The 72,089-nt window shown below is 40.2% G+C and overlaps 2 protein-coding genes and 1 pseudogene across 2 annotated transcripts; all 3 read right to left on the reverse strand.

Moving 5' to 3' along the window:
* Positions 1–277: 277 nt before the first annotated feature.
* Positions 278–21,840, reverse strand: si:dkey-13n15.2 (protein transport protein Sec24C). The gene is made up of 21 exons (XM_034216729.1): positions 21,601–21,840; positions 20,521–21,222; positions 20,111–20,169; positions 19,494–19,547; positions 18,517–18,628; positions 17,589–17,716; positions 16,986–17,118; positions 14,391–14,500; positions 13,764–13,876; positions 13,463–13,642; positions 12,587–12,683; positions 12,358–12,462; positions 12,086–12,253; positions 9,802–9,898; positions 9,567–9,715; positions 9,147–9,285; positions 7,998–8,119; positions 7,231–7,410; positions 6,299–6,496; positions 5,452–5,541; positions 278–941 (listed from the first exon to the last, which is right to left on the reverse strand). The coding sequence occupies exons 2-21, from the start codon at positions 21,173–21,175 to the stop codon at positions 801–803; spliced, it is 3,030 nt and encodes a 1,009-aa protein (XP_034072620.1). The 5' UTR covers positions 21,176–21,222; positions 21,601–21,840; the 3' UTR covers positions 278–800.
* Positions 21,841–22,291: 451 nt separating this feature from the next.
* On the reverse strand, positions 22,292–32,142 carry LOC117546464. Its single transcript, XM_034216705.1, has 11 exons — positions 32,122–32,142; positions 28,935–29,546; positions 28,805–28,841; positions 28,147–28,223; positions 27,777–27,857; positions 27,568–27,627; positions 27,402–27,482; positions 27,196–27,267; positions 24,220–26,084; positions 23,351–23,464; positions 22,292–23,002 (listed from the first exon to the last, which is right to left on the reverse strand). The coding sequence occupies exons 1-9, from the start codon at positions 32,122–32,124 to the stop codon at positions 25,008–25,010; spliced, it is 2,100 nt and encodes a 699-aa protein (XP_034072596.1). The 5' UTR covers positions 32,125–32,142; the 3' UTR covers positions 22,292–23,002; positions 23,351–23,464; positions 24,220–25,007.
* Positions 32,143–37,454: 5,312 nt separating this feature from the next.
* On the reverse strand, positions 37,455–41,622 carry LOC117546429 (annotated as a pseudogene).
* Positions 41,623–72,089: the final 30,467 nt, after the last annotated feature.

Below are 72,089 nucleotides of genomic sequence, written 5' to 3' on the forward strand. Positions count from 1 at the left end.
CAGCACATATCCGGACTGCTGAGTCTATTGGACTTTTTAAATCTCAGCTAAAAACTCACCTCTTTGCACTGGCTTTTAATACTAGTTGAACATTACATTTTTATATTTGTATTTGTTTTTTTTAAATTTATTTTGTATATGTTTCTAGTTATTGTGCTTTTTATTATGTATTTAATTCTCCCATTGTGTTATTTAATATTGTAGTTACTGCCTGTACAGCACTTTGGTCAACTGAAGGTTGTTTTAAATGTGCTATATAAATAAATAAAGATTGAGATTGAGTTAAAACCTTTATTGTATTTTTTTTTCTAGGATAGTATTCACACACAATACATAGGCTACTGTAGGCATCACACACACAGTCTCACACACCAGACCCGGCGGCAGACATACATCTGTGGGCGGGCATTTGAATTACCAGGGCGGACCCACCCCGACACTTACATTTAGTTTTATTCAGCCCTGATAAAAACAGCGGGCCTGTCACACACCAAGACTCACATACACGCAAATCTTGACTGACATTAGAGAATTGCAATGGCAGGGAAAAAATGACATAAACACACTGATTGCATTCAACACAACACTGTCACACATATCACAGCAGTCTTTAAATTAATACTTCTTAAAATGACCCCATGCACCGCCTGATTCTCTGATAAAAAGGATTTTGATTTTTTCACACATAATTATGTCTAGTAATATTTTTTACTTTCATCCTTTCCTATAGCTCTTTGAGTCAAAAAGCATAATATTTTATAGAAGACAGAACACAGAGAGGATAGAAAATGTGTTCGAATTCACTGCAGAAGCCGGACAGAGTTGACGTGGAGATGGTAGAGGAAGTCTGCATAGGACGCCCCACCGTTGGGACTTTTGTCCTCCACCAAGTGGCGCTGCAAGGCCTCCTCGCAGGAGTCACCCTGCTTCACCACCCACAGCTGAGACAGAAAAACAGACACATGGTTACTAGGGATGTGCATCTCCATCACTGAGGCTGATGCGATGCGCATCTCGATACGTTGCCACGATACGATACATTAACGATACATTTGAAACACCAGGCGATGCGATACGATACGATTCACCCCTGTTGCGATAGTTCGATACGATTTGATTCAACATTATGCGATTCGGTGCGATACGATGCGATTCAACACGATGCAAAAATAATGATACTTCAATTTGGTACGACAGAGGACTTTTGTTTTATTCCTTATATGCAGCAAATCATACATTAACAAAAAAGTGCTTTACATATTTGGTACTGCACATCCCATCATGCCGTTTATTTTTTTACCTTTAAAAGCTCTCCAGAGTACAATTGTATAACACCTCACAGTTAAACAATTTAAGGATGCATTGCTCATGATTAACAATGTGCAAATAACAGCTACCATAGAGCAATGCCCATACAGCTGCTAGCCTGATGTGCTTAACACTCATTCATAGGCTAACTCACCAGTGAGCAGAAAGCGGTGGGTTCTATATGAACAATAAATAATACAAATAACCTTTCACAAACAGGTATTTCATAACTGCTTACAGTGAGGAATACATTTAAATTATTATTGGCCGTCACAGGCTGCTGTAAACTAAACACCACTCTCTCTGACAGAACACCTCACTGAGTGATTTAACTCATATGTCTAACTTTGAGGTTTCTCTTTTCAGCCGCAGACCCCATGTCGCCTCTTTATGTGCGTCGCTAAGTTCCTCGTACTACTTGTGTACTTTAAATCGGCTCGGCATCGTTAACAATTTGCGAGCGATTTTTCAAGTTGACCGTCTGTACCGCGCACATATACCATCAGGACGTTACTGATGGGGTGCGGCTGCGGAGTGATACTGTGTGTATGCAAGCCCGCATCTAGGACGGATCTATGTATCATGGCTGTAGACCTGTTAAGTAATAAAGATACCTCATACAAAAGTCTACGGATACCTTATTACTCTCCATGACCTGCGGTCAACTATATAGCCTAGCATAAAGGACTATTACACCGTCTTTCTTGAACAATCCGAAGTGTTACCAAACGTTTGATATGTAGGTATTTTTCGGTGCGCTGTGTTTCTCTTTCTCCTCGACTTCCGTGTGTGTTGATAACGGAGACTCTCGGCCTCCGTAGTGGCGAAGCAAATATCAAAGATCGTCTCTGCTGAGCGTTGACCAGATTAGGGGATTTTATATGAATGAATCGTTTTTTTTACCGATGCAAAGACGCTACGCAATCGATGCATCGCGAGTTCAACCCGGTTCAACCCAAACTGTAGCCGATGTGCACTCTTTCAACCGGTGCACTCGCATCTTGAACGTTTATGCCGGTGCACCGATGCGAATCGGTGAATCTTAACATCTCTAATGGTTACACTTGCACTAAGTGAGGCAACATCATGGATGTATAATAAGAACTGGATACAGCGTGGGAGGCGGGGCCTCGTTCATTCCGAGAGTTGCTCATTGGCGCATGAAGACAAAATGGCCCAACTTTTGAGAGAGCGAAACGTCACGAAAGTATTCAAATAATCATATAATCCGTTTTTATTGTGCATCCATGGGTAAAGGTAAAACTCATGTAGTACTGACCACGTCACATGAACGTGTCGGGCGGTGCAGTCCTGTGGGTTAGATAGATGAGAGTAACAAATGCGTCACTTCCGGGCGGTCAATACAAATTCTGAAGTTTTTGCCAATCCGATCAGAAATTTAAGAAAACCTGAGATTTTTGGATCTTCAAAGAGCCCGATTACAATGGCCAGACAGGCAAACAATTGCATTAAGCCATTAGAAATCGACGATTGGGCTCGATATATGGTTAAATATAGCAGTAGGCTATCGATTTTCATAGATGAGAGTAACATCTACGTCACTTTACGGCCCCACCCACTTTTGGGGGAAACAACGCTGTCATTTGAATGGCAATCGAGCCTGAAGCCACAGAGCTCTTCTTTTACTGTCCTTTCTTCTTAGAGGAAGTACAGAAACACTGAACTCTTGATTATTTATAATGTTTGAGGTGCAATAAACGACACAGCAGCTTTTTGGCATGATAAAACTATTATGTTCCACCTCGCTCATGAGAGTAACAGCTGGAGAAATTACAGCCTCGCCTACTGATTTTAATTTAACCATATATCAAGACCGATTGTCGATTACCAATGATCGAATGTAATTGTTTGCCTGACTGGCCATCGTAATCGGGCTCTTTGAAGATCCAAAAATCCACGGTTTTCAAAAAAATTTGATCGGATTGGCAAAAACTTCAGAATTTGTATTGACCGCCATTCAAATGACAGCGTTGTTTTCCCCCAAAAGTGGGCGGGGCCGTATTTTTTGACCGGAAGTGACGTAGGTGTTGCTCTCATCTATGAGCGTTCATAATGCAGAGGAAAATAACTCTCAGAATAACGTTAGCACATTTTACAACTTGAGGACCTAATGTTTTTAATAAGGGCTATACAAATGTTCATACTGGATAGTTTATTTAGTTTTTTAAAAATCATCCAACGATTTACAGACGTCTCTTTCCCAATGTTAGTCAATGGGAAAAAGTATTTCCGGGGCCGGCGACTGATACGGAAGTGTAGTACCGCTGTTTGGCCACAACGAATATTTTCCTCAGAGTCTGGCGCACTTCCTGGGGGCTTGGGCAACATGTGGCAACTGAGGGAAAAACTCAGAAAGTGCAAAGGTCAAAATAGGTCAAAAGTTGGTGCTCAACTTCTCACTGTTATTGTTTTTGTTTTTTTTCACCTAATTTCACATAGTATACACTTTATAGCTCTTCCATGATTTTTTTGTTATATGAAAAAATGTGAAATGACAAATTCAAAACGTTTTGGGGGGAAGTTGGTTTGCTTATACCCACAATGCAAAATAGAAATAGGATGTCAAACTGGGGGAAATTGCTCCAATTGCTAAAATTGCTCAATGATATCTCCACATAACAGAAAAAGTGCATGTGTTTGTATATGTATTCATACTGTGTATACTGTAGGCAGGGGCGGACTGGGAGGAAAAAGTGGCCCAGGGATTAATTGACAGACAGGCCCACTTAATGCGCAGCATGTATCGGCCGGCTGGTGACGAAAAACAAAAAACAAAAAACCCTATGCATTTAATGCAAAAAACCCTATGCATTTAATGTTATTTTGGACAATTATTCATATAGTAATCACATTACCTGAGCCCTTGAGTTGCCTAGAGCAAAAATAGTTACAGCATATATTTAGTGATTTTAATGTTAACAGATCATTGATGCAATAACATTTGGACCCAATTTGCCTGACTTGACGCATGGAATAAAACATGGGCATAGGAAGCATCCTTAATGTGGGTGAGACAATTTAACAGGGGGTGTGGGCAGGTGGTAGGCCTTACCTCCTCTAGGGGGGTCCGGGGGCAAGCTCCCCCGGGAAGATTTTTTTTTTTAAATGTTGAAGTTAAATGCGTCAATTTGGTGCACTTTGAGAGCAAAATTAGGGACTAAATATATGGATATTTCTATCTCAACACCCATGTGAAACAGAACTGTAAACAGATTTACTTTTTCTTTCAACATTTATTTGAACAGCAAGTGGAGGCAAAAGTGACTGCACCTAAAACAATAAACCTGCTAGCTAACTAGCCTAAACTCAGTAACAGAATGTGGGCAACACGTTCTTCTCCACAGCCGCACAACTTCTGAGTCAGACGTCACTTCCCCGTTTTCTATCCTACGGGTACAGCCACTCCCCCTGAACCCCGTTTCCCTGCCAACCCCCCCCTCCCAATATGCAAGCCCCTCCCTCTGAACCCAGGGCTTGCCACAATACTGTATACACTGTATACACAAACTATACAAAAACGCTTTTACGCTTTGGAGCTTGTTTATCCATCTGTAAGCAACTGCCAGCTAGGTCTCTCAGTCACTCACTCCTGATCGTTCACTGCTCAGTGACAGCTGCTACGGAGCTGATGTGTGAAAGTGAAACTGATAGCCTATCAAAACGGCCCAGCCCAGCCCAGCCCAGTGGGGTGTGGGCCACACCCCGGAACACTTACAAATGTGGGCCGGTAGGATTTAGGAAAATAAAAAAAATAAAAAAATAAAATATATTTTTTTATTTTAAAAAATAAAATAAAATATTTGTTGGGCCCTCCGGCCCACGCACAGCACCGGCCCACCGGGGAAACTCCCGGTATTCCCAATGGCCAGTCCGCCCCTGACTGTAGGTCCTGTGCATGTGTGTGCATTGTGTGTGTAATCACAAATGAGTGAACACATGAATTTCTCTTTGGGGATAAAATAAAGGTTCATCTTCTTCATATTAAAAAAATAAATCCAATGTCCAACTTGGAATGAACATTAGGAGGATTAGATTCAGCTTTTTCCTCGAGGTAGCTCTAATTACTGAGTAGACATGAGGAGTGGGAAAGCGACTGAGTAGTTAGAGGTGTCAGCAGCTCACCTTGCGGGCACAGGGAGCCTGAGAGTTCAGAGTGCTGATGAGGGACCGCACTCTGATGGACAGAGGGTTATCAAGAACTGGCAGCTTGGTCTGAAGAAACACAACACAGCAGAAAAGAGAGTCAACTCAACAGTGAACCTGTCAGTGTTGCAGGGAACTACATCACCAGGAAGAAAAGCAATCATTGGTGTCTTTATATCCCTTTGGGTTCAATTGGTGTTCTACTAAAGGGCTCAGTTCAGTCGTTAAAGGTATCATTATATTTGTACATCCCATCCCCAACACCATGTTTTCCTCTTCTCAATAACGTTCTAACATTACTCTACGCTTTATACATTTCTGTTAATAGCTGACATAAAACTTTGTTTATATAAGTTGTATTATTCCAACAAGCATCTTCTTATGCGAGAAGGTTAAATGTATTTATTATTGAATGTTTGAAACATATACAGCTAAACAGATGCAGGCAATAAGAAGTTTTTTTTTATTAAAATGCTTATTTTTTACACTATACACTATTATAAAACACTCTTGATTTAATAAGGCATATTATCTGCTTTAGATAATATAATATACACCAATTAATACCATTATGGTTCATTAAAAAAAAAATTCCAAATAAGTTTTCAACGTGCTTCACAGACATAAAAAGAGAAAGTACAAATATTAGATTATTTAACTCAGACAAGAGGAACATAGATAAAACACAATGAATACACATTTTGAGAATAAATAAAAAAACAGACAAAAAAGGAAAAGCTAAGAGACATTTTTTTAAACGTATAAAAAAATAGTTTTAAAAGAGGTTAGCATTACTGTATGAGTGAGTATCTGTCTGATCTCTTACCTCTCCAGAGGGCAGGGAAGAGAAGCAGTTGTTGTTGAAGAGTTCCACCAGGGTGCATGATGGGACTTGGTCACCCACCCAGAGCAGCAGTGTGAGGGGTGCATGAATCAGATACAGACATCCGGGCTCCAGGCTGGCCGCGCAGCAGCGCAGAGCCTCCGGGGGGGGTGGAGAGACGGAGTGGTTAGCTACCAGCGGCTGCAGGGGCAAGATGAGTGGATGTGGGTCAGAAAGGAAAATAATGCTAAGATTGCTTTCTACTAATAATACTCGTGAAAAATAATGTCTGTATCACCAATGGTGCAGAAATACTGGCAGAGTAAAGAAATGCAGAAAAACAAATCTGTGCGTTGATCTAAAACATTAATCTTACCGTTATAAATTGTTAACTCAATACAGCTACTGTAACCACAAAGAATTGTTGAGCTGAAGTTATTTCGTATTGTCTGACAGAAGCTGAAAGTCAACTAAAACTAGTTACATTTGTCGATGCTGGAGTGCCTTACAATATGAGATACACTAAATAAGATGTCAAAAGTAATACCTCCAAAACTACAGTTGTGTTTTTGATCGCTAGAAAGTGAATACTATGGCTTTCAGCACCGTGATGCAGAATTTCCACCTGAGACGTCACCCTCACTGATGAAGACCATGTCCCTGTTGGTAAATTGTTACCTACAGCCATTGCATTACATTACATTGTTACTTGTCAGACGCTTTTACCCAAGGCGACTTACATACACTCAACACTGTGGGCAATTGCCACAGAAGTTATTTGGGGTAAAGTGTCTTGCCCAGGGACACAATGACATGCTGACTGCAGTGGATCTCAAGGTGGGATTGAACCGGTGCTCCCCTGATTTGAAGATCACTGAGCCACAGCCTCCCTATAGGCTCAATACAGCCATTATAACCACAAAGGGGGCACTGACCAGAGGCAGCAGCAGAGGGTAGAAGTGAGTGGAGGTGCTGCAGGTGTCCATGCCGAGCACCTGGCAGCGCTGCTGCAGCCGCTGGTGGATGGAGCTCCTCAGGCCCGGCAGCAGCACCTCGCTCTTCCTCAGACTGTTGATGTAAACAGGAAGTGCTCGCAGGTACTGAGGGAGGACCAGCTACACGACACACACACAGAACACAGGACATGATGACAAAATATTTAAATCCACTCCAGGTTTGCACAGTGACAGTTACAGAGGGAATGTAGCGGATAAAACAAACTCAAAATAAAACTTCCACTGAGGCACTAGGTAGCGAATCTTTCAAAGGATTAATAAATTGTCCAGGCAAAAATATATGTTATCTTTTTACGATCAAAAGGAACAATGAACAATAGCTTTACTTCCTCTCTGGACCGCCGGCTTGCCCGGTTTAAAAACAAAGCCTGAAGTTGTGCCTGGAGCTGCCTTAAAAAATAAAACGAAAACAACTAAAATAATGACAATATATAACAATCCAAAAACAGCAAGAAGATACATGTTTAACTTGTTATTATTATAAATCAATGAAAAGCTCCACCATGGAGGAACATGATATCTGAGGGTAAATGTGGTTCATAAAGAAGAAGAATAATTGCGAAGATTTTCCTCAACAATAACAAAAAAGAAAGACTTTTGAGATATTCAAACAGTGCAGCTTTACCGTATGTTGTAATGACGTCGACGTTATACGTTAAAGTGTATGTTATGATTCTAAAGCTGACCTGTCCAGCAGACACTGAAGCGGAGCAGCAGTGTCTGCGGTAAGATGCCAGCGCCTCTGTGACCTCCGTCTGCAGTTCCTCCCTCAGCTCCTGAAGAGGGCGCTCCAACACCGTGCAGTAAACTACACCAAAACACAAATTAAAGTTTTCTTACAATGTCACATTTTAATTCAATACATTTTTTCCACTTTTTAATTTTGAGAATTACTGTACACAAATGAAACCATAAAGCAACTAGGAAATTCTAATGACTAGTACATAGTATATTGCCCTTCACCTTATATATACAATTCAGCTTTACAGGGGAATCTACTGGGCTTTAGATTCTGAAAAATCTTGCTTTGTTTATGGAAAATATTGTAGTTGTAGTCAGTGGTGGAAGAAGTACTCACATTAGTACTTATGTAAAAGTAATAATATCACAGTGTAGAAGTGCTCTGTTAAAAGTCTGGCATTCAACATGTTATTCAAGTAAAAGTACAAAAGCATCAAACTATATTTAAAGTAAGAATTAAAAGTATTCATTATGCAGAATGTTGCAGGATTATAATTGATCAATTTATATAAACACAATTTTAATTTTGCATTTGGTCACTTCAAAGACTTTTATATACTGCCAGGTATCTAAACCCATAACAAAAATCTCTAATAATTTATTTTCATTTTATTTATATTTTGTATCAATCATATGACCTAGCAAAGTAACTAGTAACTTTCCATGTCAAATAAATGTGGTGAGCAAAACATATAATTATTTCTTCCAAATTGTAGTGGATTAGAAGTATGAAGTAGCAAATAATGAAAATACTCGAAAATGTACAGTACTTGAGTAAATGTGTTACTTTCCAACATGTTCATAATTTCAGGGATGACACCAATATCTTAACTATGAGGGTATCTATAAACTAGGTTGATCATGATCTCATTTGATTTCGGATGCATTATTAATATAAATTGGACAATGACAAATTAAGGTGGAATAAAGGATGTATCGTTTTAATTAAAAAACAGTATACTTTTCAAACTTTTTCAAATACAATATAATAATCTATGTTAGTATCACCGAGCAGTGTATTTATTTCCACTTAGCTGTTAACATCAACTGATGCAGAGCAGACATATTGCTTTAGTATACAATAGAAGCCTTACTTTTTTTGCTGTAGAATGTGAGCAGTGTTTGGGCCTGGTACTGCCGGAAAGTGTCCTGAAGGTGACGAGAGCATCGCAGGGTCAGAGTGTGAACTCTGGTCCTCCTGTCTCCTGTCCTGGTGCTGTAAGACAAAACAGTCTAACGGGGGGGGGGGGGGGGGGGGAGTTAAAGGGAATGGCTACTCAGAAAATCTCTTAAATCAAAAATATCCGTCTTTTCTTAGTCATCTTTTTATAAAACAAAAAATATTGTTGCCTCATTCAAAAGTAAAACAAAAAGTGAATAAAAAGTGTAATAATTCAATCAAATCTAAACTAAAAGAATGATTTGGGTGAGAAAAAGACAACACAAGTGTCTGTAAATTCACAACAACTTTTGATCTAATTTGACGATCACTAACAATAACAATAATTAACCACCTGTATGGCGACACCTCTGGTCTCGTCTAGAGCTCTGGAGTGTGCGAGCTCTACAGCCAGCGTCGTCCTCCAATCAACAGTCGCCATGGTGACCTGGCTGGGGCTAGGCCCAGGGAGGAAAAGTCCATAACAGCCGGACACACGCATATCTGGGGACAACAGGCAAGAAGAATAGAATCACTAGTTGTTTTATTTATTTTTTAAAAGGTGACTAGCACAAACAAAGAAGTCTCACCTTTGCTGACAAAGATCCTGAGCTCAGCCTTGTAGCCGGTGTCCGTCTCTAAAATCTTGTTTAGATCAGTGCTGAAACGCTCTCTGTCCAACTCTCCCTGTAGGGGGAATTAAAGAGACACCACTCTACAATGGGACCTCTAACACTTCTGTCTGCTTAGCATATAGTCTAATTGCCGGCTCATAAAGTCCTATTCTGAACCCGGAAATGTAGAGTACCTCATCGCTTTATGTTAGAATGGTCAAGTACGGGTCCCCAGCACATAGAAACTGCTGGATGCTAACTCGCATATGTTGGGCAATTTGCACAATGATCATAAGTTGTGTTTGTTAGCATGATTACCATTATAGCCTATGGGGACAATATTCAAAAAAGGCTTTCGAAAACATTTTTGAGTGGTTTTGGGGTTATTGGGGATGCTGAGTCCATTTCTGACATTTTCAGGATCAAGAATGGCAGATTTAACCAGAGAGTGGCCATATTTGTACTCCCAGTGGGAGGATTCTGATGAATTTTGGGTACATTTTAAAGTTTGAGAGGACTCATAACTGCCATTCTTGATCCTAAACATGTCAGAATTTCATTTACCCTTAGATGCACGAGTGACTACACTCTTCCATAAGTGGGTCAAAAAGGACCCGTATTAGAATAATGTGTTTAACTTTTTATGCCATTTTTGTCATTTTGGTTCAGAAAAACCACTTGTATAATATTTAGTATTATATTTTGGTTCACACTAGAAATATCTTATATTTAATTTTTCAATATTTATAATTTCATAAGTTTTTTTACATTTAGCAAAAAAACATTTTGAACATATTGATGCAAAGATCCAACCCTCTCTTACCTGCCCTGCAGCTGAACGACCTAGCCTACCTTTATTTCCTCCCACCTTGACTACTGTAACTCACTTCTCTAGTCTACGGCATCCGCTCCCCGTCCCTCGATAGACTCAAAATTGTAAAAAATGTAGCCGCCCGACTCCTCACACACACCAGATCATGGCACCACATCACACCAGTCCTCAAAGACCTTCATTGGCTTCCCGTCTCCCAACGCATCAACTACAAAATACTGGGACCTATAGCCCTCCACCATCTGACCCCCCCTCCTATCTCACTGGTCTTCTCACCCCCTACCAACCCCCGCGGTCCCTCAGATCCACCTCAGCCGGTCTCCTGTCCCCCCCAAGTCCAAACTAGGCAGCATTGGGGACAGAGTCTTTTCAGTGGCAGCTCCCAGGTCCTGGAATCCCCTCCCCCAAGATCTCCGCTATTCTGAGACCCTCACAGTATTGCAGTCCCTTTTCAAAACTCATCTCTTCTCCTCTGTCTACTCATAGCCCACCCCCCATCAATCCATGCCGGTTGATCAAGTTTGATAGTCCTATACCCCCCACCCTAACCTTCCCTTATATTGTAAAGCGATGAGTCCTTGAAAAGCCCTATACAAATATAATGTATTATTATTATTATTATACTGACAGGTATCAGATCTGGCTGTGTAAAATAATCTTCCTGAGAGGTGTCACTTGTGATGTAGTCGGTGTGGTCTACAGTGAATGTATTCATGACAGCAACAGGTGATAAGAATCAAAGGTTCCCATAGGATCCCATAGAAAATGCATGCAAATCATTTTTGACCCACTTATGGAAGCTTGGGGTAGTAATACAAAAACTACAATTTCTTAAAATATCCAAAACATGTTTTTTGAGGAATAGCTGGAATATGAAATGATGAGAAAACCACCTCACCGGGTCAAAAAAGACCCACTTACATCCTCGATTTACCTAAAAAACCACAATAAAATTGTGAATCAGCAAAGCCATTGATTAGCTAGTGTCTGCACCTAATTAATGGTAAATAATACCAATTGTGCAAATTGCCCAACATATGCAAGTTAGCATCCAGCAGTTTCTATGTGCTGGGGACCCGTACTATACATTTACATCATAAAACTTTGGGGTAGTCTATATTTCCGGGTTCACACTGTTGGCAAGGCAAGTAGACTAATATTCCAACAGTCTGCATAAAAATACAGCAAAAAACACTTCTTCTAAGTTGCAGAAATATACATTTTTGGACAGATTTTTGAAATTGGTAGATGGTGTTTTTGTGTCAAGTCAAGCGACTTGCTGTATATTTAAATTTAGCAGAAAATAATGTTGTATAAGCCTATTTTCCAAAATGTCTACTATTCCTTTAAAAACAAAGCAGCTTTCTTCTTCATGTAGTTTATTCTGAGCCATTTCCAGTGCTACATTGTGAGGGGCTGTTGATATACCTGGAGGTGGCTGTAGGTGTACAGAGCTCCACCTGTTAGATATGGTATGTGCCCCGGCCAAGCCCCGCCCACATCTTGCTGGGAGAGGACAAACAGGCTAACCCCGCAACCTTGACTGACGCACTCCTTGGCCAATGAGATGGCTGGATCTGATGGCTGAAAGATGGACTGGAAGAAAAAAATGAAGAGGGAATTAATGTAAGTGTACATTAGTGAAGCCTCCACCTGTACAGGAAGCCAACTGTGCGTGTGTGTTTTTGTGAGTTGTGTACCTTTGGTTTGTTTGAGCCGAAGAACCCTGAGGACGAGTGTGTGAGTCCCATCTCTGTCAGAGGAGCAGTGTGGAAAATCAGCAGCTTGCCAGGACAACTCAGAGCCTGGAAACAAACAAAAATAACGCGTTTGTGTTACTTCCAATAGGCAAGTTGTGGGAGAGGATGGCTTAGCAAAGTAACACCTCTGCCAAAAAAGATATGCAATATATGCGCAGAGATTACTGACCTGAAGGACGGCTAGCCCTGCTTTCACCGGCAGCTCGATGGGAACTCCACTAGAGCTATCACACTCCGGACTGAACTGAGGAACAAGCTGCAACACACTAAACACAGACAACCGACGAGTAGTGATTGCTTGAAAACCAAATGTATACCAAAGTGATTTAGAAAGACTTTCAAAACAAAATGAACAAATGTAATTATTTGTGTTTGTTACTTTCTAGGTAGAGACAACATTTTCTGAGAGGAACTATACTATAAACGTTATTCATATGTGGGCCAGCAACAGAACATGGAAGATTACACTACTTCATCGTCACAACCACTAAACTAAGAACTAAGGATAAATCTACAAGTTGGAATTGGAAAGTTTGAGTTAAAATAGTTTGAACTCTTTGGTCTCATTGAACTTGTTAGCCTTACATGTTTTTAGACATGTAAGAGATTCAAAATGTATGAGGTATTTACTGATATATTTTAGGTTTTTTAACGAAATGTGAAAATCTTTTAAAAATTGGGGGAAAGGGAAGTTTGGGGCTCTCTGCTGGAACTGCTACCGCCGCGACCCGACCACAGATAAGCGGGAGAAGATGGATGGAAAATCTCTTAAACTTGTGTTAACCACAGACCTCATTTTAGGCAAAAACCCATTCAATAAACACTTTTGACTTCGAGACAAACCTCAAGTGCAAAAACTATTACTCATTTGGCAGCTTTTAGGATTCAAATATAAAAGAAAACTAAACTGGTCAGATTTAGGCTGTATTTGTAAAGCTAGAACATACAAAAGCAAATATTACTTAGAAGAGTGATTAATAAAACTAGAGGCTGATTATGATTCTGCAAAATGCATCTGACAGGAGTCAGTGAACGCTTGTGTTACCTGTCGATACTGTCTATACAGTCTTTCAGGGGCACCAGAAGCCCCTCCCTCACAGGAAGCTGCAGGTCTTCTGTCTCCGTGATGACCAGCATGTGTGGGCGGGACAGGGCGGGGCTGAGGTCGTACAGGTGGATCCTGCTGTCGTACGTCATCAAACCCACACGGACGTCACCATCCTCCCTACACAAAATGAAGAAACTTTAAAGATTGCAGCCTGAAAACCAGTATGTTGATCCTTTTCTCTAGTATTGCATTTTTTTCCAAAACTGAATAGGGAAAGGTGTGTGTGAGCTTGTCTTACATCTTCAGCGATGTGAGCAGAGTGAGTATTTGTTGTGTTGCAAACTCCAAATGTCCTCCTCTCACCGCGGACGCAGACACATCTATGGCTAGGAGCAGGGCAGCAGGTTCACCCTGAAACCAGTACAACAATTAAGAGAAATGAGAGGCCAAAAAAGATACAGGTTGACTGAATTGTGGGATAGAAAACTCCACTTTTAATCCTAAAGTTACAGTTTACAGACTCTGGATTCTCTACATGAAAATATGGCTCCAACTGTATTATTTCAATTAAGTCATTTATAATTTCGATCTGCAATATATCAGAAAAGAGCAAAAATATCCTTTTAGAAGTTTACACAGAGCACTTGACATTTTCCATTTCTTCTTTTGTCTCACAGACTAAAACCCCCAAAAGTAATTGTAATGATTTATAAAGCATCACATTCTCAGATTTGAGAAGCTAAAATGAGCAAGTAATTAAGACATTATAATTATAAATATCTTATTTATTAATGGAGGATATCAGGTTGTAGAAAGAATGTTTCATACTGTATGTGTAACATCCAGGCTGCTACGTCCCATCACACACAGATGGTAATATGTTTGATAAAGCTCATATTCAAGAGCAGGTAAATAAAAAACGAACTTTCTGAGAATTAACTTTCTCGTAGGACCCCATACTGAGTTCAGGCCTGTTGTCTTTATCCAACCGAGCCCCCTCCACCCCTTTGGTGGGCTGGTAGTGTTGCCACGGCACTGAAACACAAGAGGAGAGAAAAGCTGCTGCTGAATGCAAAGTAAGCAACAAACTAAAGAACGTTCATTCAGGGAAGCCGTTAAATACATTTAAGGGGCCCTATTATGCTTTTCGCCTTTCCTGTAGTGTTTTATATAGGTTTGTGTGCATGTTAATGGTCTGCAGAGGCTAACATCCCAAAGTTCCCTCCAGATGGAGTTTCTCTCCCACAGTCTCCCCCCCTGCCTGAAACGCCGCCATTGACGTCCTGTGTTTACTTCTGTAGCATAATGACATCACCGTGTAACACTTGTGCTTCTATTGGCTAGTGCTCCAACACATTGTATATGATAGGTTAAATAGGACATCTCTTAACAGTTTACCAATCACAACAGATCCGCCCAGCTAACCAATCAGAGCAAACTGGTCTCTAGTTTCAGACGGAGGGTGAAAAGAGGTGCTGCAGCAGGATTCAAGATTTTTCAAGATTCAAGGCTGTATTGTCATGTGCACAGTAGCTACAGTGTATATGGCAATGAAACACTTAAGTCACAGGCTCCTCCAACAATGCAACATGAATATATATGGGACATAAAACAAATACAATAGTGCAAGAGAATATTTTGAGTAAATACAAATAAAATAGAAATAGTGCAAGAAGAGTCTATATACAAGTAAATGGAATATGATATAAAGCACAGGCAGTATGAGGAAAATAAAGCACTTTTTGAACATTAAAGCATGTAAACATGTCACAGTAGAGCAGGGGTGGCCAACCCGCGGCTCTCGAGCCGCATGCGGCTCTTTGCCTAGTTTCATGCGGCTCTTCAGTTCATATCGAATTGTATATGTGTGAGTTTGGGGGAGAGACACTGACTCCTGACTAGTGTTGCACGGTGTACCGATACTTGAAAGGTATACCGCGATACCCTGTGGTTAAAAACGTTACGATTCCTCCGTTTCATTAGTATCGGTACTTTAAGAATGACGGGGGAAAGTACTCCGGTGAGAAAGCGCCGTTTTAATAAGAGCCGTGTGTGTTCAGCGCTCTGCTTCCACTCCCTGCACTGCAGCCGTGCCTGCAGTCCCGCCCCTCTCAAGCACGCTCTAAGTCCCTCCCCTCTCTCGTGCACGCGCTAGCTGCCAGAGCATGTGAGAAAGCGAGAAGCATGGCTGCAAGTGGGAGTGCAACTGCCGCTGCGCCTCGGCTTGTTGACAAAAAAGACGCCAGAAGCGAAATTTGGAAGTATTTGAGCGATATCTCTGACAGTGAGGGCAAGCCTACGGACACCACGAGGCCTGTCTGTAAGAAATGTATTAATTGTATTTAATAGGAAATCTTGTCATTTATTTAATTTATTGTTCTCATTGTTTAAAAGTTTGTGTTATGGTTATGGTTCTGGTGTGAAATAAAGCACAATAATTACATTTAAGACTGTTTTTTAAGAAAAGTATCGAAAAATAATCGGAATCGCAATTCTTGACTTGGTATCGAAACCAAAATGTTGGTATCGTGACAACACTAGCTACTCCTGACAGTTAAACCTGATATTTAGTAGGTCTGTTAAGTATTAACGTAATTTGGCCGGTCAAAGTTGTTTGGGCTCGGATAAAATCGCTCCGTTACTTTCGTCCCGGCTCTCCCTACGTGTGTATGTGTGGTGTCAGGTGTCAGTATGAGAGGATGAAAGCAAGTCTAATTTTGATGTGGCCCAAGAGCCAATCACAATAATACCTGCGATGCAGTGAACCAATCACCTTTGAGGGGGGGAAACCTATCGTTGATTAAACACTATCCAGTGTTTCCCCTACCATTGTTTTGGAGGGGCGCTGCGCCCCGCCAACGGAGCCCCGTGCCCCCCCCTGAAATTCAAGGTGTTTAAAAAATATATATAATTTTTTTTTTTTTAATATATATAGCACCAAATTGCAAATAATCTATAACTACTGTCACTTTTCACATTGAACATGTGCTCTTTTATTAAATAAACTAAACGCTTTCATTTTAAGTTGTGAATTTAGTGTTTTTGACCCTAAGAAACACTGATGCATTAATCAATAACAATAATCCACAGCTCCTCTCTCTGCTCCAGAGGATTTAAAAAATATATATCCCAATGCCACAAAAATGCATCAGTGACGTGGTTGAAATCTTGTCTCCAGAAAACAAAAAAACGGAAACAAGCGGTATCAGTGCCTGTGTGTTTGATGTGGCTCTTTGCAGTAACATAGAAAAAATGTGGCTCTTAACCTCTGACTGGTTGGCCACCCCTGCAGTAGAGGCTCAAAATACAAATATTAACCTGAAAATGAGAACAACAGGGCCCAACTAAAGTGGCTTTGAATTTATATTTAATCACTGGAGAAGAATGGAATTGTTCTGCCCAGGAAATTATATTTTCATAACTGAACTGGGAACACAGATATCTTACAGGTGTGACCCTGACGCTGAGCTACAGTCTGGGTATGAGCATTCCCTGTATGGGTACATGTTTTAGTTCTTACCTTCACTGAGTTTCCCGCAGAAGGGGCAGTAAAACCTCTGACCACAGTCCTGCCAGCCCATCGCCGGGCACATGGAGGCTCCGCAACAACCACAATTTGAAACACACTCTGGCTCTGTGCACACAGGGAGGGGCTTGAAGAGGAAACAAACACACACACACACACACACACACATCATGTATACATCACTTCAGGGGACATTACATTGACTTACATACATTTCCTGGAGACTTATCCTAACCTTAACCATAACCAACACATGCCTAACCCTAACCCTAAACCTAACCAAGTCTTCACCCTAAAATGAATGATTCCCCTCATGGGGACCTCCAATTTGTCCCCATAAGGGAGGCGAGTCCCCACACGTGACTGTGTAAACAGATTTAGGTCCCCACAACTATAGTAATGCTAGGCCACACAGACACACACACACACAAACACATTAAAAACATATGTTAACCTTCACAGAAGCTTCACATATGTCAATTGTGGCATGAGCTTCACATTTCTCTAGATATAATTATGAGTAACTATGATTGCCGTTATTTTTCCTATATTTTTTTTAAGAGATTATTAGAAAAAGCAGATTAGCTAGACACTGACCTCTCCATCATTTTGCTTGGCTAGAGGGGTGACCAGAGCTCCCAGCGGCAGACGGCTGAGCAGAGCAGTCTGAGCATCACAGGGCATACAGTACGACGCAGAGCGGATGGCTAAAGGACTCGCGTTACCTAGAGATCAACAGAGACACGGTCCAGAATTACATGAAGGTTGGTTTAGACACACAAAATGGAGACAGGAAGAGGTGAATGGGGAAAACGCCCAAACATTAAACTATCATATTTGTAATTCACAACTAAATCGGAGTCCTTCACAAAAAAACATACGCTATAATGACTTTAAAATTAAATTAAAACTAATTTAACTACCTGCAGATATTATTGTCATAATCCTTTCATCAGTATGTCCAAAATATTTCTGATAACTGGAATCAGTGTTTCCCCTACCATTGTCTTGGAGGGGCGCTGCGCCCCGCCAACGGAGCCCCGCGCCCCTCCTGAAATTCAAGGTGTTAAAAATCATTTATAATTTTTTTTCTTTTATAATTTTTTTTGAATATATATATATATAGCACCAAATTGCAACTAATCTATATCTACTGTCACTTTTCACATTGAACAAGTGCTCTTTTATTAAATAAACTAAACGCTTTCATTTTAAGTTGTGAGTTTAGTGTTTATGACCCTAAGAAACACTGATGCATTAATTAGTATAGTGAGCACACACTATTACAACTATTACAAACCGTTTCATACACTAGATGTTTTCCAAGGTTGGTCCCATTTTTCTTCAATTAAATATGTTTATGTTCAGATTTTTTTCTAGTCGCCTCCATCAATAATACATGGTATAACTTCTACAGAAAATTCTCTGTGCAAAGTAGGTTACATTTCAGTGATGTGGATGCCAGATTAGGAAGCCATTTTTACAGGGTAAAAAACAACAAAGATACAGTGTTGTGTGTGTTTACCTCTGTCCTCTATGATACAGGAGGTAGTTGCCAGAGGAGGGAGACGGGAAAAGGGCTCTGAGACGAAGACCTTGCCCTCCCACTCTGCACTGTCATCTGCGATCACCTTCACCTGGGAAACAGAGAGAGAAAGAGACAGGGGTGCAACCTTATCAACCTGCAAGACTGTGAATACAGATCACTACGGTTAAACAGGGGCAGGATCTTTTATAAAACATCTTACAAGTAGTAGTTTTGCGGCTCTTACTTTAAGTTAAAAATAATAATGATTGGAAAAAGTTAGAAGTCAAGTATTGGACTCTTTATTTGCGTTTTTTTCTTAAAGATGTACCATAAAGTGAAGCACACATCAGCAGCTTCATCATGCTGCCAGTGTGTGTAGCCAAGTTGCTCAGTTTGCATGAAGCCAAAAATGGACTGACATCAGATAAGAAAAAGTATCTGGATCATTCAGGGACTGAGGTCAATAGAGCACCATAATGATTTGATTATGTGCTATAAAAGTGTTCATACTGGGTTGTTGATTTAGCTCAACAAACAAATTATACACATATTTACATGTCTATCTCCCAATTTAAATCAATGGGAAAAAAGTATTTTTGGGACCAAATGACGTCATTGACTAGAACGTAGTGATGTAGGCAAATTTACTTCAATGCCCACCACACTTCCTTGGGGTTTGGTGTATCCCTTAATAGTTTGACATTGTCAGAGGAGCTAAGGATTAGGCAATATACAGTATCAATATAATATCCATTGGTTGATAAGAAACTAGATATCCTCTGAGATTTAGGAAATCGTAAGTGTTAAATTGATGTCATTTTCTGAATTTACCAGCGTTTAAACAGCATGGGTCTAACCCTACAATATATTCACAATATCGATATTGTCGTACTCTCTTCACATTGCCCAGCCCTACAGGAGCCGCAGAAGAACGGTAAAGAAAGAAGGTGACGAGAGAGGATAAAATAACTCACAACACTGGGCAGGAGCTCTGGGTCCAGACCATAACGAGACTCAGAGCTGGGAGACTGGAGGGGAAAAAACAATTAGTATTGAATACTAATTTATAATAACACATAGACGTCAAATTTGGTGAGATTCTAGACTTTATATACAATATGATTGAAGCAATAAAGTCTAGGGGCTCCATGGGAAATTATCTAACTATCTAAATTGTATACTTAGGGATATTTCCATGCAACACCAATGCATAACTGAACAACATGTAGCTGTTATTGCAAGGTACATGGCCAGAAGCTGCTTTAACACCTTTGAAGTTGAATGGAGAATCTCTCTGAAAGCTGAAATAGTCGAATGATAAACTGATCTATTAGTTGCCTGACAAAATAAATCAACAGTTTTGTTAAACAACAATAATAATCTGGTTTTGCTTTTCCAATATGGAGATCTGCTACCTGTCTCGGTTTGTTTTTGCAGTGTAAACTGAATAACTGTTGGATTTGGAGTCTTGGCCAAATAATACATAGATTCATTTAAGACAATAATCTGCAGATGTCTCCACAGATACTCAATTGAGCTGGCACTCATACTTCATTAAAGAGTTTGAATGGTGTGACTGTATTTTCCCTACCTGTGGAGTGATGTTCCTGTCCTGTGCAGCCGCATTGGGAACAAACTCGTCTGTGGTCCCTTAGGAGAAAACAGAGGAGTTATGTAATTCTAAAATTAAATGATATCCTTAATTAGGTAGGCTGTTTTAGCTCAGACTTTAGAAAACAGTATTTATTGATCAGTAGTTAAGTTAGGGTTGGGTTAGGGTTAGGTGGTGTACTGTAAACCCTGGATGATTGGACTAATCAGCAGGTCTATAAGGATCTACTTGTGAATTATCAAACTTTATTTTTCCTTCTAGTCTACATGTTGTATATTTAAGAATGGTTCGTGAGTAATTCTGCAAGTCATTTAATTTAAAGGATCTGCTCCTGAGGGTGGCTTTGCAACATGCATGTTAGTAAGTCAACCACAATACAATAGACTTACCTCTTGAGTTTGTTGTGAGAGTCCACTGAGGCGAGGAATGATTGTGTGTGTATCCAACAGAGGATTCCACATTGGCCCTCTCAAATGCAGGCTGATGTGTAAACTGTGGACTCTGATTTACACCAAATGATAAAGTGGTAATGGGCAAATGTTTTTGTTGGGGTGACTGAGGTCCATTTAATGAACAATGGTGAGTGTATGGGGGCTGTAAAGGGGAAGATATTCCTTGGTAAGGGCTGTGAGGGGAGTAAAAGGGCATTTGTTGGGGCTTGCAGGGATGCATCCCTTCCTTCATAAGAGCGAGAGAACATGGAGGTATATATCTTCCTTGGCTTGCAGATGGAACCATGGATGAAGCATGAGCATCAGGAGTGACCCGCTGAACACTTTGGTCAGCATTATTAGCATAAAGCGTGCTGTGTTCGGTGTTGTTTCTGGATGAAAAGGTTGCAAGTTCGCTCTGGTAGCCGTGGTTGGACACCTGCAGCTGCTCGTAGCCAGGCCTCTGGTCAGAAGGAGAGCTCAGGCTGAGATTCTGAAAGCTGGGCAGAGGGTTGCAGGGAGGTCCTTGAGGTGAAGCTGGGGACCAGCCGTTCTGGCCCGCCCACGGCTGACAGGGTGTATCGCTCTGATTGGCTGTAGGGACGTCCATCATCCTTCATTACCATCACTGATAGGTGTTTGACTCCTTGGAGGCGGGATCTAGCGGGGCAAAACAAACCTGCAGCGTCGTGATGCGACTCGCGGATCTCTTCTCTGAGGCCAACATGTTTTATTGACAGTTAGCTAAATCAGATAGATTTCTAATCAACAAGCAAAATGCAGCTATTTTGAGAGATAATGTTACATCTTTGAAAACTTCCTAACAAAATGTACCTAACGTTTCCCCTGTAAAACTACCACTGTGAAGCAATCGTTGATATGAATAACGTTAGCCTACTAGAGGAATTGACTGAGGTTCTTCTGTAGTAAGCAAACAATATTGACACATAACAGAGGTGCATCCTTAAATGTGCAGGGTGAATTAAGATATGTGACCTGAAGGAGCAATGTTATTTGAAGTAATACAATATTAGATACCTTTGGACATCAGCGGAAACAAGGGGCTTTGCGTGCAGCACTTGTTCGTCCACATTACTAACGTGACCGTTAGCGTCTTCATCTCCCCCTCTGCGACGGAAACGAAACACTTCAGCAGTTTAACATATGTGAAATGTATTAAAATTATATTCAATGACCACAAAATGTGAGAGGATTAATTTAGACAACATTCATGAAACCGAGCCTTTGCTGCAATGTTAGCGTCAAGTTAGCACGGATCACAACATCCCATTTCCGCGTTTCCTTTCAAAGTAAAATACATGGGATACAATAAATGCATAATTTGAAATAAAAAACGAAATATTAGAAAACCTTATATTACCAAGTAAATATATTACTCTGGCGCATAAAAATGGTGCTAATATTTTATTATTAATAAGAATCAGCAAATGTATTGTGGCACCACAATAACATGAATGTCTGATTTATGAAATATTTAGTGTTGTGTTTTCTAATACTCTCATTTCTTTTCACATTATTAAGACTTTGAATGTGTGACTTTTCTTCTGCAGCCACTTGTTTTGTGGTTCTGAATACTTCTTCCTCCACCAATGCCTATATGATTGTCATTTCTACATACATGGACAAAGATACAGTAGGCCTGACAGTGTTGGACACATCGATAACATACTGTGTGTATTATGTTGTGAGTGGAATAGAGTACAAACTGTTTTTTCACACATAAACTTTAGTTTATTGAAAGGTTGATATGCACAGTTGACAAAATACAGTATACCAGCATACCAAAGAGAATAACAAAATACAGTATACAAGATAACCTGGTCACCGAAGTTAACTTACTAACCAGCTCATTATTTTCCTTATTTGTCAATATCCATGATCTGTCTCTTTCCAAATGAACTTAATAACATGAAACAGAACACATGACAACCTATAATGATACAAAGTAAGAGAATTACAATTAACAAAAATAGAAAAAATAGAAATGTAAATCTATTCTTGGTCATCCTAACCGATGTAAACGCTCACCATGTCATGCCGATGGTGGCTGAACACATACAAACCAAAGAGGAACAGAGGGTGGCAGGGATAAGCAAATGGAACAGGAACAAAATTGCTTGATTTGGCCATTGACCAAATAACCCACTTCTAAAGGTTGAAAATGTCCAATACTTTGCTGTGGTTCTACTTGCCTAGATCAGTTACTGTTTTGGGGTCCTTTTTAGGGCAGTGATCCTGTTTCTGACGTAGTCTTTTACACCTTTCCATGAACGGGTCCTCAGTACTGGCTCAGCTTCCAGACACTGAACACATTCGTCCTTCTGAGGCACCTTGTGCTCTTTAATTAACCGCATCATGTGTCTTTCAACAGCAAGAACCTCTGCTTCCTCCCATTTATGTTTACCCTTAATTTTGGATCCTGTGGGTTAAAAGAGAAATGAGTAAACTTTCGCCATTACAAAATAACTCCAGAAAACTCTTCAAAATAACAAAATACTGGTTTCTCACACAAGCACTCTACATACTGTTGTCCACATCCACAACTCTATAAATGTTATTTATCTTCACCGGCCATTTTTTCTTTTTGTGTGTCAAGTTTTGATAACAAATTAAGCTTGGACAATGGAATGGACAATATGTAAGAACTCCTATGTTGCCTTAACCCCCCCTTGATTATTTTGTTATATAAGAAATTCTAAACCAAAGAGGAACAATATTAAATCAATTAATTGATAGAATCACCGATCATGATTGTTCACCATTTTACCTTTTTTGTCCGATTCGAAATATTTTGAAGTTACAGTCACGTTGGTGCTTGTTGGCTCACAGCCTGCACCGGAAGGCTCATTGTAATCCCATGATGCAGCTTGTTGTCCTCTCTCTGTGTTGAAGAAAAAACAAGAAGGATTAACTACCTATACACACACATTTCCAACAGAGAGAAAACAGAGAAATAAGACCAAAGGTGCAGCTCCTCAGTGTTGTTTTCAGTCATATTACATCAAGTGTTCATAGTACGTCTTACGATACCAAATCGACACATTTTGCAGTTGTGTCCATTCCCAAAATCCATTAAAGCAACCAACTCCTCCAACCAAGCTTCAGCTATAATCCAGATTGTATGTGATTTAAAGTCACTTTTATACTAAAGTATCCTAATTATAGAACTGTAGATTGCAATGGTTGACTTAGAAAGATATTTAGTAGGTTATAGATTTGAACATTGCTCAGATATAGGTTTAAAACATCACATCCACCAGATTATTTCCTGATTATTTTGTATTATCAAGTAAGAAGTCATTAAAACAGTGAATCACATATTCTTAAATACTGCTGCATAATAGACAGGTTTTGCATTACGATACATTTAAGTGGCTTGCTCCAAATTACTGTGATGAAAATGATTTGCGATATTCACTTGCAGGTAACACAAAAGGCTGTTGACACCACAATAAACCACAGACTGACTCCTTTTCAAATCCTTTGAATAAATGCAAAATATATATGTATTTTGTCTGAACTTTATGTTCCGAGTAGATTTGCCGGTGCCAATGACACATTTCCATTTAAAAGGTACATTTAATTGACGTTAAAGTAATCGGAAACATAATCATCTTAAAAAAGAAATAACCCTACCATCTGAATGGATTTCAACGTCATCCAGCTGTTGTCCAAGGCTGCGGACTTGATTGTTGGGGCCTAAAATCTGGTCGGCCTCATCTTCATTCAGGTTCATCAGCTGTAGCATTTTCCCGTAATGCTTCCGGATCTTTGTGGATGTCAGAGCTGCAGGGTCTTTAGCGCCACATTCTTTGACGTATTTCTGGATGCACTGTGCCCCGGCGTAGGCAGTCAGAGCATTGGGTCGGCCAAACAGGTAAGGATTCTGACTGGGGACTCCACATGTCTCGCGTACCTTTACGAGAAGCTCTATAGCTGACTCAAGTGATGGTTTGAGTAAAACTGGAACCGTTCTGCCGCACTTCCCTTGTATGTCGATTCTGACAAAGAACCTGCACATTTTTCTTTCCAAATCGGTAACGGATATGTCCATGCCGTCTTGCAAGTTTGACTTTTGACGCGACTCAAAAGCTGTTAGTTCCACTGACGATACCTCTAAAACACTTCTCCTGTTGAAAAATATTGTACGGGAGAGTATTACATTGGCCAAAGCAGCATAGTTTTCTGTACAAGGGCTTTCTCTGAGTTTTTTTTCAGCAAGAAGATGAACATTCTCCACGTGGATATTCAGGCGCATCACATCTTGAGCAAACGGCACCTTCTTTGCCCTTTTCAGTTTGGTTTTCTTGATGGCTGTTAATGCACCTGCAGAAATATGCTTGTTCCATTTTCTCTTGTACAGAGAGAGGAAGTTTCTCGCGGACTCTGCTGATCTCTCATCACCAGACTTTACTGCGTTCCCCTCAACAATACCACAAGCCTTCTGTAGGTGGTAGCCAAGCTTGATGGCAAGTGAAGGATTGCTGTATGTTTTGTTTTCCGCATTGTAGCCTGCCACGACGTTTTACCGCAGACACCACATGTGGGAAGCACGAAGGAAGAAAAAAGTCCTTCAGTTTCTCCAGAGGGGTGATTTTTTTAGCTTCTAGTACAAGTCTTGCTAACTGTCGAAGGTATTGTCTTATATACTCGTGTTTTTTCGGATCAGTTCCGTGATGAGTGAACATGAGCTCGCCAAACTGCAAGAGAACTTCGTCTTCCATGGCAGTTTGCGTCACATCGTCGTATATCATTTCGGACAGAATGTTCCTAAAACCATCAGTAATGCTAAGGTCTCCTAAAGTTTGAAGTGCACACCGAGATGCGATATTCTTTCTTCCAAACACAGTCTCGTTCTTCACTCTCTCTGGGCAAACTTTCATGTGTCTGTACATAGGTTTCTTTAAAAAAAGACCTCGACAGTGAAGGCAATGGAGAAAGTCTTTGGCTTTTTTTGTGTGGCTCGGCCTTTTTCGGACAGCAAGTTGGCCCTTTCCTGATTTCAAGACATCCTTATTATGAGCAAAGTTTCCTAGATTTGTTAATCTGTTCCATATCCTTTGTCTTTCTTTTGATTTTGTGGGGTATTGAAATGCAGCTGCGACTTCTTTTTTGTCACTGTGGTTCCTTTCAAGATGTCGTGACAATTTAAATACTGGCTTAGCACAGTATAAACAATAATTCCTCTTGTCATAGACACGTCTTCCTTTAGAACTTGAACATGGCAACACTACAGTGTCAGAAGACTTTTCTTTCTGAGTAATTGCAGGAGTCTGTTTTGGGGCACTGTCAGTGTTGTCCTCGGACATAGAACTTTCTGATTCATCTTCTTTTTTTTCTGTCAGAGAAGGTTTTTTGTTTGTGGGGGTCGAGGGTTTGATGTGACTGAATTCATCTGAAGAGCTCCCTTCAGAGTGGAATGGGGAATCAAAGAAGTCAGCATCACTATCAGGCAAGTAATCAGAGTCACTGTCAACCTCTGACTCAGCTGACTCGTTTTCCTTAAAAGAAATACAAAAAAGAAGAAAATAAATCAGTGGAAATCAGGTCATCGACAATCTGTGGTTGCAGAAAATATAAGTATATCAGAATTGTTTTTAAACTCATATTGTTTACTTATATTTTGGCCTTTCATAGAGGTTCTATATATTATTTTTTGTTATATTATCCGCATGCTCTGATGCTTCAGAACTAGACCGTAGGTTCAAAGTTCAACGTTAGTGTCTTTAACAAGATATATGTCATATGTTATAGTATAAAATAATATCGCAGCAGGACATATGTCATATGTGTCCATTATGTCATATATGTCCTGCTAGCTTCATATTCTTCAAAAAAAACATAACTAGCAGAGTTTGAAGGCCAAAAATTAAGCTTATTCAAGCGTATTTAGCTTTTATTACTATATTTTGTAATTCCATTCCATTTTTCTTACAGCTAGTTCCAGTAGCTAAATGTAACACCAAAGGCAGAATGCCAGGTGTTAACATTGATAGTGTTGATAATGTACAGTACATTGCAAATGTAATTGATATTTATCATTTTATTGGGCCAGTCTACTGCAGTCAAAGCAACTTAACTTGATTGACAGGGAGTTGAGTGAACACTTCTGTCAAGTATTTGGGCCCCTTACTTTTTGGTATATGTCTATGCTTGTATAATAAAAATAATTGGCCAGCACTCTTGGTTAATTGAGCAATATAGACTTTTAAAAGTATTTGCAAACGCTGATTCTTTAATAGATGTATTGATTGTCCAGTTGGAAAAAAGCAATGCAATGTCTTTGAATAGTCAAAAATAAAAAGATATTCAATTGACCATAATATTAGGAAAACATTATCCTCACAATTGGCATGCTAGAACCAGAAATGACTGGTCAGTCTTTTCTAATAATGTTTTCTTTCTTTTTTTGCGGCTTTAATTAATTAATTAATGAACAAAATAGTTTCAGACTAAAATGTTAGTTAATTACGCAACTGACCCAATATGAAATATCAAGAGCCACATTTTTACAGCGCATACCACAAACATACTGTTACTACTGCCCTGACAAATAACATTGAAATGATGAACTTTTGAATACTACTTTAAACATTTGATATGGGTTATTACCTCTGATTTGGCATTAGATGACATTGGCTCTTCATGGGATGCAGGCGATGAACAATCCGTTGATATATGCGGCTGAAATACAAAATAATTAAAGAAGACATTTAACAGTTTTAACTAATGGGGTTGAGCCTTTACTATCAATCAAGTTTAGCCTATTGTACAATAAAGGCATCTTTGGTATTGGTTCATATTTAATGTGGGGCTACCTTTGACTGCAGTTGAACCTGCTGTGCACCGCTGGTCTTAGTTTGTTCAAATTGAGATGATTTTTGCATTGGTGGTGGAGGCTAACAGTGAAGAAAAATACACAGAATTATACAATTTTGATTGTATAAAACAAATAAAACAGCAACATCGAAAAAGACAAACTACCTGAATAACTGCATGTGGAGACTGCCCACCACTGCCGTCCTCTGGGTTTATGGATTCCAGCTGCATTAGGGGACAAAGCGAAGTCAACAGGAAGTATCTCTTATAAACTATATTTCAGGAATCAAATCCATTCACAATTTAAAGTATTATATCATTTTAAAGTTGAACAGTGTAGCAACTATCCAAGTGTTTATCTATAACACACTTACAAGTTTATCCAACTGTGCCACTTGGTGAAGAAGTTGTGCCCGCTGTTGCAAAAGCACCGAACGTTGTCTCTCATAGCTGGCCTAAGAGAAGATAAAACATGTTCATTTAAAAATATACAATCTAACGAGTCCTCATAAGAAACCCCACATATCTGTAACCGTAAATATCATGATGGTAGCAAGTTGGGCAACGTTTATTTGGTAGATGCTTAGTAACTAACAATGTGTACCATCAACCTTTGTAGAAACAAACAGCTAGATATCATGAAGCATGTGAAAACCATCACAACAGTCGAGATGGGTACAAAAAAGACCAACAATCAACAAAACCTTATTTTCAAATACATTTTGGTGGTGTTCATTTTCTCACCGGTGAGCTCATGTTTCCCTCTTGCGATGGCACGTTGTTAGGGAGAGCAGCGCCAGGGACTGACTCGTGTACAGCTCCTGAGGAAAGGACACGCAAGTTGTATGATGAACGGTATTACAGCACTGACATTACAGTGTGGTCACATGTGGTTTTTTTGTAAAGTCAGTTGTTCATATTGCCTGATTACCCATAACCACGAACTCTTTGTACATCAGTTCAGTTGCGTTAATAGGGGGCCGTTAATATGTAAGAAAATAATGAGAATCAATATTTGAACTTTTAAACAAATGATTGCCTAATTGTGAAATTGAATCACTACTTTATTCATACTGATCAAATTTAAAGACGCAAAATGTAAATCAATACCGCTCTTTAGAATATTTAAAGTTGTGCATTTTCAAAAACTTTACTTTCAGTATCTTTCTAGCATTTTCACTTTTTGATGACGAGGACAGTGTTGAATTGGAGAAGAGATAGAGACGGGTGACACAACATTCGACAGTCCATGGCTATGAATGCAGTATACCAAGGATAAGCAACAAACCAGCTAAAGTACCAAACACATATTTTGACAAATCCAACCCGACATGTTTAACCCTCCTCCAAAACAGGACAAATGTACTAGAGGACAACAAAGGCTAATACAAAAAAAGCTTACCCATGCAGTTTGACGAAGGTATCCACTGACGCTGCTCCTGAGACATGGATGAAGCATGGCTATGAGTGTATCCAGCAACACCAGCAAACTCCGCATGCACTCCTTCAAAAGTAGCTTGAGATGTACTTACATGTTGTCCACATGGTGGCAGGCTAATGGGCAAAAGTCCGTCGGGTAAACCCTGATTGGTTAATAGAGGTTGAAATGGTGCTTTGTAAAGATCGTGGGGGGATAGCAGCGGTGGATGTTGGGGCCCGCAAGGCTGTGGAGATTGGTTTGTTTGGAGAGATGGTAGGAGGATGTTTTTTCCTTGGTTTGCCCTGAGCAGCATTGGTGAGGTGTGAGGGTTTTGCTGGGCAAAGGGATTCATGTGAGAGGAACTCGGGGTGGCAGTGTTGGCAAACAGCGTGTTTGATGACGGATTGCTGCTGATGTGAGAGGCTTTGTACAGAGCTGAGTGGTGAGTGGTGTTTCCGGATAATATGGTGCCGGGGTCTCTCATACAACTCTGATCTGACTCCTGCTGGTGCTGGTAGAAGGGCCTCTGGTCAGACGATGAGCCCAGGTGTTGATGCTGAGAGCTGGGCAGAGTGTCGAGGAGGGGTCCTTGAGTTGAAGTAGAGGACCAGCCATGCTGGCCGGCCCACGACTGACAGGGTACGTGACTCTTGTGGTTATCCATCATCCCCCGTAAACATCCAAATGTGTTGCCTGGTGTCTTATATTTCCTTGGAAACAAGTCCTAGCCGAGCGAAACAACATACAAAAGAAAAAGATTCAATAGGCTACAAATCACACATTAATAGCAGAACTTTAACAAGGGCTTCTAATGATTAACTGCTGTGACATTATATTTTCTCACAGATTAATACGATCAGTTAAACAGAGGAGCGGCTTCTTTCTAAAAAGTGAAATAGCTGTTCCACCTTTAAAGATGGAGTCTTTGATGCTAATGTGATCAGGAAAAAAATGATACATTAGCTCACCTAACTTCCATAACACTGCAACAAAACTATGCAAAAGTTCCATTTTATTCGGCATCCACTTTATTCTTTAGGGCTGCAATTCGTTTTGTGATTATTTCATTGATGGTTTGTTCTAATAAATGCATGTTGCAATTTTCTAGGGCCAAAGAGGGATCTTTCAAATGACTTATTTATACAGAAAGATACTATATTATCAGAATAGGAAATATAACAACAAAACAATCCTCATATTTCACAAGATAAAACACAAAATGATTAATTCAGTAACTATCTTGTCAAAATAACTTCAGTTTAACTACTTAAGATGTCTCTACCTACTGAAAAGTACTTTCTTGGTGTATGCAGCTGTATATTTTAGGTGAGCACTGAGAAACTCTAAGGACAGAGGGTGTCGTTTTTCTCATACTGATATTCTGAACAATCTGTGCTGTTGTATTTGCTGTAAAGTGTCTCTACTGTAGGCTATTTTTATTATATGTACAGCACTTTGGCTCAACCAAAAATCGTTTATAAATGTGCTATATAAATAAAACTTGATTTGATAAATGTCAAAGTCTGGGTATACATCATTCTGCTGAAGCAAAGTAACAAAAACAACTCCCTCACGGGACATATAATGCAACAAAAAAATGGGACATTGAGAAATGTACCCTAGTGTGTTCATATTTTTGGATCCATACTGTTACCTGATCCATACTTGATTAAGCAGTGTATGTATTTTTGTTATCTCAGAGATGGGCACTTTTTATTGTTCACACGTTGTATTGCCACGGCTACACAGCAATTTCCATTACATCAATTAGAGGTGAAGAGGGGCTTTAACAAACTTTGAGTTTTTTTTAACAATGTTTGTGTCACTTACCTCTTGTGGTGCCTCGATAGGCAAATAGGAAGTTTTTCACAAGTTTTACAGTGTAAAAAGTATTTGTTACAAGTAAAGGTCTTGCATTTAAAATGTAGTATTGGCATAAAAAAAACAAAAGTACTTATAAAGTGACTTTCTTTTATGCTTAATGTGTTTATCATAGCTGGTAAAGGTGGCGCGACTTTTAATTACTTGATATACTGCTTCTTCACATCTTATCGTATACTTATAGCATAGTTTATCCATTAGTTATCTGTAAAGTAATTAGAAACGTATTTTGTCAAATAAATGTAGTAGAGTAAAGAGTACAATATTGGCTGCCAAATTGTAGTGGAGTAGAAGTTTAAAGTAGCATTAAATAAAAAATACTTAAGTGAAGTAAAAGTACCCCAAAAAACCTACTTAAGTGCAATACTTGAGTAAATGTACTTCACTACATTACACACCACTGGAAAACATTAACACACAATTCACCAGCTAAATAAAAAGGAAAGTAGCTAACTAGTATGCACAAAATAACCTAACATGTATAGTCATAGTAGGGGTTGTCCACCTATAACTAAATGAGTGTAGTCATGTTCATGTCGACGAAGTGTAGCTTAGCGTGGTTTCCGATGTCTTCCTTTCTTTAGCTACATAGATTAGCTAGCTGTTAGCTAAACTGGTGTTAGCTCGATAAAACTGTGAAAATCTCAAATAATTCATAGAACTGAAAACGACACCACAATTAACACGCTGAAAAATACTAACTGCTTAACATACCTGTCATTTTGAGTAAAAATGCTTGAAAACCAGTGCCATGTCTGGGCTAACATCGAATGGCTTCCGGTGGTTTGTTTACCTCACAGCCCTGCAAGCACTTCCGCTTGGTTTTTCAGAGTAAGAGCGTCATCTCCACAATATTAAGTGACATTTTATTTTTTAAATGAATCAATAAAGATAGTTTGAGAATAAAATCACATCCTATACCAACAACGGAAGCAATACCCAGTGGTGGAAATTATTTAAGTAGTTTTACTCAAGTACTATACTCAAGTATTATATAGAGATAATTGTACTTGAGTTTAATGCTACTTTAGACTTTACTCCTCTACATTTTTTAAAGAAATATTGGACTTTTTACCTGCTACATTTATTTCACACTAATAGTTACATATAAAAACATGTGACATACTTGACTGATATTATAGGGTAGGCCTACTGTTCTACTAATATATAAATACAACCTAGTATACAAATACAAGTAAATAAACATTGGCTCAACACTGATAGCAACATGCTGCTCCATGTTCTTGTTAGTGATAAAAACAGTTTAATACAATATTCTATGATAATTGAAAACTGTGAAAAGAGCCATGCCACATACTGTGTACTTTTGATATTTTGAGTACATTAAGCTAACAATACTTATGTACTCCTTAAGTAACATTTAGAATTCAGGATACTTGTGATAAATATTTACAGACCATACTAGTATTTCTGTGTACAGACAGTGATGGGCCCGTTCTCATTTCAAAGATTTCCCCTCCTCGACTCCTCGAATCCTCGGTAGTGACCCGGAAATTTATTTCAGCACGCCATGTTGAAGGACATCTAATTTCTCTAAATGCACATCGAGGACCAAGGATCGAGCGTCGAGGAGGCTCTCTGGAGGAGCTATAATCGAGGATACACTGATGAGTCCTCCACGGTTCCTCCGTGGATGCATTTCCGGCAACAATTTAGATTTGTCTAATGTGAAACTTTCCAAAGCTGTCATAAAGACTAAGAACCTGGATAGGCTACTAGCCATGACAATAATTAATGCTTTTATATGCAGGAATGTTTTTGATGGACCCCACTGCCCTACTGGAGGAAGACAATGAAGGAGAGGAGGAAGTGTGGGATGGGGAGATCTGTCTCACCCTTGATGAAACTGACTCCTCTGATGATGAGAAGCAAGATTAGCCTCTTCCACTACACTAGGACGCTCACATTGCCTTTAAGGGCAGCCGACACAAACGAATGCCGTGCTTCCATGAGCGTCCATAGAAGCATATGGACATCCCGGAAAGCTGAAAATGGACGCTAAGGGCCCCCTCCCTTGCGTTGAAAATGGACGCTAAGGCCCCCCTCCCTTGCGTTGGAAAAAGCCGACAGGGGACTTGACATAACGTCAACATAGGCCGACCTGGGAGTGAGGATGTGTTGATATATATTAATGCTGCCCATTATGGGCACAAGCAATTTTCACCCATTTATTAATTAGGCCTATATGTTTTAAATGTGAGTGTTTCCTATCCCCTAAACCTCCAGGGATGTACACAGTTTAATACTGGCAACTTCTTATTATGGGAAATACGAAAACGTCTTTTAAAACTACAACTCCCAGTAGAGACGTGCCATAGATAGAGAACATGTTGCGAAACAGAATAGCCAGCATGTGTAGTTCTGGGGACGGGGTGGGGGAGGGGGGACGCGGTGGACCCGTTCAAATCCAGTTTTGGACAGTCTGCCGTGATTCCATCCCATTTCAAGTGCTGTTCGAGTATGGGCATAGATATGTCTCATAATTATTTGTGTGAACATAAAAATAATTTGTGTGTAAATATGTGATTTGTAAATGTAAAACAACATCCACAAATGCATTTAAAAGATTTACAAACTCACAAATACATTTGCAAGTGTAAAACGGATCTGCAAATACGCTAAATATGTTCACAAATAAAAAAAAGATCTGTGAATATCTCTTTAACATTTACACCTTTCGATCAGGCATTTGTGAATCCATTTTGTATTTGTGGACCAAAAATGCGCTTGCGGATCTCAAATATCTGTTCACGGATCTCAAATCTCTGTTCGCGGATCGTCTTTTTACACACACGGAATTTTGAGACATATTTTCCGCCGGTCTCGGCTCAAATCTACTCGTGTCACTCGGTTATTTTCGGAAACCACGTGATGGCCTGCTGATGACGACATTTCCGCATGATTTCAAAGTAAGAGCATGATGGTTTGTTTAATGCTGTGTTTTTGTATTATAATGAACAGCGGAACGTTAGATGCATTCTTCATCACCATAACCCTGACCTAAATACGGTGCTTTTCTACAGATTACTTTATTACTGCACTGGTAAGGTAAAATTAGGCCGATTAATAAGATGTGAAGTGCTTTGTAACTTCGACCCGCTTGACTGAATACACAACAAACAATGAAGAAAGAGTTTTATCTGGGCTGCTTCGCTGCCAGCTGCTCCCCCGGGACCCGAAAGTGGCGTATAGCCTGCACTTCAACATCAACGAAAGTGCTCGTTAGGCTATATGCTATATTGAACCATTGAACCAAATTAACTGTATCACTATAACATGATGATGATGATGAAGAATGCATCTAACGTTCCGCTGTTCATCACGTGGTTTCCGAAAATAACCGAGTGACACGAGTAGATTTGAGCCGAGACCGGCGGAAAATATGTCTCAAAATTCCGTATACAAATCACATATTTACACACAAATTATTTTTATGTTCACACAAATAATTATGAGACATATGCCCATATTCGAGGCTCGGCGTAACCCTCGGAGCACACTCTCCAATCACAGAGCTTGAGGACTATCACGGGGTTTGTCAAACAGAGCATATGGTGTAGTCCAACGATAGCTGGGGATTCTGGGTAGTGTAGTGTCTTCTGCCATCCTTTACTCCGAAAAAATATTTGTTTCTCCGAATCGAAGGGGAAAAATACAAAAGCATTGCACACAATTTAAACCAATCAATGTTGTGTAATTAACAAGGATAATCTGGTGTTTTTTAGTCGATGAGTAGTGCAGACATCACTGTAAAATCAATCGACAGTAAGGGGAATACTTACTTCCGGGTGTACAATTCTCCGTTATCCAATGAGAATGGACGCTCACATTGCCTTTAAGGGCAGTCGACACAAACGAACGCCGTGCTTCCATGAGCGTCCATAGAAGCATATGGACATCCCGGAAAGCTGAAAATGGACGCTAAGGGCCCCCCCCTTGCGTTGAAAATGGACGCTAAGGCCCCCCCCCTTGCGTTGGAAAAAGCCGACAGGGGACTTGACATAACGTCAACATAGGCCGACCTGGGAGTGAGGATGTGTTGGGTTTAACAGGTTTCATAGTTATCTTAGCTAAGCATCAACCTAGCACTGAAATATATGGATGTTATGTGACAGTATTTCTGAGAAAAAGTCAGCTGAAATGGTGGCATAGTTGCCACTGCTTTACGTGTCGACAGCATGTTTGAACGTATTTGCAGCAGTAAATGTGGCTGTTTGGCCACTGACGTTGCCATAACAACAACTGAATTTAAATGTGCAACCTCTTTTTGTGACAGATTTTTGCATGAAATTATAATTCTTCTGATTGATATTTCCTATTGACAGCTAGTTTCTATGTGAACATTATGAGATGGACAGCCAGAGAGAATAAATGAAAAACAGTCACTATATGACAGTAAAACAAGAATACAGTTTAAAAGGGGAGTGATTTGTAAAATATCCATTAAGAAAAATCTGTTTACAGTTCTGTTTCATATGGGTGTTAAGAGATTAATTTTGCTCTCAAAGTGCACCAGATGCTTTTAACTTCAATATTTAAAAAAAATCCGGGAGCATGCCCCCGGACCCCCCTACAGGAGGTTAGGTCCACAGTGTTTACATTCTTATTTATACAATATGTGTGCTTATGCTAACATCATAAGACAAAAGTTGGTTCTGTGTTGTGTGTAGTGAGAACGCGCTAGAGTGAGGGGGCCCCCAAGCCAAAGCTCGCTTAGGGCCCCCAAAAGTCTAGTACACACTGCTCTGCTTTCGGACCTCGCAGCTTTTCTCACTGTAAACATTGCGTCGCGATGAAAGCAGTTACTAAAATAATATCCAGGGGATGCATGCAGAGCTGTCATTGGCTGAGATAAGTCCGGCCGTGCGTCACGCCTCCGCCGTTCCCAGAAATGCATCCGCGGAGGAACCATCAGTGTATCCTCGGTTATAGCTCCTCCAGAGAGCCTCCTTGACGCTCGATCCTCGATGTGCATTTAAGAAATGAGATGTCCTTCAAAATGGCGCGCTGAAATTAATTCGTCCGAGGAGTCGAGGAGTCGAAATTTGAGTATTGAGAAACCTCTTAGGTAAAGTATTTTCCTTCAGTAATGAAGATGTAATTCCAATGTAGACACACCTGGGGTCGCTGTTCTGTCTGTTACGCTGAGCCATGCATTGTCTGGAACGTAAAAGGGACGAAGAAGTCGCAGTCAAGTGATGTACTTCCAGTTCCACATGAAAACATTCCCAGTTAAACATGCAATAACAAATCGCTAAATAAAAAGATAAAACACTGGCATGTAATTTACGTTAGAATAAATAGAATGGTTTTGAATAACCCACAGTGCCTTAATGTACCAGCGAAAGAGGCTTTTTGGATGATAACAATTTAAAAGTGTGTAGTTAAGACATGAAACGACTACAGACAATATTGTGATTATTTACCCATTAACCAGCATAATAACGGATTTGGTCAACTGAACAGTGAGCCGCCAGCCCGAAAATAAGTTTGCTCTAAAATGATATTAATAAATTACTATTATCATTAATATAAGCAAGACAATAAATGGCAAAGATAGGTAGAAAATAAACGTATTTGAGTTACATGCAAATCAAACGTAACGTGGGAGAAAATTTGTTTCTAGCGAAACGTAATTGAGAATGCAGTTTAGTTCGGTGGGAACGTAATTTTTAGGAGACAGGGTTGTTTGAAGTGCACATCTTTTCAGCATTCAAAATGTTCTGTTGTATGATTTTTTTTTTTGTCAGAGGCAGTTATGCAAAGCTAAATGAATTTATTTCCCAAACAGTCCAATTACCTCTTGATTGTGAGATGGAGAAAAAATATATTGAATGGTTCTTAACTCCATGTCTTACGGTGAGAAGAGCACCCTCCAGATATGCTATATTATCTTTTAGCCATTTAACACATATGCTTTTGAGAAGAACAAAGGTTTTAAGATTAATTTCCTTTGCAAATGAACAAACTAGTTGGGAGTTGTTCGAACACATAAAGTGACATTTTACATTAAGTTAGCTTTAATACATTTCTTATTTGGCATGAGTTTCTGCCCAATAACTGATCATAAATATACAAAATCCATTAACTACCAAAGAGGCAATTGAAAGTGCTATAGGAATGTATTCATTTAGGTCAGTGTATTGTAGAATCCATTTAGTTTTTCTGTTTTAATGACATTAAATATCCCTGCTTAATGTCAAGAAAAATCATTTATTTGTAACTGAACATGGTGAATAATTACAGAACTGAAAATAAAAAAAACGTTTACAACACCTGTGAAAACACTCATCTCCTTACAACACTATTTAGCCTTTTTCAATGTTGGCTTTACATGGTTCCTAATGTATTGCTTTCAGTTTCATTCATTTTCCAGTCTGGGAACAGCAGAACTAAGTATTTTTAAACACCACCTGTCTGCCAGCATGAGATCCCCACCCCCCGCCTCACTACTATCCCTCCCTTGGGCCAGAGTGAATACCACACCCTATTTTAGATCAGGCCGGGGTTAGGACTCTGTTTTTCTCACGTAAAGCATAAATCCAATCTTAAATAAGTAAATGTAAGACATGCAAATGATACTCTTGAATCATCTGATGTTGAGGAATAATTTAGTGATTAATCTAGCATTTAAGATTGCCATGTCTGGTCTGTTCAGAGAAAATATATATACATGTTAAACACCACTGCCTCCAAGTGACTGAATTGAGCAATAGCATCTCTGTGCGAAAACATTTTTTATTGAACTGAGCAAGTGAATACATACAACCCATCTAGGCAGATAGGTAATGTTTAACAGTGTATTTATTGACGAGAGGAAAGCATAAGTTTAGTCAATGAACAACTTAATTTTCTTGACATTAATAAAACAGCATCAGAGATCAATAAAGCGGAATGTTTGTCTTTCTAATACTCCTCTCCTTCCTCATCCCCCGGACTATCAGCTCCAACCTCCTCGTAATCTTTCTCCAGAGCGGCCATGTCCTCCCTGGCCTCAGAGAACTCTCCCTCCTTCCTACCCTCACCCACATACCAGTGCACAAAGGTACGCTTAGCGTACATCAGATCAAACTTGTGGTCAAGCCGAGCCGAGCCCAGGCCTCTACAATAGCAGTGGTGTTGCTCAGCATGAACACAGCCCTCAGGTCTCCACCAGGAACTACAGTGGGCGGCTGGTATATGATGCCCACCTTGAAACCAGTGGGGCACCAGTCCACAAACTGGATGGAGCACTTGGTTTTGATGGTGGAAATGGTAGCGTTCACATCTTTGGGAACGACATCACCGCGATACAAAAGGCAGCAGGCCATGTATTTACCGTGGCGTGGGTCGCATTTCACCATCTGATTGGCTGGCTCGAAACAGGAATTAGTGATTTCTGCCACGAGAGCTGCTCATGGTACGCTTTTTCCGTGGAGATGACAGGGGCATAGGTGGCCACAGGGAAGTGGATACGGGGATAGGGCACCAAGTTGGTCTGGAACTCTTACAGATCAACATTGAGGGCACCATCAAAACGAAGGGAGGCAGTGATGGAGGACACAATTTGACTCATTAACCTGTTCAGGTTTGTGTAAGAGGGACGCTCGATATCGAGCTTTCTACAGCAGATATCATAAATGGCCTCGTTGTCTACCATGAAGGCACAGTCAGAGTGCTCCAGGGTGGTGTGGGTGGTCAGGATGGCATTGTAGGGCTCCACCACAGCGGTGGACACCTGGGGAGCTGGGTAGACGGAGAACTCCAGTTTGGACTTCTTGCCGTAGTCGACGGACAGACGCTCCATCAGCAGGGAGGTGAAGCCAGAGCCGGTGCCCCCTCCGAAGCTATGGAAAACCAGGAAACCCTGAAGACCGGTGCACTGGTCGGACTGAAGGAAAAAGAGAAAATCATCAAATAATAATAATAAATGTATTTATATAATACAAAGACAGCAGTGCCAAGGGTTCACAGCTAATGATAAAAAAGCGTATTAGTGCACAGCATGTAAACATATAGATTAAATGAAAACAGATCAGAGATAAGAGGGTGCCATCTCTGGAGGGCTTTGAATGTGATCAGGGGGATCTTAAACTGAATTCTGCAGGGTGGAGGAAGCCGATGCAAGTGGGCCAGAATCGGGGAAATATGATCACTTTCAAAGAGTGATACGAGATTGTTATGTCTTGTTTTTGTTAAAAACACTGTACAGCTCTACATTTTAAAACATATACTTCACATATTTATTATTAGTTATGACACTTGGCTTTTGCAATACTTATTTTTATATTTGTATGTGAAAACATACTTAGCAATAAACTGATTCATTTCCATTTAATACTCTTCAGAAAAATTGACTTCTGTTCTAAATGTACTGATTGTGGTGACCAATGTATTACAGAATTCAATCTAGGAACTACAGGCTGGGGGTATGCTTCCGCACAGACACATTTGTTGACGGTACCTCCTGTGTATATACAGTGGCTGTTTCTCAATCTCGAGGATACTGGCTTCCAAGCCAATATTTCAAGGATGCTACGTTATCGAGTGCCGCCGAAGTACTGTTCCAATGTCCAGCATACTTGGAAATCCACAGAGGCCGCGTCCTTGGTTTGGGGGAAATGTCGAGGCTGCACATGGGTAGACTTTGCGTCCTTAAAATCCCCACAATGCTTTGCGCACGGACCAATTTCAAAAACCCTTGCGGCGAATGGCTGAACCGACGCAGCACACATTTAAATGTAAGTATGTAGTGGCGTAGAACATCTGTTGGTAAATATGTTACTTTGTTACATTTGTTATCACCAAAAAGGTGTTCCGTGAAAGTAAAGCAAGTTCATAATTAGATAGACATCGTGAGGTATTTATTTTCGGTACAGTTTATGTTGAAACCGTAGAGAGTGGCACACTTGTTAGCCTGTTCCATTCTTCTTCGTTTTCCGAAGCCGTGGCTTGGAAGTATACTTGCTTAGTTTCTGAAGGAAGTGACTTGGAAGTACGCGACTACCAAGCCAGCATCCTGGCGATTGAGAAACACCCTGTGTCCTCCTCCCTTTCTCTCTCTTGTCGTCCCGGGCTGCGACCCGACAACACCTGCATTTCTGCTGCTCATTAAAGCCAGCTTTGTACCTCCATTGCACCGCCTCCGACTCCCTATCTCTCGGCACTACATGGTGACCCTGACAACGTCTCGTGAAGTTTCTGGGACGGACCCGAACATGGCGAAAAGCGCTGTTTTTCTCGTTATGCCGGAGATTGTTGGAGACGTCCGTGGCTGCCACCGGCACGCGGACTAAGGCTCGGTGCGCCCCCAACGGAATGGCTCGTCTCTGCACTGGAAGACAGCAAGCCTTCCGACTACATGGAGACGATGCACGACCTGCTGGGTAGGGAATAACCCGATTCCTTCGGGACATGCGGCTGCACGTCCAGCTAACGACAACTAGCAGCTAACCACGTTAGCTAACCACGGCTAGCAGCTACCGATGGCTGCCAGCTAGCGGCAACAGCTAACGGCTAGCTGCTAACGGCTATCGACCCTTTTTCTGGTGCCTGAGAGGAGGTTCGACCATGTCCGGTCGGCCTCGTGTGGACCCTTGCGCCTTTTCACCACCTCGACGGCGGCTTCGGACGCTTTCATCGGCGCCTGGGTGGCGCGCTTCTGGACCCCGTCTCGCCTCGACAGTTTTGGACGACTCCTTCCTGCTGGGGACCACCCGGTTATTCACGCCCGTCGCGGCTCAGCGACCCAGCTTTCTCCGACTGGCGGGTGAGTTCTTCGTTCGCCACGACGCCTACTGCAGCCCGTTCCATGGCCCGGCCCTCACCTGCAACCCCGCCCTCCTCGGCCCCTGTGGTGCTTCCTCTCAGACGCAGGGATTGTCTCCATGGTTGAATTCTGGGGTTAGGGGGCTTGTGTGGTGACCACTGTATTACAGAATTCAATCTAGGAACTACAGGCTGGGGGTATGGTTCCGCACGGCACTACATGACCAGCTTTCGGATTCTGTCCATCACTGTGTCAATGAGCTCCTTGCCGATGGTGTAGTGTCCTCGGGGGTAGTTGTTGGCAGCATTCTCCTTGCCAATGATCAGCTGCTCAGGGTGGAACAGCTGGCGGTAAGTCCCCGTGCGCACCTCATCTAAGGGTAATGAGCATTAGATTATTTAAGGTTTTGAATGACAGAAGGGGAAAAAGGCATTTATGATTAATGAGAATTTACCGATGACAGTGGGCTCCAGGTCAACAAACACTACTCTGGGACGTGCTTTTCAGCTCCAGTCTCCATGAAGAAGGTGTTGAAGGAATCGTCCCCTCCTCCTCCTGAGATGTTCTGGTCAACAGGCTTCCTGCCATCCGGCTGGATCCCATGTTCCAGGCAGTAAAGCTCCCAGTAGGAATTGCCAATCTGCAGACCAGCCTGACCAACGTGGATTGAGAGGCACTCGCACTGTAAAAGGAAAAAAAGGAAGCCTAGTTGGCTGATTCTTGTGCAAAAACAGTGTAACATACATACATTCTAGTGGCATATATGTGGGAGGACTGTTATAGAGAAAAAGGCTATTTTAATAAGAACCAAAAGTCATATCATCATTTAAGTCACCTGAGGCACACAATTGTCATCTGAACAGAAAGACAGTTATAATTAAAAACAAAAAGAGGCTAAATACTGTTTATACATCTAATACCGAAAGCACAATGACGTAATTGTTGGCAGACGGGTGGCACGATTGGACGTGAATGTGGGCCAGTGTTAAGAGAGGAGACTACGCATTTACATTTTCTGTGTGTCACACGGATTGCGCCACTGCCACACCCCTTTAGGAGACTAGTGGCGTGGCAGGCCAGAACATAAACACACATAATAATCTAATTCGACCTAAATAAATAAAGTAAAAATTCGAACCATGTCTCTCATCTCTCTAAGACATTAGAGAAAACACGTCGGTTTTCTATCCTGGCTCCAAAATGGTGGAATGAGGTCCCCATTGACATCAGGACAGCAGAAAGCTTACACATCTTCCGGCGCAGACTGAACTCATCTCTTTCGACTCCACTTCGAGCAATAAAGTGACTAACAAAGCACTTATAAAACTAATAAAGGACTGGCTTATCTAAAGCCAGTTGAGTAGCACTTGAAATGTTGTGGCTCTATGAAACCTGATGTACTTATGATTCTGTTTTCTTCAAGTTTGTATCTTCTTGGTGGAATGCACTTATTGCAAGTCGCTTTAGATAAAAGCATCAGCTAAATGCAATGTAATGTGAAGACACTAAACCGAGGTCAACACAAATCCGTCGCAGGAAAAAGAACTCTCGCGAGATTTGGGGAGACGGAGCGTTCATTTTATTTAAATATCAGCAGCGAGTAATCATTTCAGACGTACGTTGGAAAAACGCCCTGCTTCTCTGAAATTCGAAAAAAAAAGTTTTATCTGTGTTAATATCACGTTTTAAATATGAAACCATTAAACCTGGCCATTAATGAGACAGGAAGTATATTTATTTCCAACAATTCGAGCCGATTGTAAATGCGTCACTTCAACATCTTGACTGTGCCATCGAGTTACACTTAATTTACCAACAGTTAGTAAGATTGATTTCAGTAGCCACTTGTCTGGAAATACCGAAGACCAGAAACGGTTTTGAAAACTTTTGTCACGTAGTGATCGTCTTCGTCTTCGTTTGCACTGAACACCTGGCTTTCAACTGCCTGTACTGACCATTCTGTTCATTTTATTGACAATTTTAACTTTTTATGGGATCGCAGACATCTTTTCAAGGCAAATGGAGTTTGCCTGAACAAGTCAGGAGTGAAATTGTTTATCTCTAACATATGCAACTGCCTGCGTCATCAATCTGTTCCCTCTGCCAAGGACAAGCGGCAAGAGGAATCAAAACAGGAGAAAGACACAACACATCACGCAGAAAACCCTGAAGAATTATCACTGCACCCGCCTGAGGAATGTTCTGATTATGGGAGACCTATGACACACATGGAGGAGTCTCCACTGCCCGTCACCCCCCCCCCCCCCTGTCAACACCTTTGAGGATACTCCGTTCACCCTTTCACCCTCGCCCACCCTCCTGGAGATCGCTGAACACACAAAGGAGATACAGAGGGTTGGCACCGATTCCTTCCTGGAGTTCAAAGACCAAACGAAGGCGATACGCAGGATTGGCAGCATGTCCTTTACCCCCGCTCCTCAACGACGCCCACCAAAATCACTGCAGAGACGCGCACCATCTCCCCCGTCCTCATCACCGCGCCTACGTCAACCACCTCCCCCCCCTGGCAGCATGTCCTCTACCCCCGCACCATCTCGCCCGTCTCCATCACCGTGCCTACGTCAACCACCTCCCCTCCCTTCAAGAAAGCATCTGCAGTCTCCGAAGCCTGATAAGGATGTGTGTGTACAAAACACAACAAACTCTTACTGATATGTGATGGGTCCAGGCTCAAGGGCGTATGGCACTCTCAACTCTTTCCAGGACATGTCGGGGCCCTGCCTGCCAGTAGTTTTGCCGATATCTGTGTTGATAGGTAATAGATTAAGAGCGGTGAATCATAGAAACAGGAAGCACTCAAACGTTTGTGTGAGTTTATCTAATTTAGCAGTGATTCCATGTCAGCCACAGCTTGTTACAAAAAACATGACTGATAGTGTGTTTAACAAACTTAAACTAGCTTTATTAAATGTCAGGTCTTTGGCAGGAAAAACATTTTTAATCAATGATTTTATCACTGAGCACAATCTCTATGTTATGTTTTTAACAGAAACTTGGATTGAACAAAATAACAGTGCAGCTGTTCTTATCGAATCAACCCCTCCCAATTTTAGTTTTATGAGTCAGGAAAGAATGCATAAGAAAGGAGGTGGAGTTGTTATTCTGTTCAATGATTCCCTTCAATGCAGGAAGACATCGTATGGAAACTTTGATTCTTTTGATTATGTGGCGCTTCAGCTGAAATGCTCCTCTCGAGCTCTGTTCCTAAATATCTATAGACCACCCAAATACTGTGCAAGCTTTTTTGATGACTTTACTGAACTGCTGTCTATAGTGTGTATTGACTTTGACCGTCTAGTCATTGTTGGTGATTTTAACATCCATGTTGACAACCCCCAGGACAGAGGGGCTAAAGAACTGTTTTGTGTTCTTGATAGCTATGGACTGACTCAGCATGTGACGGAGCCCACGCACAATAAGGGGCACACTCTGGACTTAATTATCTCAAAGGGTCTGAATATCTCTAAGGTTGTGGTGACTGATGTTGCACTCTCTGACCATTCCTGTGTTTTCTTTGAGAGCTCTATTTCTGTTCACAAAAATGTTCAAAAAGAGGTAACCACAAAGCGATATTTAACTGAAAATACTAGGGAAATGTTTACTCAGAATTTTTCTTCCACACTTGCCCCTGCTAACATCTCAGTAAATGAGCTAGTAGATCATTTTAATTCAAAAATTAAAAATGTTATAGATGCCATTGCTCCAACTAAGGTAAAGGAAGTGACTGGCAAGAAAATATCTCCATGGAGAAAGGCCATGACCGTGAAAACAGAAAAAAGAGAATGTCGAAAAGCTGAACGCTGTGGCGAAAAACAAATCTCCAGGTTCACTTTGAAATCTATAAAGAGAGACTTGGCCTTTATAATTTGGAATTGAAAACGCACGACAATCGTTCTTCTCTGACATCATTACCAAAAACAAAAACAACGCACGTGCCTTGTTTGCTACCGTCGACAGACTAACTAACCCCCCAGTGTCAGTAGCCTCTGAATTTCTATCCACCAGGGCGTGCAATGATTTTGCCTCCTTCTTCACTGACAAAATTCAGAAAATCAGACAAGCAGTCAGTGCCTCTGTATCAGGTACAGCAAATGTGTTGTCCCTATCTCCACTTAACATCAATTCAAACACCATGACACAATTCCATCAGATTAATGATAAAAACCTAGAGGACATTATTCAACTTCTGAAATCCTCCTCCTGCTGCCTTGATATTATTCCAACAGGATTTTTCAAAGATGTTTTTCCTTGCATGGCCTCAGATCTACTTCATATAATAAACAAATCTCTTCACTCAGGTATTTTTCCACAGGCCCTGAAAACTGCAGTCATTAAACCGCTCTTAAAAAAGAATAATCTAGATGCTTCAGTAATGAACAATTACAGGCCCATATCAAACCTGCCATTTCTAGGTAAAATCATTGAAAAAGTTGTTTTTCAACAGTTGAGTAATTTCTTGCATTTAAATAACTGTTTCGATGTGTTCCAGTCAGGCTTTCGTCCAAACCACAGCACTGAGACTGCTCTTGTAAAGGTCTTTAATGACATCCACTTAAACACAGACAGTGGCAGAACTTCAGTGTTAGTATTATTAGATCTCAGTGCTGCGTTTGACACTGTTGACCACAGTATATTACTAGACCGACTGGAAAACTGGGTGGGACTTTCGGAAACAGTTCTGAATTGGTTTGAATCCTACTTAAAGGACAGAAACAACTTTGTTTCTATAGGTAAATACACATCTGAGTTGACAAATATGACATGTGGGGTTCCTCAAGGCTCCATCTTGGGGCCTCTTCTCTTTAACATCTACATGCTACCACTGGCTCAGATAATGAAAAACAACAAAATAAGTTACCATAGCTATGCAGATGACACACAAATGTACGTAACAATTTCACCAGGAGACTATGCTCCAATTCAAACACTGAGTAAGTGCATTGAACACATCAATGACTGGATGTGTCAGAACTTTCTCCAATTAAACAAAGATTAAACTGAGGTAATGGTTTTTGGAGCCAAGGCAGAACGTATAAAAGTTAGCGCTGAGCTTCAGTCTGCAATGTTCAAAACAACAGATAAAGCCAGAAATCTAGGTGTAGTCATGGACTCTGACCTGAGTTTCAACAGTCACATTAAAACAGTTACTAAATCAGCCTACTATCACCTAAAGAACATATCTAGGATTAAAAGACTAATGTCACAGCAGGATTTGGAAAAATGTGTCCATGCTTTTATCTTCAGTAGACTCGACTACTGCAATGGTGTCTTCACAGGTCTCACTAAAAAATCTATTAGGAAGCTGCAGCTGATTCAGAACGCCGCTGCTCGAGTCCTCACTAACACTAAGAAAGTGGATCACATCACTCCTGTTCTGAAGTCTTTACACTGGCTTCCTGTGTGTCAAAGAATATATTTCAAAAATACTGCTGCTGGTTTATAAAGCACTGAATGGTTTAGGCCCAAAATACATTTCTGACCTCCTGCTAAATTATGAACCATCCAGATCTCTCAGGTCTTCAGGGACTGGTCAGCTTTCTGTACCCAGAGTCAGAACTAAACATGGTAAAGCAGCGTTCAGTTATTATGCTCCAAATATCTGGAACAAACTCCCAGAAACCTGCAGGTCCGCTGCAACTCTGACTACTTATAAATCCAGGCTGAAGACTTTTCTTTTTGTCGCTGCTTTTAATTGAACTATTCATATCTTAGACTGCACTGTAACTTTGATCCATGTACTTTTTTCTTTTAATGTTTAATTGACTGCACTGTAACTTTTATCCATGTATTTTCTCTTTTAATGTTTATTTTATTAGCTTTTCTTTTTAATGACTGATTTTAAATGCCATTTTCTTAATCTCTTTCATTTTTTGTAAAGCACTTTGAATTGCCTTGTGTTGAAAAGTGCTATATAAATAAACTTGCCTTGCCTTGCCTTCTCAATAGAACATCTTTGATGATGTCTTCTGGCCAATCAGAATCAAGATAACGGCGTGGTGTTGTTGCAGGAAGTCCCGACGGAGAATACTTTTGCCGTAGTACAGGGGTGCACATAACTGGTACGCAGGTTATGTGCGTAATCTGAAATGCGTACCGTAACTTGTGTCACAAAGCGCATTTGCGTACCGACGTACTTGTGAAGCTTTTCCAGAAGGCGGTTAGATCACCGGACGACAGAGTCGGTCTCCGTGTGCACAGACAGGGCTGCTGTTAACGTTTGTCTGTACAACGGAATTGTGCCAAAACTACGCCAACCGGCTGCGGAGGGAGACTCCCCCCCTTCACTGGAGAACTGCGCCAAAACAGCTGATCACAACGTTCACACTGACCCCCCCCGTCGATTTTCCTGAAGTACTCCCCCGTTGATAGAAATCAACACGTAATGAATTAAGACCCCACGGTTTGATGATTGATAGGTGTGTGGGCTCTCTTTCATTTTGACACACAGAAAAATGTTATAATAAACATACAAACTGTATGTTAAATGGATATATCCGCCTTCTTTCATTTATCTTTCCATTCCCACAACAATATACATAAAGAAATGGCATATTTTGGACATAGTTCGAATGGTGATTAATCATGATTAATTAATTTTTAAACTGTGATTAATCTGATTAAACATTTTTAATCGTTTGACAGCCCTAATATATATATATATATTTAAGTCATTTTCAAACATATCTTTGTCTGACATGAGTAATATTGTCATTCTTTATTGGTAAATATCATTCATTGTATCAACTGCAGGAAATAGTAAGCCCTCCTTTTATATTCTTTATAACTGACTCTGACAATAGCTTGTTTATTATTGTTTTAAATTATGCCATTTGTTTCTCTTTTGTATCTTTATGCGTAGTTATAAATAACTTAACTATTTATTTCAATGTAATATTGTGTATCTGAATTGGTATTATGCATTATGCAATTTATTTGTGCTGCACTATCAGGTCCAGAGGGCACCACTGCACTACTTCATCACAACATTGCATCTTTACCTTTGCCCTCTTGCTCGATAAAGTATTGTGTTTCAAAATAGCCATATACATATGCTGGCTTCCATACTGCAATATGAAGTAGGCATACTTGTAGGTTTTGCTTAATGACTTAATCTGTTTCTGGAATACCAAATAGTACAGTTGTATGGGTAAGGGAACCCACAGTAATCTCATTGTTCTCCATTGTATTCTGTCTATGTGTAATGATGTGTTTTTGAAAGCTTACCATTCAAAACCAAAGAAACACCTAACAAAATAAAGCACATTTAATGTCAATATTATATATATATATACTGTGTATATATATATATATAATATATTATACAATTATTTTATATATATACATACAATTATTTCTCCTAGACATCAACCAAGCAATATATTTAAATCCATCATCTGCGTTTACACATCACATACATGTTCCTGTTTTATTTTAACCAAAAAGTACGTTTAGAGCATCTTCAGGGCAAGCAGCACTACGTCACATCCTGCCCAAAATGACGGCCCCGCCCACTAAAGAGTGAAAACAAAGTATCAGCGCATCATGTCTAAAAGCTGATATGCACTTGGAAAAAAAAGGACAGTAAAAGAAACAATCTAACTCAGAAATGACAGTATATGTAAAAGCCTGCTGCCTGCAACTCGTTCAGACCATACAGTCTATGGTTCAGGCTGACCGGACACCTCATTGGCCAGCATGATCAGAAACGTGCTAAAATGCTATCTCATTTCCTGGTTTTGGTCAGAGCCCTAGAGAGATAGGGCTCTGGTTTTGGTACCCATTCTACCGTCCCTGCAGCACTCTTTCACCAATAGGAATCAAGCTCACCAGACGTTCGACCAATCTGATTCGGCGTCTCTTATCCTCCAGCTGAGAAAGTATAAATAACCCCGCCTAGAAAAAAGGCATCAGTTGCGTCTCACACTGGACTCATAAAGGCCCTGCTACGAGAGTTATATTTTTCCTACGTAACTATATTATATATATTCCTCTTTTTAATCAAAACTCAGAACTTCCCAACTTTCAAAAAAAAACATGGCAAGTGTAAAAATATACGTTTTCTTAACTTATGAACGTGTGATTTCACGCGGCGACCAAACTAGGTTAACTAACTGTAATAACTGTTAAGGAGTGGCATATATATGCCTGCTGTCCGGGCCCGGCGCCACTAGGGGGCAAAAGGGGACATTGCCCCCTCAGTTGTATTATTTGCCCCCTCACTTTGAGCATCATTCATCCATCGAAAAGTAAAATAAATGTCACAATTATTAAACGTCGCCATTTTTACTCTGCATATACATGACATTTGTTGTAACTGTATTTTTTTTATTGTGCTTCCTTTCCTTTAAAAAATATAGGATTCCTTCATCTATTACAGTATGTGTATGTGCAGGTTGTTATGGAAATAATTATCATAAGACGCCAATTAGTAACATACAGGACAAACCTCGATGTCTGTTTACCTTCTTTAAGGACACAGGCGGCTTAGCCAATAATGTTATTGTTCCCATTCTGTGACCGGTCAATACTGGGATACAGATGGTCTGTGTTGTGGGTACACTGGGACACTTCCTTCTCTGTATTTGTGGACTCCAAGGTGAAATCTTCGAGGTCATAAGTGTCCGAGGCAAGTAGCTCTGTGTTCCCACACTGTTTAGGCTATCTCCTCAAATATGTTGTTTACTCTCTGCGAAACCAGTTAGATGGGCTGGCAAGAGAGAGGCTCTCCAGAATTGACGTGGCAACTCTACCGTGGAGTCAGAACCTCTGACTCTTGGATTTGTGATGTGAATACTCTGGTACCAACTCCAAATAAATCACAGTGGTTTGACATCAAAGCTCCGACTCTTCCCGTGTCTCCTTCCTGAGTCGGTGACTCCACTGCATGCTACACAGAAGTTTCCTCTACACAGGTTAGAACTTGAATGGATTACACTGCAGAACCAGACAGACTTGCCTAGTTCTGCATTTGACCCCAAACAGAGCTATAGTTCCCTGTAACACTTTACTCAAACCCTCCCCCAGGAACAATAACTGAATACACACGCAAAGCCACTTCACTAAGGGGAAGGTGTGAACAGAGACTGTGTGTTTTCACTATCTGGAGTGAACCAGAGCTAAGAAAAACGGAGAGAGGATTGATTGGCTCCTCTCCGGCGCTGTGTGCTGTAATATTGATGCGGTGGAGGGGCCTTGAGGGTCTCCAAGGCTCCCAGGTATATTAACACACTGCTGGCTTACTTGAGCTCTCCCTGACCTCCCAATAGAGAAAACATGTGTGTACAAATATGATGAAGTGTGTGTGTGTAACAATACGTGTTTAGATTGACATGTCTACCTTTACCTGAGGTTTTCCCTCAGTATTTATACGTCTCATTGAATGAAAAATACCATATTTTTGTTGGTTAATCATGAACAGTTGACTGTTGTGCTCATTCAATGTCAGCAGAGAGAATATTAAATATTGCATTTCAGGACATATCTAAAGCACTTCTGGTCAATGATTTAACCGCACGTCAAGTTTCTTTTGCCTTTTTTCCCCTCCTGCATTTGGAGGTTGTACATAAACATTGCTTTAAATAAATTGTGAAGATGAATTTGAAAAACCTTCAGCTTCATTTTGCCAGCACTGAGGGGACGCTTTTATTTTCCAACAACCTTGTTTTAATGTAATAAACCTGTGGTGGGAGAGGAAAGGATTTCCAGGGAAGCCTGGTGAACATGATTTAGTACCAAGGGGACTCCTTTATCTGGTAAAAACATGATCACTGATCATTTATGTTCCTTTTATCAATCAAATCAAATCCAGATTTTCTTTAATTGGCTCGCTGGGTTTAAAAAGATAGTAGATGTGTTTGCAAACACTTCCTTAAGACTTCTATATTCAGTCATAAAGAGTTTTCTTTCTGGTTACTTGTGATTCAATCTGAATATCTGTAGGGGGCGCCATATTATGTATCTGTTTGCTGCTGTTGCAGTGCTGTGCAACCCTGTGTTCTATTCTGCACAATGCCTTGGGAGCTGTTGAGGGGTTGTCAGTCTGTGTTTTTTAAATTCATGACACCTGTTTTCAGGGATGAAAATCCCTCTTCTGTCATCAATAGTGCAGTAAAGAGGAAGCTTGGAATGAAGTGTGTTGTGACCGCCTACTGCCTTATTGTATGCTCTCTTCTCTGTGGATTATACAGTTCTGTGTCTTCTTACTATTCCATCCTTTTTACTTTTATGTTCTACTTTTCTTTCTTTATCTTGACAGAAAGGCTACATGCTATAGTCGCCAAATGGTTGACTAGATTGCAGTTTGTAATCAGAGCTAGAGTCAAATAATTAACCAGATCAACACCAGATCCACAAAAATGTGAAAACAATTCCAGCATTGTCAACCGGCAAAGTTTTGTATATAACCTCCACAAAGGACTAACATTGAGAGACAGGGCAATTTGAGCTCTTGATTTGTATTCAATTGGTCTCAGAATAATCGTAGAAATTAGTAACCAGCTGGGAAAATTCACAAAAACAGCTATCAACGTGTTGTTTAAACTATCCAAGGAGGATGTACAGTAAAGCAGCATTATAGACACATTAGAGTTATTTTTACTCTTAGAAGCTAGAAGAAAGGCAGCAGTGTCAGTCACACAAGGAAAGGCCAGGTGTTTGTTGGTGAGGAAGCAAGCTGAGTTTGATCTTCTCCTGCAAGCGTGTCCCCATCTCTCACTGATCCTCAAAGATAAAGACCAAAGGTGAAACACTTTTAACTTTCACTTTTATACTTGACTCACCACCTGCAGATAAAGCAAGTTTCTACAGGTACATTTCAATAGCATAGAAGAACAGAAGACAAGAAGACACTTTATTGATCTCCAGAAGGGAAATAATACAGCAGCACGGAAAACAGACCACATGGGCTTATTAGAGGGGCTCCACACATTAGCAGGAGATTCATTTAGAAATTGAGAATAAAACAACAAAACCTTTGAACAGACATTAATCTCACAACCGTCACACCAAACTGGAACAGGAAAGCATTCTTCCTGAACGGCCTCTAAGTCGGCTATACTCTACTGTCTATGATGTATGCTATAGCACTTAACTTAACCATTAAGTGTCTAATACAAACACATAAACCAGCCTTGGATCATTGTTAACAAAAGTATGCAAACAGGGCTGTCACCACACTTTTGACCCTTATAATGGTATGTGCAAAACCAATAGAGCAGCTTCGTGACTTTCCAAAGTTAAATAGTACATTCATATCTTTAAGAAATACAAATACATCAATACTCTGATGACATAATATGATCATATGATAAGACATGTGAAACTAAAACATGTGACTCCCTGCAAGATGTGGAATCAACTTAACAATATAATTCAGATAATGGTCGGCACAAAAAATGTCTAAACCATTAAAGATCCCTGGTCAATTAAATGAAAGAAAGCGAGGGAAAGAAAATGGGATCATCTTTGAGGATTACCAGAGATTGATTTCTTCTAAATGTGTCTGAATTATTCAGAAGCTTTTGCTTTCCTTTTTATTATTTCAAAAGAGCGCTGGGACATGTTAAAACAAAGGCCACCGGCAAAACACTCTAGGTTAGGCTTTGTAACTCTGTATGGAAATATACACACACTACAGCTGTAACAGACACACACACGGAATAGCTGATGAACAACAAAATACATTATTTTATCTGAACAAATTAGTAAAGTTTGTTCCACAATTAGAAATGATTTGTGTTGTTTGTGTGTATGGCAGCATATATTGGCAAACAACGTTCACTAGACAGCAGACAACTGTGATCTGGTAAATTCACCTGGAGCTGCCTGTCTCTCACTCACACACACACACACACACACACACACACACACACACACACACACACACACACACACACACACACACACACACATTTTCCTAACCATGGAGACGGAGAAGGTGGAAAAGGCACTTGGCCCTTAGAGAACGCTTCTGTGTTTAATCACGCACGCACGCACGCACGCACATTGTGCACAAACACTCCTCAGGACTTGCTGTTAATCTTCATATCCTCCCCTCATCATCATTAAGCTCACTGGAGACCAATCTGTTCTGATGTCAGTCATTAAAATAATTTTGTTCTTTCTCTCAGTGTGCACACACACAAACATACACACACAAACACCTCCACTAATCTGCTGGTCATCTGGAGGGACGGCCGGACCGACAGCCTCTCTGACGGCTAGGTTTGTGTCACCAGCTGTCTTGGATGCATTAGCCACAAAGACCGGACCGCCCACCCCCCGGCTGAAATGGCCGCCTCGCCTCAGTCCCCTGGCGAGCTAACCATCATTAACTGCCATCTTGGCCCTGACTTGCCGTGTCCCTCAGAACCAGAGGGAGGTCGCGGATGGGCTGCTTGGAAGTGTGCTGCTGTGAATAATCGAGTCCATGTGAAAGGATAAAGTTTCAGGGGGAAAGTGTGGGAGGCTGTCATTATTTGAGTTCCAGCTGCGAAGCCTAGAACTAAAATAAATTGGCCTAAACTTGGAGAACTTTTGCTTACAAACTAATGAAAGGTCAATCACTGTGTATTCAGTTCAGACCTTTTATCATAAGCAAGGCCAACGTGGTTTGTTTGGAATAAACAGATGCATCACTGGATAATAAATGTTAGCTTTGGTCCAAACTGAAAATCTCTCAACAATAGTTGAATGCATTAAAGGGGCCCTATTATGCTAATTTGCAGGTTCATATTTATATGTTTTGCCTCTACTGTGAGATGTTAACATGCTTTACATTTCAAGAAGTCTTTATTTTTCTCATACTGCCTGTGCTGCAGCACCTCTTTTCACCCTCTGTCTGAAACCAGAGCCCAGTCTGCTTTGATTGGTTAGCTGGCCAGCTCTGTTGTGATTGATCTAAAGCTTAGAGATGTCCCGCCCCTTATCACATGGAGCGCTGGCCAATAGCGCAAGTGTTACAGAGATATGTCACTATGTTACAGTAGTATTCAAATAAGTCCAATGATCTGCAAAGGCCATGTTAATAACCTTTGAAGACCATTAACATGCACAAAAACCTATACTTACAGGGTAGGGACAACCCGAAAAGCATAATTTGAATCCTAGTTACTTTGTTGATGCTCTTACTTTTTTCCTCTAGCTCCATGAGGTCAAGATTTGTGGTTTGGCCATAACATGTGAAACAGACATTCATGTTCCCCTCAGCATGAAAGAAAATCCCATCTGCGACCTTTAACTTGACCTACTGCACTAGCAGGTAAACATTTGAATGTGTCCAATACTTTGAATAAGCATAGACAAATAATGATGATAGGCTAGTAAACTGTCTCAGTTTAGCTCTTTTATATTTCCCTAGATGGTTTTAAAAGTGAAGTTCAATAAGATGTATAAATAACAATGAGAGCAGCTTGGTGTTGAATATGCACCTAGATGCACATTTGTACGCTGGGTCAGAACGTTGTCTCTTCCGAAGCCCTGGAGAGCTTCACCAGAGCTTCACCAGTCCCTGGTAATGTTGTTATGACGGCTGAGCTAATGCAGCATCCTGCCATGTTGTTGTGTGGCTGTTTCCCTCAGGAACCGGTGTGTGTGTTCGGAGTGTCTCAGTGAAGAGGAGCAGAGGAAGAGGGAGGGTTATTGCAGTATATTAAGAGACCATGCTGACATCAACATGCTAGCTAACTGGCAAGAGGGGATGTTCATGATGTTTACCAAATCCTCTTTGGGATCAGACTGAATGAAACACTTACAGGGCGAATAAAGGTATTCAAGCTCATACTCATAGACACTCACATACAAGGATTAGAAAACCTCATGGATCTGAAAAGTTGTACATGACTGTGATAGAAACTTCTGAAGCAATGGAGACGAGACTCAGAGAGACACGGGGAGAGCAGGAACTTTGATGGCAAAGACCGATGGTTTATTTGGAGCTTCGGCCGGAGAATTCACAAGACATGTGCTGTGCCACGAGTTGACACAGCGGTTGCCAAACCAATTCTGAAGATCTCTACCAGACCCATGTATTCAGCTAGTTCTGAGAGAATAATCAACATGCTGCATAACAAGATAAAGCCCTATAACCTCTCTATCAGCTGACGCCAACAGGCAGGAACAGGGAGACAAAACACTGAGAGCACAGCAGCCAAGTCTGTGCTCAGTGAGGGCAGTAAACTGATAAACTGGGTCAAAGTTATGGGCCTAGGAAAATATTTCCCCAACAATGACCAGAACTGTCTGTCAACAACGTAAACAGGAAAAGATGGAACTCCATAAAGCAAAGTCCAGGAATATATTAAATCGCAAAGCATTGATCAATTATGTCATTTAAACTATTTAAATTATTTAATAACAAATGAAGTTTTGTTTTTTTGTTGTAACATGATTCTAAAGTGTACTCATTAAACAGTGATCAGTCCTTTCTCCCTTGGAAGGAATGCCTACAGAAAGTGCAAAAACATTTACCGGCTGACGGTCGTATGATTACACAGATGTCTGTCAGAATCAGAATCAGCTTTATTACCAGGTATTATTATTATTGCCTAGGTTGACACGTACGAGGAATTTGACTTGGTGTCGTGGTGCATACATAAAAGTAAAACAAAAATAAAAAACACAGATAGAGAACTAGAAAAATATTTAAAATAATAAAAAATGTAGTAAAATATAACAGTATTTTCATAGAAATGGAATAAAAAGGTTTAAAATATGGAATAAAAATCGACAGTAATACAAAATGTTTTTTTTAAATATTGTTGTACATTGTGTGCATTAAAGTAATGCATAGAGTCCAAAATGACTTTATGAATTCTTGAGGTAGGCCTTGTAAGCATGTTTTTTGGGGTCTCACTTTGGCCAATGACCAAAATCTCCTCAGTCCATCACTCAGTCCAAGTGGATTTGTGTGTCAACTTTGAAGAAACACCTTTGAGATATCGTGTTTGTATAAATAGTATGAATTAAGGCTTTCACCATTATTAGTATTTTGTATGGCAGACTTTATGACCACACTGAAAAGTGTAAAAGTACAATTCTAAAGAAAAAGGTAGTAGGCCTACCTGAAGTTGAAACCCATCAGTAGCATAGATGTTGCTTTCCTTTAAGTGAGCAAATCAACTAAAATTAACCAAGGTCTAAAAACATGGGACACATTGCTATTTCCCTTTGAGAGTAGTGCCTGTGGTGGCCATCAAAACCTTTTTTAGTTTGTCAAGTTTGCCCAAACATGCATGCACACAGTAGCGTCAGAGGTGTTGCTTGAGTGAGTCAGTGGGTGTTTCTTAATGTCGAGGAAGGATCCTTCAGAGCCACTATTTCAAGGATTCTACGTCATTGAATCCCGCCGAAGCACTGTTTCAATGTCCAGGATCCTTGAAATTCTACCGAGGACTGAGTCCTTCGTTGCGGGAAATTTCGAGGATGCACATGTGTATGTATCCTCCGCGGTCTTAAAAGCCCCACAATGCTTTGCACACGGACCAATTTCCAAAATCTTTGGCGGAAAATGGCAGAATCCAGGCATCACACATTTAAATGTAAGTATGTTCAGTGGCATAGTAAATGTGCACATGACTTGTGTTTAAAGTTCATAGTCCGTTTGAGTTTTGCCCGTGTGAACATATATATGGTCTATGGTGTGAACGCAACACCAGAGAAGCGGACTATTAGGTTTGAATGAGACCTTAGAGCGTTTTGCACCTAAATCAATAATTAAAATGAACCTTGTTTTGACTTTGCCTCTTTTGTTGATATTTGTGGTTTATGCTACAATGTGCACCAATATGTGTAAAGAAGGTTTGCAGACATCACGTATGATATATGAATGGAAAGGATGTACAGAAACACTTTTTTGGAAAACTATGAGAATGAAGAAAGGTGATTGAAGATGAGAAATTAATGTAAATGTAAATATGTTATGTAACTTGCAGAAAATGATTTAAAGGATATTCATTGATCAGCAGTAAGTAAGGGGTGGGAATTATAAGCTTCCTCCTGCTCCCTTTCGGACACATGATTTATTATTATTATGAATATTTTTGTTTAATATATAAATATTATTATGAATATTGATAAATACTGTATTCTAACAATACGGTATTCTGTTTTTCACATTTTTTTTAATCTGTTCAAAATAAAGATGGAAATGAAAAATGAAATGAAATACACATTTTATTATTGATTGGTGATTTTATGATTTTCTTATGGCTGCTTATCCTCCAGGACTTTTTCAAGGCTGCAAACAGAAGGAGAACGTTTTATGTTAGTTTAGTGGTTCTGTCCTGGAGGGATGATAATTTTACAAAATACGTAAACAATATGTATACAAGTACATCTTCGCAAATCAGTTATGATTCTTCAAACAAATCGCGTTCAATTTAAGGCGGGGCCTTGCATATGACGCACACCTGCACACTTGCTAGCCTGTTCCATTCTTCGTTCTCCGATGCAAGGAAGGATTCTTGCCTAGCCTCTGAAGGACCTGACTCGGAAGGACATGTCCTACCAAGGAAGCATCCTCGACATTGAGAAACACCCAGTGTCAGGAGTGTTACAGCCAGCCTTCACCTGGATGTAGCTCAATAAATAACAATGATGAGTCATTTGCAAGGAGCAACAAGTTGACAGTCAATTTGTGGGTCTCGTATTCAAGGCCAAGGTCCACAGCAGCTGTATCGCTTTTATATTGCGACTCATGTAAAATGCATAGATAATGTCAAGTTAAACTTACACCCTCTTCCCCACACTTGTTTTCTATTTCCTCCTCGCCTTCCTTTTTTGTCCACGTTGCTCTTATCTCTTCATTTCCTCTCTCCTCTTCTCTTTCCTTGTTTTCTTTCATCTCTTCTCTCTTCATATGTCCTCTCCTTTTATCTCCTTGTTTCTTCTCCTACGGTTCTCTTTTGTCTTCTTTACTCCTCTCCTTAATCCCTTTCCTGTCACCTGTCATCTTGCCACAAAGGCTCAGAGGAGTGTCATAGAGGAGCATCTCTAAGCCCAGGGCTCCAGACACAACACACCCAATTCACTGTGCTGGGGCAAATTAACAATGAACAACACTGACAACAATAATATGAGGATTCGTGCTGAAGCAGGCAAGGTTTTCCCTTCATGAGCTGCTCTTTCATTCATCGAGTATTCTGATTTGAATACAATTCAACCAACGAAGCTCGACTAATAATGAGAAGGTTTTATTAAAAACACCAGCTTTCAAATAACTCTGATAGTTATTATCTGATTGAATTGTGCAAATTCTGGTTTTGTGCAGTTTTTATGTAGCTTTTAGTCATTAAATCAGCCTGCCAATTTGTTTGACCACTACAAATGCTATCGAGGACGTTTCTTTTTACTAGTAACAACCATGTATGTATCAGGCCTAAAACGACTCGGATACCAGGCCCAGGTTGAGGAAGGTTTCATAAGATCATTAATTAATAATAGAAGGTTCATAATTAATCTTGTTTGCAGATCTATCTCACAGATGTTGCTGCTTCCTGTTTTTCACTAATTTAGTCCATTTTGCACAGACTATAGATACATATCATCGTTTTAAAGAACTGAAAAAGAGAAATGGGACCACATCTGACCTATACAAGCAGTTACTTTTATGCCCGGCATATTTAAGATGCTTACAAGTTTGTTCTGGTTAGTCTGGTGTTGCATTTATGGGGTCCAATGAGGTTTTCTCTTGAAGCCTCCATCCAAGCCACCCCTTCTTAACCTACATACACTACTTTTTCGACCTTGATGTGGCTTCCAAACACAATGTTGTAGCTTTGTCTAAATAAAAGGATTCTCTGCACAATTAAAGATTATGGTCCTATAGAAGATTGTAAAACACTTTGCCATTTTTAGCAATAACGTCTCCCTGTAATGTCATCTTCATGTGACAAGTAACATTTGTTTTTGACTAAAGAGAAACAATTGCCTACAAATATTCTGATATCTCTGATTTTGTATCACAGTCAAACCTGGAATTCAGTTGCAACAGATCTCACCTGATGCAACTGAATCTGAGTAGAAATGGACAAAAGTTTAATACATTTTCTGCGATGTCGTACGATATACAAAGTTAATATCTGCTGCTGTGACAGACAGAGCCTCCCTTTGGAGGATGTGTCTTAAAGTTCTGGAAATGTTTCTGAAGACAGTCTTGTAAAGGGCTAGCTGAGGAGCCTTTGTATACTGGTGCAGGTGACTGGTAGGAAGCTGGTGTGTAGGCAGTTGAGGGAGAACAGGGGAGATCGGCAGGATATGAAATGAACAGGAGAAGTTAGAGTTTAATTAGAAGAAATCATGAATAGGACGCACAACAACTAAGATGCAGGCTTTGCAACGACATCCTTTTTTGTCTCTTCTCATTTCTCCTAGTGTCTTTCCTGTCTGGTTTCCATAACTCACAGTTACCTACAGGCTACCAAAACCACTACAGGCCTTCATTGTCAGTTCTGAATCGCTTCTTGAATCTTCTTTTTTTCTTGGATGACAGCTCAAATCTATTCTAGGATGTAGCACATAGCTCCTATAAACATGCACTGACAGCAATGTCAAGAAGAGACATGCGTGTTCGCTCAGAGTTGGTGCAACAAAAGGTGTCACAGCGGATTTGTTTTACCTACTTGTTTTTATACATATTTTAAGATAAATAACAAAACATTCTCTCTGGTTTTGGCTGAGCTGTCTGCGGAAATCTGAATCCATACCAGTCAAACATTGTCACATGCAGATTTCAATTATGTTTACAGATTAGAAAAAAACATCTTGTGAAATAATGGTCTGAATAAATGGAGCTGCAGGAAAATAGAAAGTCTTCAACATTTAATAATTTTGCCTCCGGCTCTTTAACTGATGGCGGAGGTTTGGAGTGTTCGATGCTCTGAGGTCACTTCCACACACTCATTGAAAACGTGTATCTGCCAAAAAAGCTCACCGTCTCTCCTGAGAAGCACGGCAGGTAATTTGTCTGAGCCTCTGAGGTTTCAGTACATGTGCACTTAACCCTTCTGCTGAGGTTTTATTTAAAATATATCAAGTCAGCAGTTGGTTAAACATTACAGTTGCAGATTTAAAAAGGTCCTGGTCACATGTCAATCCAGGACAGCAACATTTTCAGACTCAAATAAGAAAAAATCTTTTTATTTAATTTGGGTTGGTCATAGATAAACTTTGACATATAATTAAAGTCAATAAAACGTAACTACCCTTTGAATGACAGGCAAATCATTCACTATGTGGTCACCTATCTTCTATCGAAAACATTTCTTTGCCTCACTTGATATAGTTAAACCATGGAAACATTCAGTGCACTGTGCAATAGCCATCTTAAGAGGAGAATGTTTGTCTATGTGGCAAAAGCAAAGGTGTGTTTGATAACTAATTGAAATAACAGTATTCCATTCAGAAGGGATTGTTCTGGGTCACATGCTTGGGTGCCTATGTTTGGCCTGTGAAAGTCAGAAATGCTATTATGGAGAAACATTTTTTAAAATTATTTCTAATTAAAAAAAAGACCATAGGTCCAAAATACCTTATAGGTCATTTTTGCGAAAACACTTATTGAGCAAAAGTATGATAAATGGCAAGCTATCTTGTAACAAAACCTAAATCATGTTAATTCCTCACACAGCTGGGAGTATAGTTTGGACATATCCAAAGTGCATCAACAAAAAATGTCACTAAGCATTTAGCAGTATATCTAAGGTTGCACCCACAACAACTTCCACCTCCTCCTTTAACTGCAAGGTGTCATGGGGTAAAGTTAAGGAAGGCTGGACACAAACCCAACACAAAAACAGTGTCAAACGCAAAACTAAGGGGAGCAGGCAAGGTGATACCAAACAAAGGAGAACAACTAAACAAATGAGGACTAAACCCGGATTACACAAGGAGCACGGGTGGTGAATCCACGAGGGCACACAAGAAACATTTCAGATAAAGAGGGAAACAGAAAAACCTGGTCAGCCGAACCACACCGGGAGAAACATTGACACGGATAGCTTTTCTCGCTGAAAGTAGCTGTTGCTGTGAACAAAAATAGTAAAGTTGCTGTCTAGCAAAAACGAAACAATGAGCTTAAAGCAGCTAAAGCCGCAGCCAGCTATAATAAACCATTTCCTCATGTATTGTACAGTATTGAAGGCAAACGTCTTTATTAGTGCATTCTGAAAACCAGCTGCAACACTAACAACATTTATAAATGTGAATTGTGGAAATTACAATCTCCGTTTGCAGGACTTTTTGAGTTTTGTTGTTCCCAAAGTCAGAATTTATTCGGGAAAGAAAGATTTGAGTTCTTCTTCAAGAACTGCATGGAACTGTTCGCTTCAAAACACTTTTAAAAGCTATGGTGAAACGCATTGAGTTCAGGATTTCTCGATGGAAATGCTTCATCTGAACATTTTAATGTTACTCAAATCTTTGTACTTTTATGTTAATAATCAAAATTCTGTCGAGCTGCTATTCTTGGCCAGGGCTATTTTTACTTTACACTCAGTGGAACTTATTAAACTTTTTGATTTTCAGTGATTTGAAAATAACAAACTTGGACATACATTTCTCGGAAAAGCTGCAGCAGTGATTTAGGCCCATTTATGAATCAGTAAAACATTGGACATTTTTCATTTGACATCTCCTTACTGTATGCTTGCCCAATGTATATCAAGCACATATTTTTTTGTAATGCCAGTTTCAACACAATTCTGGCATGTTTCCTCCGCTACACAGTGTCTGGGTCTCCGGCCCGTCAGTGTCGGGTTATGTGTCTCACAGCGGTGGGATGGCGAGTCAGAGTGCACGGCTTTGAGAGGACTGCTTCCTGTCCTGCATTATTAATACCTGATGTTCACAGTTGACCTGGCACTCACACACTTCCCTCACTGGGCCATGAATGGAGGAGTGTGTGTTTGTGTGTGTAGCAAAGACACAGAGTATTAAACTGTGTTACAAATCCAGGATGGATGCAACACATTCAATTCATTGCATGAAACGTCTCCTTTTTGCTCAGAAATGGCCTAATCCTTATCAGAGTCTCATTGGCAGGGTGTGTGAGGTGCAACACGGTTAATTGCTGTTAGTTCTGTATGACAAGCTTTGCAATTTGTTCTCCATAATCTGCTTCAGTTCAGCTACTGACGCTTCATTACTTTCTTAAATGAGACTGGTTTTATCCAAATACTCAGCCTTTGAAAAAACAGGAATATAATATAGATAATTTGCCCTGAAAAGAAGTAGACAGAGCGGAGTGGGGCTGAGCGATCCGTCACAGAGCCCTGTGAGAAAACTTCACTGACAACCATATAATGAGCCTCTGTGAGGATCTCCCACATTTTTATTGTGTCTTTATCTCCTCTCTCTGAAAAGAGAGGGTGAAAAGGAGAAAAAAAGGAGGCTGCAGGTTCGGAGCAAATTACCCATGCTTATTTATTCAGAGATTTCGCCTCATAGAGCAACCAACCCCCTGGGTCTTTTCACAGGCCCGGGCGAGTGCCAAATCACTTTGCTGCGTAGAAGGGAAGAAGAGAGAAGGGAAAGAAAAAGGTAGTGTTTTCCCAGAAGTTGTTTAAAGATAGACAAGAGGTTGGGGTCAGCTGTGGGAGGTCGAAAGACAGCGAGTGAATGGAGATGACTACCTGAACGCAAAGGGAAGATGAGAACACGTTTTTTCGGGGGGAAAGCGATCAGAGCGAGAGTTAACTCGAAACCTCAGAAGGAGGGAAATGAGAGGAGAGAGACTGGGGGAGGGTGGGGGTGTTAGAAACAAAAAAGGGAGGAAGGGTGGATGAGCTGGTTCAGCGTCTCCCAGGGGTCTCAGAGGGAGAGGAAGATGGCTCGGCGAGTGCACCCCCCGCAGAGGAACTCAACAGGGGTTCAGCTTTTTGTTTTGGAGAGGAAAAAAGAAAACCTCCTCACCACCCTTGACAGTAATATGGTGATCCCAGAGGCTCATACACTCCTTATTACAGCCGGTGGAGGGGCTTTGTTTAGAAAGACGGGGGGCTTTTTCTAATTAATTCATCTGCCGCCCCCCCATAGTCTCACACACACTCCCTATCTCCCTGAGATTGAACACACATTCACTGACACAAATACATATGGACTGTCAGTATTAGCACAGTGCAACACACTCTCACTCCATAATCGTCCAGGAGCGACGTTTGGTCAGGGTCCCGTGGCGTGCAGTTGTGACGCTCCTAGGCTCCTTCAGCTTCATAAAGGGACGCAAATAGCTTTCAACTGATTGCAATGTATTCCCATCTGCGGTGGGATTTGACGCTCATGGAAGCACGGCATTCGTTTGTGTCGGCTGCCCTTAAAGGCAATGTGAGCGTCCATTCCCATTGGATAACGGAGAATTGTACACCCGGAAGCAGGGGCGGATCTACGGGGGGGCAGCTGCCCCCCCACTGTAGAGCCTTGCCCCCCCAGCTGCCCCCCTAACTTTTGTTTCCCTAAGACTGTACTAAAACAAACATACACTATTTCCACAAGGTTCTCAAGCAACAAAACAAGCATTACATTAGTTAAAATTGAATCATTTTAAATATCATTTTAGGCCCGTTAAAAAACGCAGCTACGGCCCTGCATTAAACTGCGGAGCGGCGTTTACACAGACCGCGGCTCACACCGCTGCAGAGAGGGAGCGAGCTGTCCCAGCACCTATGGATCAGCTTCCCCTGGGAGCATTTCCGTTTCCACTAGTTTTGTTTTTACTAAAGACGAGAGCTTGAAACTAAATATTAATAAAACGCTGCCGTTTGAATCGATAGCGTTTAACAGACGGGCGCTGTTTGGGGCGTTACGTTACAAAATACTACGCAGATAGCGTTAGCTGGGAGATCGATCACTTTGCAAAACTACGCGGTAGCCTACTATTAAATCCACGTAAACTACACATCACAGCCATGAGGCCAGATCAATGAAACCAAGATACATCCTTTACCGTAAAAACTGGATCCAAACACAGCTGCCTGTGTGCGCTTGATCAATGCTTTCTGATGTTATATTTATGATATGCTACATATTAGCTAGGCTACATGGCCCTAACGTGTAAAATTATACAAGCATTTGTACCAGTGCTTTTCACAAGTAGACTCTTGCAGGCCAGAGTATAGGAGTGATTCAACAACAACAAAAATACATATGAGAAGTGATCAGGACGAACAGAAAGAGGAAAAGGAAAAGAGAGATGAAGAGACCAGGAGGGTCAGAGCAGGAGGAAGAGGAGGAGATGAAGAGACCAGGAGGGTCAGAGCAGGAGGAAGAGGAGGAGATGAAGACATTAGTGAAGAAGAAGAAATATATGTGAGGAATAAAGATGAAGTATCAGAAAGAGGGCCAGAGGCAGGGATCAGGAGGCAGATGAGACTCCAGCTGGACCACATGGTATGTTCTTATTCTCCTTACATATTCCATCACAGCAGCACAATCTAGCAGCTGTTAGTATTGACAAATATTGATTGAAATGTGTTGCTGCACAGGTCACCTGTAGCTCTCTGAAGAGATGGGTGATGTCATTTGTGTACTTAATTATAATTAAGTACTTACAGTATGCAGAATTCTGAGTATTCTCTGCATCGGGTGCCTTTTGGGTCTTTATATCTTTGAAAAATGAAACCAAAATGTGTGGTCATAACATCTGGTAGTGGACTACTTACATTTTCCCACCTCAGGCACAAAATATAAATAATTACTAGGAATTTACTTGAAAAAATGTAACAGGGTTGAAGTAGGCATGAGACCTTGTATAGCTAAGATATGGTCAAGACCAAGACCACATGGTCAAGGACATTACAAAATTGTAATATTTTGCAAAACTATTAATTATTTACTATTATTAATTCATACAACATAGTTGAAATGTTGAGCTTGTCAATCTTAATCTGAAAATACAAAAACTGAAATATAGGTAAGAGAAGAAACTGACACTTTTGTGATGTAATTCCTTATCCATTATTTTAATAGGAGGGTAAATGGTATGGCGTGACAGGGTTGAAACAAACTGAGGGACAATATTGAAATTTCATAGATAATTCAAGTATTTTTTCAGAATTGATTTTTGATCAGTTAAAGTTGACAAGCATATGATTATATTAGCAGCAACATTTTGGGATAATTGGCCATTTTGATTTGTTTAATATTAAATTAATATGTAATAATGCTTAGTGAGGACATGCAAATATGTCTGTCTAATACTAAGACAACACATTTTTTTTAAAACAAAATATATATTTAATGTTACATTGTAATGCAAAACAACCTGTTCCATTAATTCATGCTTTAAAATACATTTTGTAGTTTCCTTTCATTTAAAATGGTTGAGGTAAGCTTGGGGGACTCAAAGGGCACCCGATTGTTTGTCTGAACACCTTGTTTCTCTTGTGCATTAAGAACACTTGTGTTAGGGCATGAATAAACAATAAATGGGTTATATACAGTATAAAATACCACGTACTGTCCGCCCTCCTCTGCCACCCTGGCATGACCTCTTGCCTCCCCTTTGCCCCCCCATGTAAAATGTTCTAGAACCGCCACTGCCCGGAAGTAAGTATTCCCCTTACTGTCGATTGATTTTACAGTGATATCTGCACTACTCATCGACTAAAAAACACCAGATTATCCTTGTTAATTACACAACATTGATTGGTTTAAATTGTGTGCAATGCTTTTGTATTTTTCCCCTTCGATTCGGAGAAACAAATATTTTTTCGGAGTAAAGGATGGCAGAAGACACTACACTACCCAGAATCCCCAGCTATCGTTTAGGACTACACCATGTGCTCTGTTTGACAAACCCCATTAGTTCTCAAGCTCTGTGATTGGTTGACCAACTGCATTCCATATGAAAAAAAAACGTTTCGTAAAAGATAAAATCATACTTTATTCAGCAGTGCTTGCTTTACTCTTTGAAAGTCATCACATGAATGCATTGTAATAAATGGTTCGGCCGCATTAAATATATTACACATCTGTCGTAGTTCTTTATTTTTACTTATCTACAGAGATCGGGCTCAGAATAGACCGGAAACTATTCTTTTACCGATCAATTTCACAATAAAATTAGTAGTAATATTTTGTTTTGATATTATTGTTTTTTATTAACTACTAGACTTCTGGGTCATGTTAAGACCATCTTGTCTGTGTTGCTGTGGGTTTTTTCCATCGCTTTTGTGTTACAAATATCAAAACAATAACTAAATATATCCGTCGTAAACTAAACCAGAAACAGCAGTATATTTTATTTTGTTAACACTGTAAACTTGACAGCTTTTTAACCCAAACCACCTACTGGTTAAAGCACGTTATTACACGTTTAGAGTAATGCAATGCAGGTAGATTGTGTTGCTTTTTAATGACTGTTTAAAATGCCTTTTTCTTAATGTATTTTATTATTATTAACTACTTGTTACTTGTTGCTAGGGACGCTGCTATCGATATTATTTCTGTTATGTTGTGCAACTGTTTAATGATGTTATCTTTATTGCTACCCCCTTCCCCGTCAATGTATAGTGTTGGTCCACAGCGCAAACGTATTAGTTTAACAAAATCCGCATCTAAAATGTTGGCATTTTCCCCTGTGCAATTCTCCATTTACTCAACAATAACACATAATTATCCTTGTGTTTATTTATTTGTTTGATTAAAGGAATGCTCCACTCATTAGATAATTAATCAAAACTTCAGTATTTAGTGAAACATTATGTTTAAACCATACCCTGAAGAAATCAGCGATATTCCCCGGTAAATAATGATTTTATAGCTCTTTTTTTTATCAAAACCTGTATATTCCGTCAGGCCGCTGCCATTTTGCCCATTTTCAGTAGTCACGTGATGGTCGTGACGTCATCCATGCGTTCACTTTGTAAACACACGAAAACATGGCGGAGTATTTGAGTCAGCCGAGGAAGAAGTTTTGAGCAATATGAAGAGATTGGATGGGGGAATTCAGCCATACAGGTTTGAGCCTACTTAGTACTACTTAGTAGATACAATGATTTTGATTACTAGATATGTATGCATGTAGTACCACCCTTGCTAGCGATTCCCTCTCTAGTTTAGCATAATCAGCCTCGTTGTCCCTGGCCCTAGAACCACGATGTTATGGGGCCGGAAAAACTGGGGGAAAATACCCACTAGCCGGTACTACGCTATATGGAAAGGCCACCAAAAACTGGCCTGGCCTGGACGATAAAGGACGTTTAAACGGGGCTACCCGCTGCAATGGAAATGCGCTATAACATACCTTATTCTTACTCCGAGCACTACTTCTGGTCCTCCGTCGCTTCACACTTGCAGAGGGCGATTTCTCAACTGGCCGAACTGGTGTCCTGGTCGGTGATGACACCAGAAAGACCGATGGTACTGCATCTCCATTAAGTAATGGTTGTTCAATAAATCCCATGTTATGTTTTATCATACTCTCAGAGTAGTCGTCCGGAAACTTGAAATGTTCGCTGCATACATGCGCCTGTGGATCTTTCGGTTCGGGCCGGCCACATTTCGCTAGCTACTGCCTCCGAACGTACTTCCTACGCTTACCTTTTGGCAACAGATGGAACCGAGCATTCCGTGGATTGTTCATATCAGAATTGTGGCAATGTTTCGCGATACAATGAGGCATATTCAGTGATGTAGTGGGGATTTTTTAACTGGGGGGACGCTATTTTAATTAGGTAATCCCAAACAATGCCACACAAGTGCGCACGCGCGAAGTGCACTCACAACACGGGCAGACAGGCCCGAAGAAACTACCGGCATGCTTAGTCCTATAGTTGCTGTACTGCAAAAAGTAGACGGCGCTGCGCTCAACACACACAGATTCAAAACCATGGACACACTGGCACATAAGTTACATAAACAATTTATAGGCCTAAATTGCATAAGCTACAGTATTGCAACTAAGCAGACGATGATCTGGACTTGAAATTATTCTGATTAGGCCTAGCCTACATTGCAAATAAGCAGCGCTGCTTTTCTCTCACACACACACACACACACACACACACACACACACACACACCCCTTGCGTTTTGAAGACTGATAAATCCGAAATGGATGAACAAACTTTCCAGCCCAGTTTCCCAGCTTTGCAGTCTATCCACGGGTAGCCTCTTGTTTCCTCCGTCCATACCTCTGGGAAAGGTGAGCTTGAGCTAGCCAGGGGAACGTTGCTAGCGTAGCTAGCGTAGCTAACGTGCACGTTAGCTAGCATTATCCACGTCTTTAGGCGGCTCTTCTGATGATGTAGTAGGCTACTAGCAGCTTCACTCGTAGCTTCGGTGCTGCTAGCCTCTTTCTTCTTGTGAATTATATTCTTTTTAGAAAAGAAGTCAAGTAAAAAATGTTTGCCTGCCATTATAAAGCTTTTTCGTTAGCATTCTTGAGGGAAAGAGTTACCGCAAAATCGGCGGGCAGTGAGCTGGCTCGCCGTGGGTGTGTCAGTGACACGTGAGCGTGATGATGAATCATAATTCTTTAAGGAAATCGTTTTTATTTTGTATTATAATTACTGTGAAATGTATTATGTTTTTGTCATTATTACAACAAATACACACTTGCAACTGATAACACTGGCAATGATTTTATATTTATTAGACTATTAAAAAAAAGATTGTGCTCCAAATAAGTGGGGGTACGGCGTACCCCCGTGTCCAACGCCCACTACACCACTGGGCATATTTGAAGAGAGTAACTACAGTAAATAACATGAACATCAACGTGTCCTCGAAACCAAACGCATGGTTTACGTCACGTCCGGTAAAATGGCGCCGTCTATGGAAGCAAACAAGAGACAGAAGTATTTGAATTTTATCAGACACCGAATTTATAGCATTGAAAATAATTACTTTGAAAATCATGTATCTGAATTTTTTTTTGCTCTGAATTTACCTATGTGAAATAAAAATGTAAAAATTCAAGTTAAAAAAATTAGAATGTTCAAATTCAGATCCCAAAAATTCAAGTGAAAAAAATTCAACGTCAAATATTTCGGTGTTTAAAATTCGATGTCAAAAAATTCGGTGTATAAAATTCGACGTCAAAATTGCGATGCAGCCTCATCCGGGCTACTCAGACAGGATAAGCAATCGAGTCCGAATGCAATCAAACCGACTTCTGGCCTATCAGAGCCAAGCGGCAAACCCCGGGACAGTGCGGTGAGGCCCAATGCTGCAAACTGTAGGCGATGGATGCAGATGGGAGCAATTCCCGTAGACCCTATGTTAAAATGTCCAACTTAACATCAGAAAATTAACATGTTTCTAGCCTGGATCCACAAAAACATATTCTGTATATAGTTAGATTTCCCCTTCATGACAACGGGACTGCTGCTCCTAGCTCCTCTGTCTCACTGTTAGCTCCGTGATGCTACAGGGGCTCAGCGCATGAGGAGAACACTACTTGAACTCGGCCGTGTTTGTTGTGTTGGTTCCTGGTGGACTATTCGTCATGCAAATATAGGATTTATCTGCGGTTGAAACAGACCATCCATGAATGCAGTTTCTTCGGTAAGTCAACCCTGCGTACTTTATGTTATGTTACTGGTGTTTTTATTAAGCTAACGTTAATGAATGTTTAGAGTTGGGTTAGCATTTCAGCAATCGTAGCTCCATCTGTGCTAACGATGCTATGCGTAGCATCCAAGAGTGTATAACATTAAGTGGGATGCTACTGTATACCAAAAGGCTTCTGTGCGAGGTTGCTAAAATAAGGTCATCCTTGTACGTTAGATAGTTAGTTTGCTAGTTAGGTTACTGTATGCATTGTTAAGGTTAATTTAAATTCGCTATGCTCTACTATAGCATAAAATAGACTAGCTAACGTCAACGTATTGTTGAAGAGAGGCTTAGTGTATATTAAATCAACCTCACAATGAAATGTGTGTATCTTTAAAATATGAACGTCACATTTCAAGATGGTCCAGAAATAACGCTCCCTTAGATATTATAATATGGTTTGTTGAACTGGAGTTATTTATTGCAGCTAACCGCCTATCCGACGAACGACCCAAACATTGTTGTTTTTAATATTATTACCAATGCCTCTTTTAATTGTATTATCATCACACTTGAGAAACAGCCTTATCGTGGCTGTACAACGGAACATGTAACTTAATTCCTGCATTTAAGGACGATGAATAGCGTGGTCAATGCTTTAGTGACAAGGAAATTATGTTTAAATAGTAGATATGACGTTATCTGTGACTTCAGTGGAAATGAAGCTTATCCATTGCATTGCATTTGTTCAATAGGTTTGTGTCTTACACTTACGTGTGTGATGCATATGAATATGGCATATGAAAACAAATTAATTTGACTGACTCATGAAAACCTCATCCAAAGTAACAGTAAAATAAATAGGACCTACACAATAATGCTCAAACTGATACAGTATAAGGACTGTGATATCCAGCAATTTCTTAAGTATAACAATAAGATTATGACCTGTTTTTAAAAGAAGATAAAAAGTAGTTTGCATGTAAAGAAGTCTGTAAGCCACGCATGTAACTTTACATCTGTTTGTTCAAAGTGTCCTCAAGGTGATCCAGACAGGCTGGACCAGAGGAGGAGAGACAGATCTGGACTCCTACCAGCAGAGAACTTCAGCACGGATTCCAAGGTACACCTTTTTCATACTTTGCAAATAATGCATAAAGTAATGACTCTAATATACTGATATACATGCCATTAAACATGACTGAATACTAGATCACCTACACATCAGTGATGTTGAGTGTACTTTCTTAGAAAAAGGTTACATTTACATTTTACCAAGCAACATCACTTTTTTGTTCAACTTTCACATTTCAATGTATTTAAGGCAAATATTATTGAACATAGTGAGAACTGCGACCCTTTGTCTTTCAGTGAGACAACCGGACAGAGCAAGCTTCTACAGTTGCACTAAGTTTTGATAACAGTTAAATATTATTTGAATAATACATTTATTTAAATGTTGATGAATTTAGAACGGTTTATTCATAATCTGATTATCTTTGTAGTACACTGTTGGATTTAAAAAACACATTCAAATAAGAAAATCATTATATTTATGAACAAACAAACACACCTCTTTCTTAAATAACACACTTGCTCTGCAATAATATGTTTCTTGATATTTCTGTTAGGAAAGGACAGGCCTGAGAGACAGGACTGCTTCACCATTTTCTCTTTCTCTGAGGGTCCAGAAGAACATCCAAGAGGGAAAGGAGAAGCTGATGTGATAAAAGTCAGCTGATCAAATGCATTTGCCTCACTTTATGAGCTTCACAATACTTGTGCCTTGTACCGCCGAGTTTGCAACGTCATAAATAAATGGTGCCAATCTTCAGTCAGATGTGAATGTGTAATTTAACATTTTCAGTAAGAATAACGGACAAAAGGAGTGCAAATACAATTTATTGAAATGTGAACTAAAAGTTATCAAGCATGAACCATCACCATGTTTTTTAAATAAGAACGAAATAATATACATAAGTTACACTCAATGTTAATCTGTTAATTGACAGGCTAGGCCTGTGCAGGTGGTAACAGCTATGCCCAGCATGGGCTAAGTTCTGTAGGTGCAGCTGGTGCAAGTCCTCCTCTATCAGGTCTGGTCCTCCTCCCTCAGGCCTGCAGGGTCTTTCCCTGCGAGGAGGACTCCTCGCAGGGAAAGACCCTCAGCCCTCTCTGGCCAAACCAACAGACAGGACGTTCATAAAGCTGAGGTTTACCCCAAAGTCTCTAATCATCCATCCTGTGAATATGAGAGGGGAACAAATAGTGTAATAGATGCTTTGGACGATAAGAAATATAAAGTTAACTGTTGAGTTGCTCAGTTTTTTAGATTGACAGGGTTTAATAACACAAGCAAAAGGAGAGAAATAAAGATTGGTCTTTCAATACATTGTGTTGATTTTGTCTTTTGAATTGTTTGTCTGAAGTCAAGTAGCTAGAACTGTTACTTATAGTTTTAATGATACAGTCTGGTTATAATGTTTGGAGGGGGCATCACAGGTAAGAGCACCATTTGTTGTGTTCCATCCACAAGAAATTGATGTGTGTATTTATTTATCTACTATTTCTTGAATCATTACTGTCAGTCCAAAACAAGAGATTTTGTTTTGGTAACATTTAAAAAAAAAAAAAAAACATTATCTCTTTTCCACTACACTATCTTGAATACTTTAGTTTTTACGTCACTACATTTATCTAACAGCTTTAACATTGTAAAGGTGTCACTTCGGACTCTGGGTAATTATGACAGCATGTCCTACTATTTTGAGACTTTGAACAAACCAGACCTTAATCTATTAATGTAGAAAATAGTCAGCACATTAAACCATTATGAAATTAATAATTAGTTAGCTCATTGTTCAAAATGAGCTCCAACTACAACAGTTAAGTCAACTCGTGCATCGGTAATAACAATAAATCAAATGATATAATATAATAGTATAACTTGTGTGTACTTTAACAACACTTTCCTAATTATACTAGCATACTTTTACTAAAGTAACATTAACATGTTTAAATGCAGGGCTTTTGTAAGAGTGTATTTCGTATAGTGTAGCATGGTCTACTTGACTTATCTAACCGAAGTGATCGTTACGTTACTTTGCAA

The sequence above is a fragment of the Gymnodraco acuticeps genome, unplaced genomic scaffold (assembly GCF_902827175.1).
Source record: "Gymnodraco acuticeps unplaced genomic scaffold, fGymAcu1.1, whole genome shotgun sequence".
NCBI lineage: Eukaryota > Metazoa > Chordata > Actinopteri > Perciformes > Bathydraconidae > Gymnodraco > Gymnodraco acuticeps.

Excerpts from the sequence above, each read along its gene's own strand:
- si:dkey-13n15.2 (XM_034216729.1), bottom strand. The coding sequence starts at position 21,175 with ATGATGGACGTCCCTACAGCCAATCAGAGCGATACACCCTGTCAGCCG. Across the intron at positions 18,629-19,493 it reads CAGAGCTCCTGCCCAGTGTT|GTGAAGGTGATCGCAGATGA; the intron begins GTGAGTTATTTT and ends TCTGTTTCCCAG. Across the intron at positions 6,497-7,230 it reads ACCCTCTGCTGCTGCCTCTG|CCGCTGGTAGCTAACCACTC; the intron begins GTCAGTGCCCCC and ends TTGCCCCTGCAG.
- LOC117546464 (XM_034216705.1), bottom strand. Across the intron at positions 28,224-28,804 it reads ACCTTCGTCAAACTGCATGG|GAGCTGTACACGAGTCAGTC; the intron begins GTAAGCTTTTTT and ends TCCTTTCCTCAG. Across the intron at positions 27,483-27,567 it reads CTCCACATGCAGTTATTCAG|CCTCCACCACCAATGCAAAA; the intron begins GTAGTTTGTCTT and ends CTTCACTGTTAG.